The 72089-nt window shown below is 38.5% G+C and overlaps 2 protein-coding genes across 5 annotated transcripts in view; both read left to right on the forward strand.

The window, feature by feature from the left end:
* The first annotated feature begins 24016 nt into the window (after positions 1 to 24016).
* On the forward strand, positions 24017 to 50358 carry FAM117A (family with sequence similarity 117 member A). 3 transcript variants are annotated; one of them, XM_083376646.1, is made up of 9 exons: positions 24117 to 24241; positions 27865 to 28160; positions 36955 to 37121; positions 42583 to 42672; positions 43678 to 43791; positions 44615 to 44749; positions 46278 to 46506; positions 47454 to 47574; positions 48799 to 50358. In XM_083376646.1, exons 2-9 carry the CDS (start codon positions 28079 to 28081, stop codon positions 49130 to 49132), a joined length of 1272 nt encoding a protein of 423 aa, XP_083232772.1. In that variant the 5' UTR covers positions 24117 to 24241; positions 27865 to 28078; the 3' UTR covers positions 49133 to 50358. The 3 variants fall into 3 exon arrangements, with proteins under 3 accessions (XP_083232771.1, XP_083232773.1, XP_083232772.1); XM_083376645.1 differs by lacking the exon at positions 27865 to 28160 and having other exon boundaries at positions 24017 to 24241; XM_083376647.1 differs by lacking the exons at positions 27865 to 28160; positions 36955 to 37121 and having other exon boundaries at positions 24077 to 24241.
* A 4534-nt stretch (positions 50359 to 54892) lies between these two features.
* Positions 54893 to 72089, forward strand: part of SLC35B1 (solute carrier family 35 member B1) — a 25907-nt gene continuing 8710 nt past the window's right edge. The window contains exons 1-7 of one of the 2 annotated variants that reach the window (XM_083376650.1): positions 54907 to 55429; positions 56880 to 56983; positions 61047 to 61177; positions 64386 to 64416; positions 64877 to 65037; positions 67883 to 68009; positions 69679 to 69785. In XM_083376650.1, coding sequence (XP_083232776.1) covers positions 54951 to 55429; positions 56880 to 56983; positions 61047 to 61177; positions 64386 to 64416; positions 64877 to 65037; positions 67883 to 68009; positions 69679 to 69785 — 1140 coding nt within the window. In that variant the 5' untranslated portion in view covers positions 54907 to 54950. Of the gene's footprint in view, positions 55430 to 56879; positions 56984 to 61046; positions 61178 to 64385; positions 64417 to 64876; positions 65038 to 67882; positions 68010 to 69678; positions 69786 to 72089 lie in introns of both variants that reach the window. The other variant, XM_083376651.1, reaches the window with a different exon arrangement.

The raw sequence follows: 72089 nt of genomic DNA on the forward strand, positions 1-72089 counted from the left end.
TATTTAAAGAATTGCCAGTGGCTTTTGTCTCTCTAAGAAAGCATTGCTTTTTAGCTTGCTCTTAAGAGACCATCTATTACAATAGATTCTGGAGTATCTCATTTTATATTGCCTTACTGATTAAAAGCAATGGATAAGAGTACCCCACTTCCCGAAGTGTTTTTTTCTTTTAAAGGTTAATAAATGTATGGCATCTTCCAAGTATCATCTAACAACATCATCTGTAAAGTGGGCTAATGCCTCCTTAAGTAAAACCAGCTGCCTGCAATTAGTGCAGGTTCGCATCCCACCAGGCTCAAGGTTGACTCAGCCTTCCATCCTTCCGAGGTAGGTAAAATGAGGACCCAGATTGTTGGGGGCAATTAAGCTGACTTTGTAATAATGCCGCTTGGGGGGCCCCAAAAGCCCTAACAAGCAGGCATATACATAGAATGAAGGCTACTGCTAAGCTTGTAAGCCGCCCTGAGTCTTCGGAGAAGGGCGGGATATAAATGGAATTAAAATAAATAAATAAAATTAAGAAGCCAATTTAAAATCTTGCTGTGTTTATTGGTATTGGCATAGTGGTTAGACTGCAGTACTGCAGGCTAGCTCACTGCCCACAGCTAGGAGTTTGTTCCTGACCAACTCAATGTTGACTCAGCCTTCCATCCTTTTGTAAAAAGAGGAGCCAGATTGTTGGAGGGCAATATGCTGACTCTGTAAACTGCTTAGAGAGGACTGTAAAGCCCTATGAAGTGGTATATAAGTCTTAAGTGCTATTGCTACTTATTCTCAATAAATCTTAACGCAATCTGTGCAGATAAACTAGACTCATCTATACTTTTAGTACATTTTTAAACTAAATCTCATGGAAGCTAACCCTAGGTGAATTTGGAACGTGCACTTATTCATAATATTCATATATTAACTATAGTTGAATGGCTTTTCCATTTGCATAATCACATACTCTGGGAAAAAATCTTAAAGTGCAGTTCTGTTTTTAGATCTGCAGCCTCACAGTTGATTGAACTTACTGGATTTTTTTTTTAATTGAAAAGTTTTAAGATACAATTTTCCTTTAAAAATCCCCCCTCCCCCCTCCCTCCTCCCCCCCTACCCCCTCCCCCCCCACTTCCCAGAGCTAAATACAAGGTATATATATAAAAAGCAATCATAAACAATCATATACTAACAACTGTAAACTCTAAAATCCATCACTCTCTAGCTTATATAGGATAAAACAAGCCTTAGTAATATTGAATATGTATAAAAAGAAACTAAAATAAAAAAAGAAGGAAAAAAAACGAAAGAAGACTTATTCAAATGCTACATAAAACTTCTTAACCCTATACTTGTTCTGGATAAACTCAATCCATTTTCTCCATTCCATAATATAGCGTTCTTGCGAATGATCTTTCAAATAGGCCGAAATCTTCGCCATCTCTGCCAGGTCGGAAACCTTTAAAGTCCACTCTTCTATGGTCGGCAGTTCCTCTCTCTTCCAATATTGGCCTATCAAAAGTCTTGCTGCCGTAATTAAGTTCAACATCAACTTGGTGTCCACAACTGTAGTGTCTGCAATTATTCCCAACAAAAAAAGTTGCGGACAAAACTTTATCCTCTGTTTAAAAATCTTCTGCATATTCCACCAAACTTTTATCCAAAAAGCCTTAACCTTCTTACATGTCCACCATATGTGAAAATATGTTGCATCTTCATCACCGCACCTCCAACATTTAGGCTGATAATTCGGATACATACTTGCAAGCTTTTTAGGATCTAAATGCCATCTATAAAACATTTTGTAAAAGTTCTCTCTTAGATTTTGAGCTTGAGTAAATTTTACGTTCCTCACCCAAATCTTTTCCCACGTGTCCATTGTGATAACTTCCTGGATGTTTTGGGCCCATTTTATCATACAATCCTTAACAAGCTCTGTTTCTGAGTCAATCTCTATCAATGCAAGATATATCCGTTTGATATGTGCTGGTCCCTGATTTCTGATTTGCTTTATCAAATTTTCATCAGTCATTGTAAATCCATTTTTCTGGTCTTCTTTCCACCTGGCCCGTAACTGAATATATTGAAACCAATTTTGAACAACCTTCTTACTGGATCTTACTGGATCTTCTTACTGGAACTTACTGGATCTTACATGAGTTTTTCTTTCAGGTGTTCTATTTTGCAGTTCCTAGTACTTCATAATACTCTTGCATCATTTCTACTGACCTGCACACTCAAAATAACTTTTAGCAACATTTCTATCCTATTGTTTTAGATTCAAAGAATGGAGATAATCTAAAGATCTGAAACAAAAAATATGCATTGGGCTATGCTGGTGAACACCATTTATGTCACTTGTATACACTGCATCTAATTCAAAGTGTTAAACAGGACTCATTTATAAACAGATCTAGATATAGATATATCCTTTTTTGGACCCACAAGTATTTATCAGATTTAAAAAAGATATATTCCCCCCAAAAAAGATATCAGAATGACAAAAATGACAATTTTGGATTGGTAAAAACTATTATCAGTTGGCCCAGTAGCTTTTATTTTTTACTAAGAAGCATAATGGAGGTCTTTGACAATTTCTTACAATATGGGACATTCCCCCAATACCTACAGTGAAGAATTAAAATAACTTGAGATGTTTCATAAATCCAATGTATATGCTGCATTGTAAGCGCACATTTCAGAATGGACAGCAACCAAGAATATTTAAATCCTAACCTTGAAATGTAGTATATTTTTCTTGCATATCAAGTTTAAGAATCCTGTGACAAAATTTATCTAATTTATTGGAGGACTTTTTCATTTTAAAATATGAATATCACCACTGTGTACCTACTATTGAATTCCACATTATAAGAATTTTTAAGAAGTCTTGCCTAAAGTACACTTTTTTCAGTCTTAATAGTGTTTGATCAAAAATAAAGTCTCAAATATTATTTACCGGTAACCTGATTCAGCTGGTTGGGACTCTTAAAACTGATGCCAGTGGTATTGTTTTTTTTCTTGTTCAATCGTAATTTTAATCTCTTTCACTGAACCTCAGAGGTAGATGAAAAGGTTTGCTGTAAAAAATACATTGCCAGCACTTGAGGTAAATTCAGACTGTGATAAACTTCAGTTCTTAATCTTGAGACTATACAGGTAGTCCTTGACTTGCAACAATTCATTTATTGACTATTCGAATGGCACTAAAAAAGTGACATGACCATTTTTCACATAATCATTGTAGCATCATCATAAGTCATATGATCAAAATTCAGACACTTGGCAGCTGACTCATATTTATGACAGTTGCAGTGTCCCAGGGTCATGTGATCACCTTTTGTAACCTGACAAGCAAAGTCAATGGGGACACCAGATTCATGTAACAATTTTGTTACTAATTTAACAATTTCAGTGATTAACTTAGCAACAGTGGCAAGAAAGGTCATAAAATGGGGTAAAACTCAGTGTCCAATTTAGCAACAAATTTTGGGCTTAATTGAGATGATAAGTCGAGGACTACCTATATACTACTATTCAAAATATAACAGTGACTAAGGTTCAGCACCATTATATGGATTCAAAAAAGATTCTTTTATATACTGATTAGGTTGAATAGATGACTCAGCTGTCTTCAGGAAGCAATCCAATGAACTGAAGCAAATAGAAGTGATAAGACAAGTTACAAGCCTAATTCACAGATTAAAAATAAAACCTCTAGGTTCACTAGCATTTATTATAGCAGATTTTAAAATGCTAACTTCTGTTGAATGATGAATGCTGCCAACCATGGTCTTTGAATAAATCTCTAATTTGTTTTGTTGATAATTTTCTCCTATTCAAAAAGTTAGGTTTAATTCCTAGCCGACAGGGAAGATCTATTTATGGAAATTGAAAAGTAAGAATGCTGTGGAATATTAATTAAGTACAGGTAATCCTGTAATATGACCATAATTAAGCCCAAAATTTCTGTTGCTAAGCAAGACATTTGTTAAGTGAATTTCCCCATTTTACAGCCTTTGTTGCCACAATTGTTAAGTAAATCACTTCAGCTGCAAAGTTAGTAACATAGTTGTAAAGTGATTTTTTTCTTTCCCATTGACTTTGCTTGTCAGAGGGGTGCAAAAGGTCATCTCATGACCCTGGGACAATTCAACCATAATAAATGCATACCAATTGCCAAGTGTCTGTATACGGATCACAGACCATGGGCATGCTGCAACAGTTGATCATAGGACCTTGGGACACTGCAACCATCATAAATATGAGTCAGTTACCCAGCATCTGAATTTTGATTACTTGAGCACAGGGATGCTGCAATGGTTGTAAGTGAAAAACAGTCTGAAGTCACTTTTTCAGTGCCATTGTAACTTCAAACAGTTACTAAATGAACTGTTGTAAGTCAAGGACTACTGGAAATGCTGGACATCTTGATTGTAAATGAAAGTAAACCTGAATGTAGTTGAATATATATTGGATGTTTTTAAAGAGAGAAGAAAAAAATAATGGTTTGTGGCAGTGCTTTTTTTGTAAGAAAAAAGGTGCCGGAACTCACATCTTGTTAATCTTATTTACCTTTCGCACGTAGTCAATCACTGTACACACGCCCACACCTGTCAGTTGTGTAATGAAACATAATGGTTGTCGCCCACAGTAAGCACTCAGTGTGCCACCACATGACCAATCACAAGCCGAGCAGTGCCCCAAGCCGAGCAGCCGGATGAAGTACGCATGTATTGGACTTGACACACACGCAGCCCGCATGCACCGTGTTAATGATTTTGCCGCTGACCTGCTATGCTCGACAGGGCTATTCAAGTCCATGTGGACCAAACATCAAATTTTCAAAAGATACTTGGAAAATCTGTCAAAAATAGGTGTCGGAACTTCGTTCTGATGAGTTCTATGAGAAAAAACACTGGTTTGTGGTCAAAATAAGTAAAATTCCATAGCAGAGAAGAAAATGGAAAAATAGTCAAATCAGTGAGAAATACTAAAAAACAAGAGTTCCAAAAACAAAAACCGGAGGGCAGCAGAGAAAGACAATGTCGCTTGATAAAAAGCTTACTGAATATATGAAAATAAAACAGACATATAGTGAAAGAGGAAAGGTAGATATATCAAAATACAATGTAGATAGATACCTGGAAACAATAGTGTGTCAGGAAAGCTAAAGTTCAGAATGAGCTGAATTGGGACGGATGATAAAACAATAAGCATATTTAAATATAATCATACAAACACACAGAGAGAGACACTTTACATACTGTATATTCACATACACAGCTGCTCAAAGCAACAAAGTAAAGAATAAAGATCCATAATTGAAGACAGAGATTAGGAATAACAGCAGGGAATATTTATTGATTTGTAAATTTTAAATTTCTAGGGATGGATGAATTGAATGCTGAGCTAGTGGAGGAATTAGCTTTATAAGTCTGTTAGGTACAATTCAGTCTGACATCAATATCTGGGAGTAGATAACGTGTGAGCATCTTGAAAGCACAATCATCAGAAGTCAGAGTCACTTTGACAAAAGCAAATCTTGGCAGAACAACCTTTCAAAATTCTTTTATGGGGCAACTTCCTTAGTAGGTTAGATTTAGAAGTAATATATCTTAATTTAAGCAAAGCACTAGGTAATATACTGCAAGACGTTCTGATTAGTAAATCAGAAAAGTGGACTGAATGCCACCAAAGTAAAATGAATACTGGCTCAAAAATCAAACTAAAAAAATGTGTGTCAAAGTGGAGGGAGATAATTGAGTGGGGTGTTATAGGATTGTTCCTGATCTCTGAGCTATTCAGTGTTTTTATTAGTGATTTGAATGAAGAGGTGGAGAAAGAACATGCCAAATATGTAGATTAAACTAAATTGGGTGAGCACCACAAGGAATAAGAGAAACTGGAACAAGTTCAAAGAAGGGTAAAAAAGGCCTACAAAGAGAGACAACCTTCTGGGTATGCTTAGCCTTGACAAGAAATTATTAAGGGGGAGACAGCATTCTTTAAATATCTAAAAAGATGGCACATAGAAGATCAAGACCTGTTCTCTAATGTTTCAGAGAACAAAGCATAGAAAAGCAGATGTACAGTAAATTAAATGAAGGGGATAATTCAGCTGAATTTACAGCAATTTGACTGTAGAACTAATTATTCAGAATGGTAGGTGTTCAAGCAGAATCCAAAATCTATCAGATTGGGATGGTTTAATTTGGATTTCTACAGCAAGGACAGGTTTAGACTCAATAACCAAAATAAATTTCCAACTCTCATGTTCTTGTTGCTGAAAAGAAACCAATGTGGCTTCTTACACACAAAATGTTAAAATAGTGTATTTCACAGGACTGAATGTTCAGATCAGCATTTCTTGCACCTCTGTCTCCTGCCTACTTTGCAAAGCAGATGTTCTTAAACCAGGAGTAATTACACCAAGGATGTAATTTGGGCATATCCTGGGAAGGTAATGGATCAATTTTTAATTGTTTGTTTGAGTTGAGGATTCAGTTTGGGTCTACAGGTGCCAAGATGCTTGTATAAAACAACAGAATTTGATCTTTTGTTAGTGTGGAATAATGAAATTATACAAGACCTGGGCAATGACTAAGTCAAACAGTTTAAGAAGTACTGATATACTGTAAAGGTTGAGAAGCAATTATGCTTTTATCCTCCTGGCCAGGAGATATAATTTCAATTGATTCTTTGTTTTGAATGGAATGGCCTAATCTAGTATCAAGTACTTTAATTTTGATTGTGTGAGAAGTAACTTGCACACCATATTGTCCCCCTTCAAGATTTTTCTTCTGCCGTTCCTAGAGGAGCTTGGTGGTTTTCTTCCCCCTCCTTTGCTGACCCAGAATCCAGTGAAAATAGATGGGAAACTCTATTGCAACCTGAGGAACAGACATGGGCACAGAAAGAATATAAATTTCAAGATATCTGTTCACTCTTTTTCATACACAACTCATCCAGAAGTCTATCCTGCATTAGCAATCTGGACTAGATCAGATCCCTTGTAGCCAATCCACTACCACCCTGCTCTAGCTCAAACCAGCATCCTCCCACTCAGAGTCTGAGTTGGCTAAGCCAGCTTGGGAGGACTGGAAAGAGTATTGAGCATATATGGTTATTGCAAAAAGAATTGGCAAAGAAGCTGTGAATATTTTCAGCTACCCATTATTTTCAGCCTCTTCAATCAATAGGTGTTCTAATTTGTTGCATAGAATCCATCCTGAATTCTTGAATTCTTCTTTTCCTGGGTCTGAGGATGGGACAGAGGTGCATGCAGGACAAGTGGGCAGCTGTTCAAGAATTAAAAAGGAATGTTGGAAAATAGGTGGATGCTCATTGCCTTTTTGAAGCCTCTAGCAGAATACCACAGGAAGCAAGATTCTGAAAAAGTTTGTTTAATGAGGTTTAATGTAAAAAAATAATAATAGATAAGGATACTAAGTCTTGGAAACTGAATAAACAAACTCCTGTCCTCGTTTATGAATGAATTCATTAAAGCAAGGTCACTGTGAGGTGTCTGTACATCTTTTTCCCACACTGCCCTTTCTTTAGATAAGTCTGACACTGAAAAATCTGTGTGCTCTTTTTAAATGAAGTTTGGCATACTTCCTCCCTTAGCCTCAGTGAGTTTTATTTACAGCAGCTGCATGTTGCACACAAGACCAACTGGGTTGATACAAGTTGATACAGGAACAAACCAATACATTTGATCTCCAGGAAGGTCTGTTTGGGGAGGATTAAGGAGAATTTGGCAACAGGTGTGAATGGCTACGATAAGATTTCTTTAAAAGTGCATGTGCATGCAGAAGAATTAGCAGAGCTACTTACTATATGCAGTTTGCACCATGAGCAAATAGTTCAAATCAGTTGTTTGATTTATATAACAATAAAAATACTGTTTCCTATAACAAATGTCATGTCTATTTTATCACTGGATTGTGAGAGAGATAATGAGGAAAGGTGAAATATAACATTTGAAAACTGAAGAAAATAAAATCTCCCTGAAATTAGAATTTGAACTGTATGCTTTATTCAGAATAAGATGATTGGGTATGCTTTAATGGAAGAAATTGTGGTTGATGAACAACCAATCTCAAGTCCAGAGGGAGTCCCACTACACATGAAATGAGCCCTGTGTAGAGATAAGATCAATGAACACCATCCAGATGCTTTATAGGTGGTAGGTGCAAGGAAACAATGTCCCAAGACCCCTTCCAGGAAAGGAAGAAGTGCAGCAGTCTTGTTGGTTTGACAATATGGTAACAGTTGCAACAGGAAAAGATAAAGGTCAGATATGAAACTATCAGAGGTCGCTAAGGAGAAGACCCTAAAATGGCCATTGGGTTTTCTGTTGTGGCAGAGCTTCAAATATTCCCACTTAGGGAAGGAGTTGGTCCAAACTCCATTGTTCCCAGAAAAAGGGGAATAATGAACTAGGAGTTTTGCCTGAAGGTCATGATCTGAGCCTATACATAAGAATCCTGTTATTTTTGCATGCACATTTGGTTAGTGACCTTAGGGCCCCCCAAATATCATAAACTGATGAATTGCAAGACAAGAACAAAATTCAGGTCATAGAAAACATAATATTCAGCCTTACATGAAAGGGTGTTCCCTTCCTTGTGAGCTGGAATATAGATAATGTAAAAAAAGGGGAAATAGTGATCTCATGTGTACGTTCCTATGAAGTCATTACAAATTCCAGTTTACTGTGACCAGTTTGGATTTGGATGAAGTGTGAGACTCTTTCCAAGAGGTGGCACCAGTGCTGAAAAGCATGTTTAATAACCAAGATGTCCTTTAAAAAAACACCATTGTAGGTAACTGCCTAAAATAAACACAAGACAAAAGTCACTGTTCAAAGTTTTGGGCCATCTTAAGTATGGGTAGCTGGATTTTTTTTGGGGGGGGTGGAATCAATGTCATCTAAGGACACAATCAAATAACAATCTAAAGCATTAATTTTGTAAAGACTAAAGCAACAGTCATTAAACTATGAATCATTTTTGTGTCCTCAAACTTATTGAATACAGCTGTAAGTTTCTTGATGAAAAATAACTTAAAGAGGGACTGTACATTCAGAAATTGGCCCAGAGCATAAAAGCTTGCCATCAATAGTTTCTACGCTTATCAGTGGGTTCATTGTTCTAATTGGTAGGTAGATATAATTGTGTAATTGCATAGTTTTTAAAATTGCCTTAGCTCTAGATTGTGCCAGAGCTTGAAGGTAAATCAATGGATAGTGAAAGAAAGTAACAATGTCACTTTTCCCCACCTATAATGTATCTCATTTTTGTGTCTTTCATTCTCTATCACACAGTGGTAGATTTTGAGGCATCTGGAGTGCCTACACACATTAGTTACATACATTACTTATATACATTAGTTATATAATAGAACAGGGGTCTTCAAACTTGGCCCTTTTATGACTTGTGGACTTCAACTCCCAGAACCCCTCAGCCAGGCATGCTGGCTGAGGAATTCTGGGAGTTGAAGTCCACAAGTCATAAAAGGGCCAAGTTTGAAGACTCCTGTAATAGAATAATAACAGAGTTGGAAGGGACCTTGTAGCCCATCTAATCCAACCCCCTGCTCAAACAGGAGATCCTATATCATGTCTGACAAGTAGCTATCCAATCTCTTCTTGAAAGCCTCCAGTGACGAAGCACCCACAACTACTGAATGAAAGCTGTTCTATTGGTTGATTGTTCTCACTGTTGGAAAATTTCTCCTTATTTCTAGGTTAAATCTCAGTTTCCTTTCATAGTTTTTTGTCTGGCCTTTGGGTGTTTTGGAAAATAGGTTTATTATTTATTTATTTATTATTGGGACTTACATGCTGCCCTATCTCCCGAAGGACTCAGGGCGGCTAACAACAATAAAACACAATAATACAAATGTTAAAATAAAAGATTAAACTAACAAGCCCCAGTGATAAAATATTAAAACATTTTCTTTTTTAAAAAACCCTATCATCAGTCCAGGTCAGCACCTCAAATGTTGGAACACTGCTATCATATCACTGCTGGACCTTCTCTTCACTAGACTAGCCATGCCCAGTTTGTGTAACTGTTCTTTGTTATGTTTCAGCTCCCAGGCCCCTAATTATCTTTGTTGCTCTTCTCTGCATTCTTTCTAGAGTCTCAACATCTTTTTTATAATGTGGTGACCAAAAGTGGATGCAGTATTCCAAGTGTGGCCTTTACCAGGGCTTTTTAGAGTAGTACTACTACCTCACGTGATCTTGATTGAATCCCTCTTTTAAAGCATCTTAGGATTGCATTGGCTTTTTTGCCTGCTGCCACATATTGCTGGCTCATATTTAATTGATTGTCCACTAGGACTCCAAGATCCCTTTCACAGTTATTGCTATAAGCCAGGTTTCACCTAATCTGTATGTGTACTTTTGTTTTTTCTTGCCTAAGTGTAGGACTTTACATTTCTCTATGTTGAATTTCATTTTGTTAGATAGGGCCCAATGTTCAAGTCTAGATCTTGAGCCTATCATTAGAGGATGTTGGCTATTCCTGCCAGTTTAGTGTCATCTGCAAATCTGTTGTTCCCCTTCTATTCCCTTATCTAAGTCATTTATATTGAAGAGTACCGGGCCTAAGATGGAACCTTGTGGTACCATACTGCTTACTTCCCTCCATATCATTAAGGACAATTCATTGAATATGATTTGTGAGCCAGTTACAAATCCATCGGGTGGTAAAGCTATCTATCCCACTTTTTTTGTAGCTTACTAAGAAGCTAAGTTGTGGTATACTTTGTTAAATGCCTTCTAGTCCACAGCATTTTGCTAGTCTACTACTTTAGTTAATAAGTCTCTATTTAAATAACTCAGTGTAAAACACCTTGTTCTAGTCTACATCTTCAGCAAAGAGCTCGTTATCCATATATATTCATGCTCTGAGTTTGTCATTTGACAATAGCTATTATCCATCTGGCTGGACCATTGAAGGCAGCTCTCAGTCTGGTTATGAAATTCATGTAATTACCTAGAATATGAAGTTGTTTTCCAGAACAGGAATTGTATATGTACAATAAATGCCCTGGTCAAGAATCCATATCCTATCGAGAAATGATTTATGAGTGATTTCCCTTAATTCACATAAACTAGTAGCCTTAAAACTCTTTGAGCAAATGAGGTAAGGAACTCAAGGAGCAGAGCAACACAGGAAGCAGTTCAGTCAGATGATGGCTGCTGGACCTACCCCATCTGTTTTGTCAGTTGGTTCATGATTTTAGTCAAGTGATCTATCAGAGGTGCAACCTGATTCTGGTGCCGTATTACATGTGTCTAATACTGGAGCAAAGAGTTAGCAGCTCAGCAGTGACTGGAATGGGAAAAGGCTAAACTGCCAAGGATGGGGTTAATAAAAATCAAAATAAAATGTGTCTGTCACTTAATGGAAGTAAACAACTGTTGGAAGTGACTGCTCAATTACTTTCAGCAGGCAATGCAAAAAAAACTAGAATATATTTCCTAGGACATGAAGTCTCAGATAAGCACATTTACTATAGGAAAATTATAGTGATATTACAAAAGAATTATATAAATTGCTGTGCATCAGATGCAAGCTCTATTTATATTAGAAACTATGTTCATATTTCTTGTACCTGCTGTACATAAAAATCTAGAAATGATTCTAAGACTGGCATTTTTTTGTGGCAGCTAACATTGGGTTCACATTGTCACCAAACTGCCATTGTGAACCCAGTGCCTTTTTCCCGATCAGTCACTGTCAGTTCAATTCCTATTAAGTTATAAAGGAAATCTTTTTTTTGTATCTTTACACATGATAGATTTATAAAGTCATGGATATTTTGAAAATGTAACTGGATAATTTTTCTCTCTCTTTCTTACTTCTTAAGAGGCTAAGGCCATTATTTCTAGTTAACTATAACCAATAGCTTGGTTTCAAATTCTGCTGAGCATTAACTGGAAATAGTGGTTGCCCCCAAATTTGTACATTACTAACTATACATACAGTCATAACTTTTGTTCAAGGGTTACACATAAAAAGGAAGGAGAAGGCAATTACTATTTGGATCATTTGTCTTTTGCTGAATATTTCTACAAACCAGGGCTAGATAAGCTGGTGATCTAACTCTTCTTGCATTTTAAAATAATAATAGAAGTCAGTGCACATGGGTGCATATAGTATTATATAATTCTAGTCAATTATTTTTGAGTTTGAACCAATTACATGTACTTGAAAGCAACATCCTTCTCACGATTGATTTCACTATGGTTTCATTGCAGAAAAATCATTCTTGTGACACAAGATTTACTGTGGGAAGCATTTGGAGTACTGTAAGTAGGGCCAGGGACAATAATTTTCAGATCCAATTTAATATTTGTTTTTGTTCCTATTCTCTTTAAAATAATTTTTTTTCTAGGACAATGACTTTACAGACTGGAACCTTGGACCTGAACTTAGGAGGAAAAGCATATAATTGTAGTTTACTCCCTATTCTCTCTTTATTCATAATCTTTTATTTATTAAACTTATATGTCACCTATCTCACTTAGAGATGACTATGGGGCTGGAACCAATAAAAGCAACAAGATAAAACATTAAAATGATGAAGTTATAAGTTACTAACAGAAGTTATGGGTGTTCTATCAATGGAAATTTTTAAGAAGAGATTGGGCAGCCATTTGTCTGAAATGATAAGGTCTCCTGCTTAAACAATGGATTGGACTAGAAGACCTCCAAAGTCCCTTCCAACTCTCTTTTTTTATTTAAAAAGTTTTACAGTACATTTTAACTTTAACAATCCCCCCTCCCCCACCCTTATCTAACCCTCCCTATCCCTCTCCCCCATTCCCCCCTCCCCCCCCCCGACTTCCCAGAGCTAAATACAGGGTATAAAAACGAAAAACAAACATAAGCATCCATATGCTATCAACAATAAACTATTAATTCTATCACCCTCTAGCTCACGTAAAATGATTACAAACAATATTAATATTACAGATAAAAAAGAAGAAAACAGAAAAGGAGCTTTACTCAAATGCTAAATGAAATTTCTTAATCACAATCCTTATTCACATTAATTTAAAAAAAACAACTTTCATCTACTCTTTACATTCTCCCACATTTCTCTAATTTCTAAACAAATTCTCAGTTACACGCCAAGAGCGCCTATCTCTATTAACCTTATTAATCTCCAACCAAACTGAGCTATAATCAAAAATAGTTCTTGCATGTATCACACCAAATGTCTTGCATTTCCAGATCATCCTTAAGTTCAAATAAAAAAAGATTTAGGCAATCTAGCATGACTCAAGACACGCTTAAAAAAAAACCAACAGCTTTATCCATCTATATGTCTAGGACACCATTCCAATCTCCAAAAAAATAAAATAATGTTTTTTAAAAAAAATTTATAATCCAATTAGGTAACCTTTATGTATAGCAGGGGTGTCAAACTCAATTTCATTGAGGGCCGCATCAGCATTACAGTTGCCCTCAAAGGGGCCAGGTGGGTATGGCCAGGGTGGGCATGGCCTACTGGGTAGGCGTGGCTAGAGTGCGTATGGCCTACTGGGAGGGCGTGGCCAGCTCTACATCATTCGCATCAAGGGTGCCTATGGGGGCCTGGGCAGGAGTGGGACAGATCTGAGGGTCTCTAGCAGAAGGAGAGTCTCTGGGCCAGGGCCAAGGCAGTGGGGGCCGTTCCCTCACTGTTTCCAGGGTGGCTTCGCAGGCCGCATGAAACCACTTCACGGGCCGGATCCGGCCCCCGGGCCTTGTGTTTGACATGTCTGATGTATAGTAATTTAAGAAAAGTCAACTTATTGTTGATTAAAAGCTTGCAAAACCCTAATATGCGTTTCTTGCAAACAAATAATATCAGTCTTAAATTGTTTTAAATATTGAAAAACTTTCTTTCTCCTCTATGATGAATTTAATCCATTGACATTCTAAATTAGAAATTTAGTCACTAATCTTGACGCCCCAAAGCTTTTGGAGCACATCTGACATGGCCCCTATAACTTCTTTGGACCGCGCCCCTCCCACAGCTTCACTGTAAGTACGCTTTGGAGGTTCCATAACTTTCTGCTGATCTTGCTCTTGCTCTCTTCTCGCTCGTCTTAGGGCAGCACGCGTCATTCTCTGCTCTCCAGCAGCAACCGATGAGACTGTAACTTGATCCCCTCCAGCACCATTCTCCTCTGTCACATCTTGAGGCTTTCCCTTGCCATATCCCTTTGCAGCTTCCAGGAGTAATAGGGGGGTTGCTTTTAACACATTGCTGTAAAAATCACGTGCCTGGGCCACAGTAACCAGACGATGTCTTTTACCTTCGTGCATCACCACCAGTCCGACTGGAATCTCCCATCTAAACTTGATATCACGTTTCTTAAGTTCCTGTACAAGAAATGCAAAATCTTTCCTTCTCCTTAAAATCTTTGGAGGAATCTCTTTTAAAACCAGGACTTCTTGTTCAGCAACTACCAATTTAGTATCATAAGCAGCTTGAATGACTTCATCTCTAATTACTCTCTTTGTAAAGTAGACCACCACATCTCTGGGTAACTTCCTCTGTCTTGCAATCCATGAATTTACACGAAAAATTTTGTCCATGCTTCCCTCAATTTCAGATGCTGGCTGGCCCAATACCGCTTCCAAAGCCTCAGAGATCAGCTGCTTTAAATCTTCTTTAGGATTCTCTTTTAAGCCCCTGATTCTAATAGCATACTGCATCTGATGGTACTGAACTAGGCTCAATTCTCCATCCATTTTGTCCTTATATTTTCATTCTCTAATACCTTTACTTCTAATATAGAGTTCTTTTGACTGAGATCCTCCACTTTTTCTTCCAGCTGTTGCACACATTCAGCTACACTTTCAATTGTAGACAACATGTCTAACCTCATTGCTCTAAACTTCTCTTCGATCTTCTTCTCCAATTTCTCCTCCAGCTTTTTCAACTTTTCATCCATCATATCAGACATTAATCGTGAATGCTTTTCAAAGGCATCTTGTAAATCCTTAAGCGTCAATGCCGGAGGAGGTGCAGGAGGAAGCAAAGCTTGCAACGAGGTCTGTTGCACCGGGGAAGACCCCGCACTCCGAAGAGCTTTAGAAGTTTTGGCCGCCATCTTTCCCCACTTTCACTTGTTGCGCACTTTCACTTTAAAGCTATAAAATCCATTGAGCTAGAGAGTAAAAATAAAAGTCCACATCACGTTGACCTCCTGTACCGCTCTGCCTGCATCTTGATACTCAAGAGTATTTCCTTCTGGCAGGGGTGGTTGCTAACACCTGGCTCTGCTCCAAAAATCACGGAGCAGAGACACTGCGCAGCTCGGAGCAACCCAGGCTTCGGGGGGGCTCAATCCTTCAGCCGCCCAAACTCTCAGCTCAGGCGGCCCCGGAGAGCTCAACCCCTACCTGGGGCCTCACCCCCTCCTCTTCTCCCGAGGAGGGGGCTTAAAATCCATCTAAACAGCTGATCAGCGCTGTTTACGATGAAAAAAACACAACTGCGGAGCGGACAGCCCGGAGACGGCTGTCTTCGGCATCGCGTCGCCACCGGAAGTCAGTCCCTTCCAACTCTCTTATCCTGTTATTCTGTTACATAATAAATATTAACACTAAAATTGACCTAAAAGATAACAGTAATGGAAAGGAAGGGACCAAGATGCACATGAGGAGGTAGTGGAGTCTTACCTCAGTCTATTATCCAAAGGATTGGAAAGTTGAACCCTGTGCACTTGTCAGGTGCCTGTCACCAGGTGATAAGTGCATCTTTCATTGCCAATTGTTCATTCACTCTCCCCCATGCAGAAATAAAAAAAAACAGTGGAGGGCTATATTATGGCCAGATTATAGCACTTTTGCATTGTTATAATTTAGTTGCTATTTAATAATGACATTGCTTTCCTACTTATCTTAAGCTGACATTTCATTATAGGTGAAGGGTTGATTTAAGCATTACATTGTTGACATCGCTTCACAGTTGGAAAGTTGATTAATGTTCTTTAGGACAGTTACAGCAATATGCCAAAGACAACATTTGGAAGTCAGTGTGATTTGCTTTCTAGAGAGGATAAGCATAAATGTGTAGTAAGGATAATTGTGGTGATTTGTTCCCTTTGACACTTATGGCATGGGAGGAACTATTGCTTCCAACTGTTTAGGGTAGTTCAAGAAAGACTTTAATGGTAGGAAGTGTATAGATGACAAGGTTGAAAGAATTAGTTTAGATTGGATATAGTCCTATCTATTAAATTGCCGTTCATAGTGGGGAGTTTTTCTTCCATAAATGGGTTTGATGAATTATAATATAGATGTTAAACCCAATTTATACAAACAAATGACATACAGTGATTAGGGAAAAATAATGAGCCACCTCTGCTATTTATTTGTTATTTTATTTATGTATTAAACTTACATGCTGTTCATCTCACTTAAAGTTGACTCTAGGCAGTTTGCAATCAATAAAAACAAGATAAAACATATAAATAATAAATATTAACACTAAGGTTGACCAAGATGGCAAAAAAGTGAGCAAAATGCACATGGGAGAAGGTGGAGTCTTAACTTAGTCCACCTCCAGAAAGACATGCCCCCATCAGGACCCGGGCCAATTAGCAAAGGCCCTTTTCAGAGGACCAAAAAGGTATGAGGATTCCAGGGGAGTGGGGGGAGCATGATGTTCCAGAGGGTAGGAGCCATTGCAGAAAAGGTTCTTTTCCTGGACCCCACCAGCCAGAATTCCTTGACTGACAACGTCTGCACTATGCCCCTTTTTCCAGTGCAGATGGGACAGTAAAAGCCCATTGGCACGAAATGTTTCCTAAAATAACAAATGCCATGAAGGGCTTTAAAGGTAAGAACCAACGCTGAATTGGACTGGAAGCAAACTGGCAACCAGTGCCATTCATATATTGTAATGTATAATGTAATAAAATTATAAAGTATAATCTATCTATCTAAATAATATGCTAAGACTGAAAGGTTATATTCAAGTACCTAGGTGTAGATATTAATAGGTGTGCTGTGAAATAATTTATACAATATAGATTATACATACTCAGTTAGATGTATAGCTAAAGCTAAAGCTTTTGTTGCTTGCATACAGTATTTGGAGGAAAATAAATGTAAATACAGGAATTAAGACATGTATTTTTACTAAGAGCAGTAAATAATTGCAGACAGTGTACAAAGTTATGGTTCGCTTCATTAGTTTATTGAATAAATTATGATTAGCTATAGTCATGTAATATACTAAGATACAAACTGTGTTTGACAAACTCATGCTTGTGTTTACACAATATATTAAATTACAACTAAGCAAACCACATTTGAGGCCTTTCGTCACTGCTAAATTGAATTGCTAATCAATCATTCTTGGCAGAAAACAATACTTGCATGAAATTGACTGTCCTCTTTTCTGACTTTATCCTGCTTCTATCAAAAGCTTCAGCAATCAGAAAAAGCGACAAGACGCCTTTAATAACAGGACAGGTCTGGATGACATAAGCCTGTTTCACTTACGTCCTGGAGATAGGATGAAGATAAATGTCCTAGAAACATGGGGGGTGGGGGTGGAGGGAGAGAGAGAGATGTTACAATATAAATATCATATAAAAATAACCAATGAAAAGAATTACACTACCATACATCAAGAATATCTCAGAAACTATCAATAGACTATAACAGGGGTCAGCAACCTGAAACAGTGAAAGAGCCACTCGGAACCGGTTCCCTCACAAAAGGAAAAACTGGGAGCCACAAAAAATGTGTGCGCATGCGCATACATGTGCACATGCGCAGAACAGGGTTTCACTGAAGTGTGGAGCCAAGGTGAGATATGCACCTACCCTGCATATTTGAATTGATTGGTTGAACTTTTTTAGTCCCACCTTTTTTTTTTTTGGACTGCACATGGCAGAGGACTGGGAGCCGCAGGAGACAGCTGAAAGAGCCGCATGCAGCTCCGGAGCCGCGGGTTGCAGACCTGTGGACTATAACAACCACATGGAATCAGCCCAGCACACAAACCAACTAAAGCCCTTCAAAACATCTTAAGCAGAACAAAAGACCCAACAACCCCAGAAGAAGAAACAGGAGTCATCTACAACATACATACTAACACACAGGACAAACATGCAGAAGACTGGCAGAACACATCCATGAACATCAACTAGCAGTCAGCGGACATGATGAAAATTCTTTAATACCACAACATATAGACAGATTTAACTATAGTTTCTACTGGGAAATTATGACCCTCCTAGACCAGTGCAAATCCAAAAATGCTAGGGAATTTCTAGAAGTCTAGCACTCTGACAAATTAGCCATCAATAGAGACATAAATATAAACAATATCTACATACGATGCAAAAGGGACAATCAACAAGCCAAAGAGGGAACAAAAAGACCAACACACCTCCACACCAGTAATCAGCACCCAGATGAGCATAGATTAACTCCAAGATTAACACTGGACTAACAATCAAGTAAACCCCAGTCAAGGCATTGCCAAACAAGCAAACAGCCCAACCAAAGAACCCCTAAGACAGGGGTGTCAAACTGGCAGCCCATGGGCCAGATGCGTTACGCACAGGCCATGCCTGCCCTGGCTCCGCAAAGGCAAAAAATGTCATGATACATCATGATACCTCACGTGATACAATCAAGTTTGACACCCATGCTCTAAGATTATCCCACCAAGACTGATAGGGCAAGTTACTACAATGTAAACAGAGCAAGCCCCACTCCTTATTAGCACTGATGATGTTACCTAGTTTGGGTAATGAAATATCTGCAAGAAAACAGTCAAGCTCAGAAAACACCAAAGACCTCTCATAAACAGGGCTATTTTTATTTATTTTTTGTCTCGTGATTAAGTGCGAATAGGGAAAGACTCTATGGCTTAATATGTGGATCCGAACAATCCATGAACATGCAGGGCTGAACTCTGGATCAATATTTTTTGTCTGCTTTTTAAAAACTCACAGTACTGCAAATTAAATGGAGTTCTTCTTTGCTGTTTTATGTGAGGGCTCTTTTTTTTCCTTTCTCCAGATAATCTGGTGCTCTCTTCTCCCCTTCTTTTATCTTTTTAAGGTATTCAGAGAATCTGCTGTTACTTTTGTAGTAGATATGTTCACCGCACCCTCTTGTTGGCAGATGTACCAGACAGTGAGAGATAGACATGAGACTGCAGCAAAATTGACATTCTTTTTGTGAATTGGTCATTAACCCAGATTGTAGCACACTTATAATCTTCATTTGCTTCAGAAATTCTTACTTTTTGAAATTCTAGAGGATTTTTTTTAAAGTTAGACCAGACTTTTCCTACATAAAGTTTATATTCTACTTGTCATTAGGAGCTCATAGTGGCATATATAGGGTTTTTTCCTATTTTATTTATTTATTTATTTATTAATGGGACTTATATCCCGCCCTATCTCCCGAGGGACTCAGGGCGGCTAACAACAACAAAACTTAAAGGTCTCTGTACAGTAAATTAAAATTAAAAGTTGAAATAAATTAATAAATTTTCCCCTACAGCAACAATCCTATGAGGTTGGATGATCTGGGAGATAATGACTAACCCCATATCCAGGGCTTTTTTTCTCATAGAACGCTCAGAACGGAGTTCCGGCACCTTTTTTGGATGGAACCTTGTAGGGTAGGCAAGGTGGGTTATATGATATGTGTCAGTTCCAGCACCTTTTTCTTTTACAAAAAAAGCACTGCCCATATCACCTAGAAGCGTCTAATGCTGAGGATGGATTACAACCTGAGTCTTACTTCAATTCCCAGAATACCTAAATCAGAATGGGACCATACTTGCCCACCCCTATCTTAACTACTACCCAACCTCATTTTTAACCAATGTACTAAGTTGGGAAAAATTGATTTAAAATAAAAAAATTGCAGAGACAAAGCACAACATTCAGAGGAATATTATTGCTTCATGTTTATTTATAAATGAAAAGGAAGTTCAGATGTTTAAGCAAGGCAAGGAATTCTAGCTCAGGGTGTCAAACTGCTGGCCCGTGGGCCGGTTGCATCATGCGGAGGCCGTGCCCACCACAGGTCCGGCAATGCGAAAAAAGTCACAATACGTCGCAACACGTCATGTGATGCGGCAAGTTTGACACCCATGTTCTAGCTCAATATTCATATTGCTCCTCAGCTTTTTGGCTAAGATAAATTGGGTATGACTTTGCATTCATATGCTGAACTTCAGAAATTCTGGGCCTCTGTCTCTCGAGAGTACAATACAGTTTTCATCTTGTCTAAAAATATAGGCATTGCAGTCTGTCTTGCACTTATAGAAATCAATCATTCTATTCTGTACAATTGCCACAGTGTCTTTAGTTATTTTTAATCTTGGGGGTTTTTTTCTGTCGCTTTTGATAGTTTATATTGGACAAATGCAGGAAATAGATTTATTCAATAACTACATAATTTGGACATTATGCTGGAATTTATTAAGTGTCACATATTGCACTAGGCCATTTGTATGAACCTAACCATTGTGGCATACAAAATGTACAAATTCAGCCAATTGTGATTTTCTAAATAAGTTATGGTTAATCAAACTGTGGGTTACTTTGTTGTCTGAACCTAATCTTCCAACTGTTCTGTAGTTCTGAAACTGGGGGAAATTATATGAAATTATGCAGGTAATGGAATAATTTGCAATTGCTTATTTGTGGGTTGAGGACCCAGTTTGGGACTGCCACATGTAAAACTATAGAGTGATTTTTTTTGTTCAGGACTAGGAAGAGGGGTAATTAGATCAAGGACCACTATCTCAGACCATGGGTTATAGGCCAGAATTGAGTTCTATATCAGAGTTAAGCCCTTTAAAGAAGACAAACTCAGGAAATAAGAATGGATTTCTTGAAAGATCTTTTATTAGTAGTAGAAAGCTTCCAAAAGTAATCCTCTAACTCAGCTTATACCTAGAGTAACTAAGGTGGAGCTAGTTTGAGTCTCTTTCTCACATTTTCCTCTTTCCAGGTCTCAGAATTTTTTTATTATTATTATTGCTGAGCTCTCAAAGTCCATTAGACACTCCATCGCATGTAACCCCTTCAGCTGGATTTTATTAGGAACAGAGAGTAATACTGTATAGTACTGCCCAGTGCTTTTTTTGTAAGAAAAAAGGTGCTGGAACTCACATCTTGTTAATCTTTTCTTTTAAAAAAAGCATATATTCAGTTCTTAGCAGGACTGGTGGTTGAGAAGCAATTAGCAATTTTTTTCATTTTTAAATTTGGGGGGGTCACACTTTTACACTAAAAATTAAAAAATATTTTCAATTTACCAACCATTTTTTAAAATAAATTATTTACCTTTCGCATGTAGTCAGTCTGTACACACACCCACTGTTGGCTTGGTTGCTCAACAGTGAGAAACTGGTGAAGCGGGCACAGCAGCACCTGCATTTTCTGCTTCGCACGAGAAAAGCACATCTTCCTTCCCCTGTCCTGATGGAGAGCATCCTGTCATATAGCATCACAGTCTGGTTTGGAAGCATCACTGCTTCAGACAGGAAGGCCGAAGAGCAATATGAATATTTAAAAATAGGAAAATCTATTGAAAAAGGTGCTGGAACTCCGTTCTGGTGCATTCTATGACAAAAAAAGCACTGGTGCTACTGCCATATCTGGACTGCAAGCAGTCCAGTGACAACTTACCGTAGATGGGAGCAAAGCAAATAAAACCAGCTTTATGATGGTTCTATCTACTGATCACTGAGACTTTTGCAGCCGTCTATCGGAGGTACCTAAAAGATGATTAGTGCATGCTTGTGTGTATTCTTTGCTATTCTGCAGGTCACCACTTCTATTTTTATAAGTGGTTACGTTGGTTAAGCTGCCTGGCCTGGGACTTCCAGAGCCAGAGATTTGTTTCAATGGCTCCATTGCTAAGGTGGGCATTTTTATCCTTTTTTCACTCATGGTTAGTAATTTCTTTTGTTATTTATTACAGTGGGTTTTTAGAATTTTTTTTGTTTATGCTTGCTGCTTTATTTATTGTTTTACGCCATCCTGAGAATCACCTTTGGCAAAATGGGCAGCTATATGAATTTGATAAGTAAATAAATATTTCGGGCCCATAGTTTTCCAAATGTGCAAGAATGGAGCCTAATCTTCGTAGTGGAAATACTACTGCAGATTCTTGGATGTCTCTACATGTAATATTGCTTCCACCCCAAGGTAGAGAATCTGGTGTCTTTCAGATGTTTTGAACTGCAATTTCCATTTGCGGCAGATAGCATTGCCTGTGGTCATAAATAACAGAGACTGACTCCAGATTATCTGGGGGCACTATGTTTGCCTGTTGCTGATCTAAGACCTTGAAATGAACAGGCCGCTGCTCCCATGAAATTGCTTACATTGAATATTCATTGCTCACTGATTTGGGAGTAATTTATCTTGAAGTCAGAAGAAACTTAATTAAATTCTTGAGAAAACATGCTTTTGACTGGGCACTGTTTTTATGAAAGGAAAACAACCCCAAATTTATAACACCCTCTACCCAAAAGAAAAGGTGGAAGATGGCGGTGGGGGTAAAATCCAATTTCCCCTCATTATGCTATTGGCAGTAAATCTCAGATAACCCTTCTATTTTAAAGATAAATTATTATTATTTTGGGGGGGGGACTAGCTTTTCTTCTAAGTAAATATAATTCAGTATTTTCCATACAGCAGCATAATGTTTTGATCATAACCAAATTAGTTCAAGCACTCACTGAATTTAACTCAATTCTGCAAGGCTATATATTAATATTTTTCTTCCAGAGATTTCAAGGCTAGATATAATGCAGTAACTGAAAATACAATAATGAAGAGGAGCTATGATTTATTTCTGCACTGAAAAGCATTTGAAACCTGGTAACTAGCAAATAAAAGTTTGCTTCTGGTTCTGAGTCTAGCTACATCTGAATTCAACCTTTTATTTGGCTGCAGTTAAAGGAAATGGTGATGCTTATTGTGGTTTAGTGCTGTTGCACAAACATAGCTTGTAGTCTTTTCATTTATGCCATTCGAGTAATCATATTGTTGAGTACCTTTAGTCTACAGATGTTGTATTTTTGTAACATTTGTAACAAATGTGCTTTCCCTTTTAAGATGTGCCCTTCAAACATTTACAAATAACCATGCAAATACCAATACACTCTTTTGCCTCCCCTTTGTAAGCTGGGGGAGGGAGGCTGTCAGAGCAAAGAAGTGAGTTCCCATCAGTAGTACAGAAAGTTAGAGATGCTGCTAAGGCTGTTTGGTAACATTTCTAAAAGAAATATTTTTGGAATGGAAAAATATTTCAGCTTTATACCAGAAGAGGCCAAGTGACCTCTTTGTCAGAAGAGCCAAAGTGACCAGTTGAAGAGTACTGGACTAATTCCTAGAGTCCAGCCAAAGTGCTATCAACAGCAGCAGCAGCATCTTAAAGCTTGCAGTAAGAGCTATTCTGTTTAAAGTTTCTTCTGCAGTATTTCACCCGATACCAAAATAATAATAATAATAATAATAATAATAATAATAATAATAATTATTATTATTATTATTATTATTATTATTATTATTATTATTATTATTATTATTATTATTATTATTATTATTGACGTATTCAAAACTATTGCGGGAAAATTAATAAATCATGAATCACAACACAAGAATCGAATTTAGAAAAAGTATGAGCTCCAAGCCTGTCTATAACGTTTTTCTGGAGAGGGGCCTATTCAGATGGTTTCCCACCTGTAAGTAAACTGGAAAGGGGAACATTGTGCTACTGAACAGCGGAACAACAACAACAAAAGAAATCCAAGGTTTTTTTCCCCCTAGGCTGCGGTTACTCCCCACCATCTACAAGACAGGAAACGCACCGGCAACAGAAAAGGTGGAGTTATTCACGGGAGTAGACCGTGCGAGTCTTTGCCTAAATCCCACCTTGTTCAACTTTGTTGGCCAATTAGCGGCGGCGGTTGCCGAAGCCACGCCTCTAGCGTGTAGAAAATGCCTCCCGTTCGGCTTTCGTCCTGGGACCGAGTTGCTGGTCACGTAGTGCGAGTGGGGCGTTAAGAGTGAAGGTTGAAGAGTTGTTGGCTGATCGGCACTCCACCACCGGTTTCGACTTTCTCCCCCGCGCGATGGCGGCGGGGACTTCTTCCTCCGGTTGGGTTGGGTTGCAGCCGCTCAAGTCCACCTTCCCCTTCCAATTGCAGTCCCGGCGGAATGGAGATGGAGATCGGGCAGGTAACGGGGGCAAGTCCTAGGCCTGTGTTGCTCAGTGAAGCACTGGATGGCTGGGGGAGGGGGAGGAAGGGCATTGTGGGGGAGCACTGTGCTGGCATGTATATATATATGCGTAATAAGGCCGAAGAGAGTGGTTATACGGAAATAGGAAATAAATTGTGCAGTATGGAAGGGAGATTTACATATTGATAGGAACGGAGGGGGTCAGATGAGAAGATAGAAGGGTAGTCTCATGAAGTTCAGGAGGTCACTGACAGAGAAGGCAGGTTTGTTGGACTGAATTTTGTGGGAGGGTGTTAAGGCCTTTGGTGGAAATAGTCTAGAACTGAATAATAAGTAAGCCCAGTTTACAGGTGACAGCTAGATGTCAGGAAGTTTAAAAGAGCTCTGAATACATCTTTCCCATTATGCGACTGGGCCACAGAAATGATAGATGGGATTGTACATGAAGTAATTGCAGTACAATGCATGAGAAACTTTATCAAAGGGCAGAAACCGTAGAAGGTGGCTGAATTGACAATATTCGCTCACATAAAATGGGGGTCTTTGACCCTGAGGGAAAACTTACTGAAAATGGGGGGCAGGGAAATAAATACATGCATTTGTTATCATCTGTATGTAAACACAATGGGTCCGTGGTTAAGCAGGACAGTGTATAGTGTATTTTGGAAAGGTGACTGCTGCTTGAAAAAAAAAACCTACAGAAAAGAACAACTGAAAGATGGAATGGAGAGTGGACAGAAAATTTTGCATACCATGAGCTTTAGAGAGTTTCTATTGTAGATTTTATTATGTACCAGTGATTAGAAGTAATGGCTTGAAAAGGTACATATGGAAAGAAAATACAGTGTGGGCTAAGCATATAGTACATTAGAAACACTTGCCTAATAGACTGAGATGGTACTTGTTTGTGAAAACTGGGAATTCATACATTTCTGCAAATTTCTGAAAGCAAATTAAGCTGCATGGCTTGTCAAAAGGTGGATATAGAAAAGCCATGCTGAGATCTGTAAAAGAACTCTGGGGAGGGGCTGTGACTACCGAGCAGCACTCTGTCGTAAAATGAAACAACAAATCTTTGGAAGATGTTATGGAAGCGATGGGGACTAGATTTCTTTTAATGGGAAAACAACAGTAATGATTTAAAAAGTTCAATTAATTGACAATTAGGGGGAGAACTTAATGATGGCACAACAGTATTACTCTTCATTGAAATATCTGGAGTATAGCTAAAGATAGCAGAGAATTTTATTAGGTGAGGTACAAATCATATTCATATGGCACTTTCCCCCCCATCTCAGTTTCTCTGATCTCATTTCACTGTAATAACACATTACATCATTTGTTGTAGTTTTTCTTCTAGGTATCAGTTTTACTGAGACAGTTGATTAAATATGGCAGTACTTAACTGACTATTTGATCCTAAGGAGGACAAAGAACTAAGCAACTATGTATATAGTTGATCAGAAAATTTCAAACTTATAGATTAGACAGGGAATTTTTTTTAAAAAAAATGTGGCAATAGGGGTGAACAATTTCTGTACAGCTGCTAAGTAAATTACATAGCATCTAAGTCTGGGTAAGTGGAATATGAGCTTAGTTTGAGGAGATACCTGGTACTTCTATTTTTGCTTCTATTTTTCTATTACCAGGGATCCTGTAAAAACCATGTTAATTGTCTCTTCAGGTGATTTAATATTTTCAGTAAGGATTTTTAAAAAGTATATTTGCAATAACAATAAAAAACACCTGAAAGTAGCTGCATAATGGTATAAGTGGATAACCAGTGGAAGTTAAGAAATGAAGTGAAAGATTTGTTGTGGCTGTGGAATCTCAGCCTTTCAGTTCTCATCCTCTAAATTCTTTCTTCAGCTCTGGATACCACTTCTATGCTCACTTTATTCCCTTTCTTGACTGCAGTCCCTCGCCAAAGGAGGAGATGCCTAGCTTATCTTCTACAAACTCCTTGAAGAGTGAGTTTAAATTTGCCCTTGAGATTACTTCACTTAAATGGTGAGGTGAGCCAAGTGTTTTAATATAAAGTAACTTAGAAATCCTGGAGCCAAATAAAAGTTAAGTGGGTCTGCGCGTAAGAAACTTCCAGAAATACACTCAAGTGGGGAGGTAGCTACCAAAGTCACAAAAATAGTTAAGCGTCTTATATGAGGTACTAAGAACTATATGATTTCTAGTGACTGACATTGATAAATAACAGAACCTTGCATAGGCATACAGGAATGGATTTGTAAATAGCCTGTGTAGTTTGTTCCATTTTGGGGGAAACAGAGAAATTGGGATGTGTTGTGAGCAGTCCTCAAAATTTCTGCTTGTAAGTTGCTTTGCCATTTTTGGCTTACCACTATCCCAGCTGGCTCTACTAAAAGTCTAAAAAAGCCTGTGACTGCAGAAGAAACATCCATGCATTCTGCTTTCTGGGTGTGAAGTGTGAAGTGAACCATGACAGTGTCAAGCAACCTGTCCTCCTGGGTCAGGCTTGAATATGCAGTGAAAATGGCCATTCTATCTCCTGGTCAAGTTCTGGCATCTAGCCTTCTGAATTCTAGTTTCAGTTCAGCTTTAACGATTGACTAGGATGACTCTGCTGCTCCATCAGTTCAAGGTATCTTCCTGCTCCATCCCCCCTCCATACACAGAATGATGTAAAAAGTTTAAAAAACAAGTGTGGGGAAAGAGAAGTTCAGCTTCTGCTTTCGGAAGTACTCAGGCTTTGGTAACAGCACAGAATAAATATCTGGAGGGAAAAAATGATAGTGACCTGAGTCCTAAAGAAAGGTAGGTGTTATTATAATTGGCACTGTCAACACACGCGCGCACACACACACACACACACACACAGAGAGAGAGAGAGAGAGAGAGAGTTGCTATATTGCAATAAAAAAATACTGTCCATGAGGGAAAAAGTGAAGTGAGAGGGTTTATAATTGGATATTGTTATTGTGAATATAAATATATTGTGGTATATATTAGTTGTACTGCTTTAGTGTAATTTTAATTGCTGTTTAGTCTTTATTTGCTATTTGTATTGTGTTGAACTACAGCCCAGTGGAAGGCATACTAGAAGTAACATGTTTCCTCCTCTTTTTGACAAACAGATCCATGTGTAAAGTTTATATCTCTTCCAGTACAAGAGGCTTGAAGTGCAGATGACAGCTTCTAGCTGACCTTAGTGAAGCTTGAAAAATATGTAGGGTAGGATCCAATTAATATTTGCATGGGAGATCACCAGGAGATCAGTTGTAAGATAGCCTAGAAGCTGAAATAACATCCCAGAAAAAAGCACTATAAAACTAGTTGTATATTATTACAAGAAAAGAAAAACTGCCTAAACGTGCTATGTCATCACCAAGAATCAAATTTGACTTCAGGAAATATTTATATCTCTACTTCTGAATGGTGATAATGTTGCTGCCACATCTACTTTTCCTCTGTTCTAAACACTCCAATTTGTTAATCTCCTGCAAATAATTCTCTGGTAGGAGAATTGTTACCTGCTAAGTCAAACAGTTCCTTAGTTCTTTTATCCAGTTAGAAAAGTAATGGCAGAAACACGCTATTACATATTTTTAAAATCTAAATTTATTTTCATTCTGTATTGTTTCTAGAGTCCTGCAGCTACAGATATAATTGTACTGGGAAATAAGTTCTTTGCACATTGCCTTCTCATCAGCCAACACCACCTGGGTTATTTTGTTTTTGAGTATTCTGCCATAAATAGCACACAAGCCTGAATCACAAATACCAAAGATAAAAATGGTCTCCATGCTGACATGAGAAGTTTTCCTACTCTCGTTGTGCAGTTTTCATTCTCACAAATGCATGTGGCCTTGTCCTCTGGTGGGGAGAGGAAAGTGCTACTGGCTCCAGACGACTGGAAAGCTGAATCCTGTGAACTTGCCAGGTACCTATCACCAGATGATAAGTGCATCTTTTGTTGCCAACACTCACTCTCTTTCCTATGCAGAAATCAAAACAGCAGTGCTATATTTTGACCAGATTATAGCAGCTTTGCTCTGTTAAGATTTCCATTTAATCATACCATTGCTACCCTACTTACCTTAGAACATGGTGTAGCATCCTTCCTTTCAACTGACACTTCATTATCGGCAAAGGGTTCATTTAAATATTACATTGCTGTTATTTCGCCACAGCAGATTGATGAATATTTTTAGGACAGGTTCAGCAAAATATGCCCGGGATAAAAATTGTACCTTCAATGTGGTTTGCTTGATGGAAAGGATAATTATAAATGTGTTTTAAGGGCAATTGTGAAGATTTGTTCCTTTTGATTGTTTATGGCATGGGAGGAACTATTGTGTCATTTGTAGTACAAGATAGACTTAAGGGGTGGGAAGTGTATAGGGGACAGAGTTAAAAGAATTAGTTTGTTTGGAATGTAACCCTACATATTAAATTGCCATTCTAAATGAGTTTTTCTTCCATACATGGAATTGTTTTATTTATTTATTTTATTTTAATCCCATTTATATCCCGCCCTTCTCCGAAGACTCAGGGCGGCTTACAATCTAAGCACAAATTAAATGTGCTTAGCAATAGCCTTCATTCTATGTATATGCCTGCTTATTAGGGCTTTCGCCCCCCCCCCAGTGGCATTATTACAAAGTCATCTTATTGCCCCCAACAATCTGGGTCCTCATTTTACCTACCTCGGAAGGATGGAAGGCTGAGTCAACCTTGAGCCTGGTGGGATGCGAACCTGCACTAATTGCAGGCAGCTGGTGTTACTTAAGGAGGCATTAGCCCACTGCTCCACCAAGGCTCATTAGTGCAGCACAATGTAGATGTTAACCCCAATTTGTTTTCTGAGGTTTTCGCGGGTGTTTGTATGTGGATCTTTGGTCATTCGGGTTTTTCCCCACGTAGAATTGAAGGTGTAAGAGCAACGTTTCGAACCCCAATTTACATGCACAAATAATATACAGTGACTAAGGAAAATATTGGGCCAACTCTGCTATCTAGAGATGCTACTTTCATATGTTGCCACATTTCTGTTAAAGCTGTGTGTTTTTTCACCTGAAAAACTCACTTACCCCGGAATGCATGTTGATCTCTTATCTGAACAATTTATAGTACCCTCGATTATATAACTATGTTTTATCACATTAGCATAGTTACCTAAATTTGCATAACATATTTAACTATAAAATAACTTTGTTCAGTGACTTCACAGAATACTGATTACTCACAATTAGGCAACCATATTTTAGCCTATATGTTATAATGTATTATTCTTTCAGTCTTTTATATGGAGAGCAAGGCTGCTTTCTTACCTCATAGATATCAAGTGGAAGATAGTTGCACAGAGACCTGGTGGTAGTAATTGCATGTTGTTGATGCTTTTGATTCTGAGAAGTAAAACATGCAAACAGTGGTGCTTAAGGAACCAATAAGGTTGCATGCTTGACTTTTGGTACATCGTCATGTTATAGTTAATGAAGACGTTATTTCCAGTGAACAACTAATTTTCCTGCCAGACTGAAAAATACATCTTTTGTTTCTGTTTAAATTGACTAAAACTAGAGCTATGCAAGATACCAGTTAATTCTTTCTGCAAACATGAAAGCCAACAGAGTGACTTTGGGCCAATTACACTCTCAGCCCAACCTACCTCACAGGATTGTTGTATGGGAAAAATAGAAGGTGGGAGGTGTGTTGGATATGTTCACCAGCTTATTTGTAAAAATAAATACAGGATGCAAATAAATGGGATTCTCCACAGTCTTTTTCTGGTTCTAACATGTGATCTGTTTACTCCAGAAGACATCTTACTATGAATGCAGGGGGAAAAGTGGTATTGGAGGGGTAATTTCAAACCCTGGGATAGATCATGGGGTGTGGGGGGTAGCAGCTTAACCAAGGCAGAGGAGGATTTCTACCACACTCCCTGGCTACAGCTTAGTCAATTCTTCAGGAACTTGCTGTGAAACAGTGAGTTGACTCATCTAGCCATACTTGGGGATTTTTCATTGGAAACTGTCTGCCAGATAGTTCCCTTGCTGCTTAGATGTTGCCTGCTTGGAGAGAGTGAATTTTTTTTGCTTTGGTTTGGAAAGTATAAGGTAGGTTGGCTCATTTTGGAGGTGGAGGGGCTGATAAATGGTGCTGACTGGGTGTAGTCTTGGCAACGTGAAAATGTTTCAATGCTGAAGGACAAAATTCAACACTGCATCTGTGTGGGTAGGTAAAACAGAGTGGAGCTAATGGAATAGAGGCTTATATTGCAAACAAATATTTAACTCTTCTCTTGTCATTAGCAAAGAAGCTTTAAGGGGAAAAAAATAATAGTTTTTCAATATAAGCTGGACGATTCTTGTATCCGTAGGTGTAATAGAACTGTAGATAATAGGACTTGTATATCATTGGAATAAAGAGACCAGAGTTAGGAATAGGAATAGTATTTCTGGATCTTATAGCATCCAGAATCACGTTTTGCTTTCCTCTTAAAGATATTAATCTCCTCACAATTAACTGGCTACTGGATCTTTGGCTACTTATGCAAGGGCTTGTTATTTCTTGGTAGTTCTGAAATAAACCTGATCTCCCTCTAAGCTCCCTCTACTATGTGCCCTGCCCCTTCCTATCTTTGGCTGCTGCTCATGTTTTTCCTAGTGCAGTTGTAGATCTTGTCAGCAACTAATCTGGTAGTATTCTTAGTGTTCTCCTTCCAGCATTCCCCAAAAGACTCTTGGCCTTTTTGTACAGTTCATCTCCTCACTTTCAGACTCTCCAATTGCTTGGAAGTTGACCAGCATATGGGAGAGGTGAATTTTTTTTTCTATATACTAATGACTTCCGTCAGGGGGGATGCAGTAAGTCTGAGGTCCCCCTCTGCTGTGTGCTGTGGGGTTTCTGCTACCCAGCTTGGGTAGTCACTTGGCCATGCCAAGGGGGCTTTAAGTTAGCTGGTACTTGCATACCTATGGGATTCTCCTTGGTTCTCTTTTGAGTCTTTTCCTGTCATATAGAAAAGACAGAGAGAGACTTCAAAGCAGGCCAATATGGACATTTTGTTTTGGTCTTAGAAGGGAGATGACCGTGATATAGCATTTTTGAGAGTGTGCTTCATTCAAAGTTTTGTTAAAGCAAAACTTTCTTTTATTTATTTTTTTTCTCTAGCCCGAACATATCCTTAATTTCACCTTCAGAGCAACTCCCTGGGCACTTGGACTGAGAGAAAGCAGCAGGCCCAGATCAACTGGTGTATTTCCATAGCTGACTATGGATTTGGACCTCAATTTCTGTGGCCCTAGTCCAGCATCATAATCACTACATTGTGCTGACTCTGTTAGCAATCTTTCTGGGCTGTTCCGGCATTGTAAAGCATTGCAGTTCCAAAAGAAGCCTATAACTTGACCTTGGAGCTGCGACAGATTCTGGAAACTGAAAGAAACTTAGAACTGTACTGTAGGAAAGAAAAAATAGAAGTTTGAGGCTTCAAGTATAAGTCATAAGTCTTCAATTGATGTTTTTAAATCCTATTTTATAGCTCAAACATGAGCTCTCATGGTAGCTGTTTTATCCTACTTAATGGTTAAAAAGCGGGGTTTTAGTGTGTGGCTTGCAGTTTCATATATTATGAAACTATGTAGGAGAACCATTTGCCCTTTCATATATACTATACTTGGCAGCAGTTTCCCTTAGATTGCTAATAACTACGCTTGCTTATGTATTAGTGCTTGCCATCTATTTAATATAATTCTACTGAAACCATTTATACTGCTGCATGTTTTATGATTTGTGGTTGTTAATAATATTTGCACCTTTTTTGTGATGATCATGATTTATAATACTTCAGAATTTCAAGCCACAGTTATCTAAAGGTAAACCACAAAAAGGAGCATTGTCAGATTATCCAAAAGTTGCAGACTGCATAGATGGAAAAAAAATATTCAGCAGCTTTTACTAGTTATTAAGGATGTTACTAATGGGCGTTATGAAGATTACATTTGAGTGCAATGTGTCTAATATATTTTATATGTTATATAAAATGTTAACTGAGCACAAATGTTCCATTACTTTGAGTCTCTTTCTTGTATTAGCTTTGCTATGAAGCCTAATATTTGTATAAGCATCAGTTCCTTCATGTTTTTAGTTTCCCCTGTTGGACAGGAAAGTGTTTTTGTCTTAAAACAGCAAGTTGATTATAAATCAACAGGCTCCAAAACTGAGATTACACATTGTGCCAAAAACCCTGGAAGATTTAACTATTGTGTATTGAACATTACTTGCCTAACTGGGTTCTACCAACACATTGAGCCAAAAATAAACACACAGGTTGTACCAAGACAATTTCTTTTCAACAGGGAGACAAAACTGAATGGAAGAGACAAACTTAAATATTTGCTTTGCTAGCAGGATAAGTAAGGCAGAAGTGAAGTAAACAGGGTATTTGCAACTTACAACTACAATTAGGCCTGGAATTTCTTTCACTAAGCGCTGCTGTTGTAAAGTACCACACAATTTTGCATAATCCCGACAGTCCCAGTTGGTATCGTAACTTCTGACATGCTACATATCTGGAGGTGGTTAAGTGGGAAGCAGAGGGAGTTCTTGATAAGGAGCATGGGAGTGCTGCAAGGGGATGGTGGGGGGAGCCCTGGGAAGTTGTTGTCACACATACAAATTGGGGTGCTGCAGAGTAGCACAAGTTCAAGAAGCTAAGCCAAGAGGGTGTGGGTGGGAGGGTTAGGCGCAGGGAGGCCAGGGGAAGAGAATCCAGGATGTGCGTGTATGCAAGTTCAGGAAGGCTAGAAAAACACTACGCTACAACTCAGTGTCTTCTTAGTGCCCCACAGTTCTTGGGCTACAAGAAGCCCCTGAACCTTGGCCACCCATGGAAGTCTCAGTCCGCCTCACCTTAGCCTCACAGTAGGGCATAAAGAAATTTCTTGCCTTAATAAACCTTAAACCTTAACCCAGAGCCACTACACAACAAGGAGCATGCATGCCACACTGCTAGATTGGGGCTGCCCTTTGTTCTGTGAAAGGCCTCACACTGCCTAGCCTGGCCTTTACAAGGAAGCTATGGCCACATGAGATCATCTTCCCCAATCTTACAAGGAAACCACTATGCGTGACATGGGGAAGAAAGCCTCATATAGCCAGCAGTAGCCTTGTGGAAGGCCAGTCTGGACAAACTTAGTTAGCAATGGGAAAATGATGGTGAAGCTAGGGTAGCAGGGGATGCAGAGTGCAGGACACCATTGGGGTGGGCGGGAAAGAAGTGGATGGGGAGAGTTGTAACATCCCCTGTGGTTGTAAGTGCAGACAGGCTGTCAAGTGCACAAGTTTTGATCTGGTTATTGTGCGGATGCAGCAATGGCCATAACTTCAGGGACCAGTCATAAATCCCTTTGTTTAGTGCCACTGTAACTTGTAACAGTTGCTGAATGAATAGTCATAAGTGGAGAACTGATTGTAGAATGAATGTAGGAACAGCTTCTGTCTTGTGAGGTTTTACATGTTTTATTAGCCTAGAGAATTTCAGCTAAATGCTGTTGCTCTGGTCTTCTTGTGTATCTTGAAGTCACAGAAGCTGGAAAGGAGTTATTGCCAACATTACTAAGAGCAGATGCAGTGAAATAGTTGAGGAAGATGGGGCACAATTTTTCACTCTCTTATGCTAATAATTTCCACATGATGCATGTAAAATAAAATAAGGGAATGAAGAAAGGAGAAGTCCCATATGGAAAAACAGATGTAAGGCAGCAGCTACCAGGCTGGGAGGTTGAGATAATAATTATGTTTTTATTATCAAAGTGTTCTTCTGCCTAGACTCCCTACATTTTTGACACAGCCTTGATTGGAGATGCTTAACTGGCATACAGAGCTTGGACTAATCCCACAGTATGCAGCCAGCCAGGTCTGTTCCTAGCTTAATGGACTAAATTGATAACAGAGCAGCCCTGTAGATAGGGCACTCTTCCCTGCCACTATTTTTTTCACAGGCCATCTTTTTCTTGAAGTCAGCATTGTTTTGCAACCCCTGGTGTATTTTTAGGTAGTGCTGCTTTGATTGGGACAGGAAAATGCTTCAGATTGGCTGTGGATCTGTTATCTTTCCAGTTCTTCTAGCAGCGTGCAGCCACTATTTCCCAGGTATCTTTGCCACAAGCAGTTCCAATCATTGACTTATTTGTCAGTCCTAGGCTACTGAGAAAGGGAAACTGTAGATTTCTCAAGTATGGAAAAAAGATTGCCTTTCGGTCAGAATTTTTAGTTTGAAGAAGGAATGCTAGAAGCAAGCTTTTTATTAAGGCATATCCTTCTGAAGTTGAATGCATGTGCCTCAAATAGACCCTGATGTGTAGTCAACAGCCAGTCAGGAGAGGCCTTAAATAGCTGCCGAACTGTTGTGAGTTGAGCTCTGAGTAGGAGCTGCCAGAGATCTCCTTGGCAGCAGACCAGGAGATCCCTGTTTACTTAATAGTGCATATTAATTTATGTGTAAATGAAAAACAAAAAAAAATTCCTGCCTGGGGCTTTAGTTGGCTTTTTTTCTACTTAAATGCAGTAGCTGGGAGCCAGGAAATCTTGGCTTTACAAGATGCCTTATCAGAATCAGTGGATGTCTTTGGGCAGATTCCCCCTTCCTTAGGACATAGTTCATAAATGGCCCATGTTAGCTGAAAGCATAATGTTTTCAGCTTTACTGATCGATGGAAGAAGTGCTAATGTAATTCATAAAATTAATGCAAAGAGGTTAACTCGGGAGGAAAACAGCTTTTTAAAAACAATTTGTCCTCATAATTCATACTGGTGTCAGCTTTTTCCTGATATATGTTAAATATCTTCTCAAATTTTGGGCAATTCAAAATGAAACAGTACAGAAAACCAAAAAAAAAAAAAACACCTGACCCTTTCCAATAAGGCTTTTAGATACAAGGTGAGAAACGGTGTGTAATGTGAAGATGAAATAATTCTCTTCTCGGGACAAGAATCACAATAGTATGTAGATGGGCAATGCTACTAACATTTTGATTTTCAGAACTATGTGTTGTTTTGTGTTTGAAATATTTGGAGAAGGGTGAACCTCTTAGTGGTAGTTCTGCAACGTATAGAAATCTGTAAACAGTTTCCTTTTGTCTTTTTCCTCAATAACAGTTTGGGATAGCCACATTTCCTATAGGTCCTTGCATGTTTGTTGAGCTTTCCCCAATCCTTCATCCTTTGTGAGTAGAGTAAAATAATAGAGTTGAAAGGGACCTTGAAGGTCTTCTAGTCCAACCCCCTGTTTAAGCAAGAAACCTTATATGATTTCAGACAAATGGTTGTCCAGTCTCTTCTTATTACCTCTAGGAGCACCCCAAAGGCAAACCATACCGCTGATTAATTGTTCTCACTGTCAGGAAATTTCTCCTTATTTCTAGGTTGGATTTTCTCTTCTTAAGTTTCCATTTGTTCCTTCTTGTTCTGCCTCCAGGCGCTTGCTATTATAACTACTGGTTCAAGAAAAAGGGAGTTGTAGTCCTTGCACAGCTGCAAGTCTCATATTGGGGAGAAAGCTAATAAATTCATTAGCTTCCATAAAATTGTTGATGTCTCTAAAGGGAAGTGGAAAAATTTGCTGTGTATGACTGCTGATAAATGTGGCTGTAGCCTTTTGGCACTATGAACAATGTATAAAATGGTCTTCCAATGATACTACTCGGGAAATAGTAATTTTTAAAAAAAATGTGTAAAGTTATTAGGCTTTGCAAAAACAGTAATAAGGGAGGAAAGATAATCAGCAGGCCCAGCCTAAAAATAAGGGAGGAAATTGCATTCTTGTTGACTAGAGGAGCAGTTGGGAAATGAATATATTTAGATGCAATTAGATTTCTATCCCAAGGGCTGAGTATTACCACAACTTGTCTCATATTTCATCTTCACTCCTCTGGGGAAGATTCAGCAGAGAGAAGGCATGAGTTGCCCAAGGCCACCGGGTAAGCTAATTTATTGATAGCTTCATATTCCAAGCCTTGAATTTGGATTGCTGGGCTCAGGAAACTTTATTTTAATTACTTTAGCTGTATAGCCCTTTACGTAAACTTCATATTCCGGTTTTTTTTGTCTGTGCTTGTGGTTGATGTATATTTTAAAAGGAGAAGGTAGTAGTTTATGTTGACTTACGTACAATACATGTTTGCTATGTCTGGAAAAAAATGCTGCTGGCTGTTGCTGCTAAGATGTTATTTGTTCTCTGTCTTCTCACCCCATTGTTAGTTTTTTTTTTTGTTTTAAAAGTTGTTTCTCCACAAAACTAACGCTGGAACTTAGGATGTTCGGTTAAAGACATTTGGTTACAGCAAAACTAGTAAAATCAATTTTAGAAATGCTCAGTTAATATCATGTCATTTGTTGCCGAAGTACCATTTTTTTAAGATGCCTCTAAAATGTGTGGCAATCACTTTGGTTTTAAGAGTTTTATATGTTTCCCCCACCACCACCCATATCACATTGTGCTGGGGAAGAGGGCATATGCAACTGCTGGGAAGTATAGTGGTCTAAAGTGTAGGATGGAAATCTATTTGTGACTGGCAATGTAGGAAGCCTCAAGGTTTAGAATAATAGACAGTAGATGTAAGAAAGAATTGAAAGCAGTTGCTGAAAGCACTTTGATAGAAGTGGTGCTTGCTTTCATTTTGTAGCAAATCCATTCATTCATTCTTTTTTCTTTCTTTCTTGTTGTCTAGCTAGTGTTCCATGTGCTGTTGGTCCTGAAAAGGCCTCCCGGAACAGACCTCCAAGACTACAGCACACATCATCATTAGATAACATCCTTGGTTCATATCTTATGGGCCAGTGGCCTCGGGATGCTGAAGGAATTCCCTTGTCACATATGAGTGACAAATCTACTCAGGTATTGGGCCTATCCTTCAGCTTACAGAATGATCAGTATGGTAGCAGATATCAAAAGAGGAGGGAATTGGAAATCAAGAGAGCTGAATATTGTCTGTCGTTAAATTTGCTATCTAATTAGGTTCCTTAAAAATCAGAAGTGATCGTTATGTGTTTTAATGCAGACTTTCAATCAAAATGCCTAATTTTAATTAAAAAGGCTCACACATAAAGGAAGAGAGGTTGCAAATTCAAAATCAAGCTTTCGACCTTGTATCTTTAACCCTTCTACTTGTCCCTAATTTAGATACACACCTTCCAAATCCTGTACCTTCCAAATCCTGTACAATTCTATCTCCAGTCAGACTAAGTTCCATCTAGCCGAACACATGCAGTGCCAGGTTTAGGAGATGTTTTCTTTCATCTCCTAGCGATGATTGTCCCTGGTCATTGCTTGAGTTCCTAGTATTCCATTCTGCAGTATGTATTACACAACTACAGAAATGTGGTTTCTGGCATGGGTTAGGTGTCCTAGGAACCCTAGCTTTTATCTGACATGAGAAATAAACATTGTAATCTACATGGCTAAAATTGTAAAGACATGCTTCGTGAAAAGTATGAAATGTAAAACAATATATTTACTTACCATCTTTTACCTAGTTTTGTTCACATATTCCTTGTCCTCTTTTATAATAGCTTTATTTTTTTGCAACAAAAGCAAGAATTTAAAAATAGATATATTGTTATATGAACTAGAGACCGCTTGATTGGTACATTATTTCTCAAATTAAATTAAGCCATAAAAGTTTATATCATATTAAATTCAGTTATTCTCATAAAGAATAACCATTGTTACATTACAATAATAACATAAAACAAATGTTTCACCTAGATTTTTTTTCTAACATCTTTGTTGCTTTACAAAAAAAATATAAAGGTGTAGGGAGGTGTCAGACAGACTTCATGGGGCAGCATAATTCCAAGGAGAAGTCAGATATGAAAGGGACTGTTTCTGGGTCTCTCCCTCACCTTGATCTGCCAAGAAGGAATTCAATGTGGGTCTTTCATGGATGGATCCAAAAGGTTGGATCTCCTGGAATCCAATAGATGGCCTGGAACTAAGTTATATAACGATCCATAGTTTGAATGAAGAAAGGTATTTCAACCCTCTTCATATATATTTCCCTCATGAGCAAAATAATGGTTTGACTACATGCAGATATACACTCACACAATGAGTTGTAACAAGAAGGTTCCCACCATCTGTAAGATTCCTTTTTCTGCACATTTTGCAGCTGCTGCATGTAGCTTGCTATCTATTGTAATCATGCAAAATATTTTTAAAGCTGTGGGGATAAGACTTTTGAGTTATTCCTTTCCTGCAGATTATCTGTCCTTGTGTTTTGCAGACTTGATTGTTTCTCAAAGCACTTTCCTCCTCTTTCGTTCATGTGAAAGCTATTTTGACCACCATTACATAATAATTTTGGAAATTTTCTACTATAACATAGAAAGGGAGATATGGTGTTTAAAGTCAGACCGTCTTAGGGCAATCTGTATTGTTGAACCTTCTAAATGGAATTCCCCATATATCCATCTCTTCCTAACTAGATGTCTTGTGACTAAGAATATTTATCCATGTAGTAGGTCTGTATTATTATCCTTCTCATCTTTCCTATTTCCTTCTCCTATTGGTATCTTATATTGCTTTGTTGTTTGTACATACACTTGAGAGTTTGTGCACCAGAGGCAAATTCCTTGTGTCCAATCTCACTTGGCCATCAAAGACTATTCTATTTTATTCTATTCTGTTTGAGAGTAGAGACGGCTTCTGCCTAGAGACTGGCTTGCTCTTGGCATGACTGCTCTCCATGAGGCAGTTTGGCTTGCTGGGCAGTTCCCATACTGTCTTTGCAAGTAGTTCCATAGTTAAGATTTATTATTTATTTGTTGCACTTATATGCTTCTTTATCCCAAACTCTTATTGTTTTATTCAAAAATAAAAAAAATATTTTAAACCAGAAAGGATAAAACTTGTATGCCCATGAACCCCACCTCCAGGCATAATACTGTCTCCACCTTTGCAAGACAGAACAAGTAAGTCTTTACAGCTTTCCCAAAGCCAAGGAGGGACCAAGATTTCTTAACCTAGGCAGGAAATTTACTGAGTCTGGACTTGTTGAGTACAGTGACTTCAGTAAGCTTTCTGTGATGCCTTTTAAAGTTATTATAGACTTGAGTTTCAAAAGCTCTAATCAATAAAGCATTTTCTTTTCCCCTCCTACACCAGTTCTTCAGAAGGCAGAGAATTGCATTTTGGCTCCCTCCTCTTAACAGACTGCCTGATTTCACGGTTGGGCACCAGGAGGGTTGAAAGTAAGGTTGTCTCTTTGCTGTCAGTTATACCAAACAGGTGTTGAAACATACATTTGCAGTTGATTAGACTGTGTCTTATGGCTGGGGGCACAGGGCAGAGACAGAATGGAATAAATCTCCTTGCATCTTAAATAAATGATGAAGAAGGAGATTTGTGTAATGTACAGAGCTACAGAATTTGATGCCCCAAGCCTAAACAAGTTGCAGTTTCTAATTTTTTTTGTACACCAGTTGTTGTTAGTGCTGGACGTATGTTTTTGTTTTGTTTGTGTTTCTGTTTTGCATTTTACCATTTATGATAAAATAAATATGCTTACATATTAGGGTTTGTTTTCTGGCTCAATCCAGTACATTTTGAACATCGGATGCACTCAAAGGTCAAGTCTGGATTTTAATACAGAAAAAGTTTTGTACCCCATTGTACACCCTCCTATAAGAGTTCCACCAGTTTAACTTAGTTTTGAACTAAGATACATATTCCAGATAGATTTTTAGTAATATAAGGTTGAACTGAACTGAGGTTGCTTCTTGAAGCCTTGGATAAACTCAGCATAGAGATGCTGTTTTTGTCCTCATACTTTCTTCTCAGGGAAGCCTAGGGTAGAAGAGTAGATGAGGAACTGCTGTTTTTGAGGATTCCATCTTTGCATTCATAGAAACAGAAAAACTTCAAATATAATTGGCCTATCTTCTGTAGCCTGGTGTACATTTTCTTTGTAGAGGCCAGCTCAGTAGCTTGAAAGCTAGTCACTGAGACAGGAAGCTGTCCCACGCTTATTTGAAACAGGGGTTTGTGCTTGGCATCATAGCTAGAGTTTTTTTTATAAAAAAAAACAGCCTTCTATAGCCTGGTATGAGCCTTTGTCCCTTGTTTGCTTCGGTGGAATTGTCTACCATGGCTGACAATTGGCTAATGACTTTTTGAATTCACTAGATTCATAGTCATGGTAATATTTAGGCGTGGCTGGTTATGTGTTCTACCCCAAAATGCTTGCTAAACAAAAAGAAGGTCACTTTTCACACAGCATTTCTAGCAGAGGAGGGAGCTTTGCAAACAGCATATAGCTCTTGCCTGCAACTCCTCTGCAAGCTCTTCTCTTTATTTTTGCTAAGCCTTTTTACTGAGAATGTTGTTCCTTGACTCCTAAAGTTTTATAGTTGCTCAGCTGTTGTGGCTGTGCCATCCATTGTCTCTCCAGAATCTTCAACATAGCTGTTTGCAGAAATAGCTGCTAGCCTTCTGTTTTATAACAAGTACTCTTTCGAAGGTCAGTTTTGTGTGCTGGATAGGCCCCTTATGCTCTTTTGGCAGCTTGTCTAGCAGACGCTTGGGGCACAAGATGAATCCTCCTAAAATCACTCCTGGTAATTGTGAAATTAGAGGATGAGGCTGAAGAGAACCAAAAGATATAGAGAAAATCTTGTTACCTAATTGTGATGGATAATATATACTTAGAAACAAGAAATACAAATGTTTTAGCAGCTCAGTCTACTATACGGTTGGTGGAAGATTTGTCCCTTAGTTTGCATTGTAAATGGGGAGTCTAGAATGCCCAAGCTGGCAAGTAATATACCTGGAAGTACTCTTAATTTTTGGATAATGTAATTATCTTCACTTCTGTGCAATCCAGCATTGGGCACTGAATGTACCTGTTAGCATAATTGCACGCAAGCTACTTGACATCAGTTGCAGGGAAGGTCAGATCTGCTTAATAGAATTGAGTGTATATTTTCCTACAGAAACCTTGCAGATAATTAGTGATAATGAATAATAATTGCCAGTATCTCTGTCACCCTTCAGTGCAGTGAATGCTTCAAACAATATTCTTCTTATATCAGCCTTCCTCAATCTAGTTCTCTCCAGGCGTTTTGGAGTTCAACTCCATGATTTCCCATCCAAGATCCCAAAGAAGAAGGCTGTCTTTACATTGAGACTTCCACTGAACCTATGTGAGCTTTCTTGTCCATCTAGTCCAGACATGTCAAACACAAGGCCCGGGGGCCGGATCCGGCCCGCGAAGGGGTTTCATGTGGCCCGCAAAGCCATCCTGGAAACAGTGAGGGAACGGCCCCCACTGCCTTGGCCCTGGCCCAGAGACCCTCCTTCTGCCAGAGACCCTCAGATCTGTCCCACTCCTGCCCAGGCCCCCATAGGCACCCTTGATGCAAACGATATAGAGCTGGCCATGCCCACCCAGTAGGCCATACGCACTCTAGCCACGCCCACCCAGTAGGCCACGCCCACCCTGGCCATACCCACCCGGCCCCCTGAGGGCAACCGCAATGCTGATGCGGCCCTCAATGAAATTGAGTTTGACACCCCTGATCTAGTCTCTCATTTCTGGGTCCAACAATGACTACCTACCACAAAGCGTGTGAAATTTGAAGAACCTGCAAAAAATGGGTGGGATGTGAAACATATTTGGGCTTGGACTAGATGACCTCCAAGGTCCCTTCCAACTTTATATTATTATTATTATTATTATTATTATTATTATTATTATTATTATTATTATTATTATTATTATTATTATTATTATTATTTACATGCACTGTTGTTTATTTAATGGAGCTTTTCTCAATCGTAGTACCTTTTAGATGTGCTGGGACACATCCCCAGAATTCTTAACCAATACGACTCAGAGTACCATAACGTGCTGGCTGGGAAATTCTGGGAGTTGAAATCCACACATCTGAAAGTTGCTAAGGTGGAGAAACTAACCTAACATGTTTAGAGGGCACCAAAAATCGAGCCCGAGAAGACATTCTAATTTTAAAACACTCAAGGCATAGAAGTGCTGATGAAACCAGTTCCTTCTGGGTATCGGTGCTTCAAGTAGTTGTGCAAGATTATCTTCCCTAAAATCACTTCTAGGTTTATTCTCATGAAGGAAAAGTTATGAAATCTTTAATTTGAGGGGGTTATTTTTCTGTGCAGGGAAGAGATTCATGTGTTTTTTTTATTCTGTACTTTTAAAACAATTTCACCATCAATATTCTTTCAGAAAAGCTCTTTCAGAAGAAGATTGACACATTGGAAGTAATCTCTTTAAACTTCCAAATGTTGATCCAATATTGATAGCTCCACCTTTCCTCTCACTTTGCAGACTCCAGTATCTTGGCATGAATCAGAGGTGGGAAAAGTTGCAGAACATAAGCAATCTGCCTCATGGAATAATATGGATCATCGTAGAGAGGTAAGATGATCACTTGGTACCTGATCACTTACCGCTATGTAATGTGCAAAAAGAATTAAATTGCCAGAGTACTTTTTGTTTTAGTGGCATTATTTTCTGTTCTTTTCTGGAAAATAATAATATTTACTCTGTAGGTAAGTTTAGTGCATCTATTTTATTTTATTTTAAAAATCACATATCCTATTCACACTCAGTGTTAGGTTAATTATAGAAGTGTACAAGTGCACCTTGTAATCACTCTTTAAAAGAGAAGTGTAACAAAAAGCCATAAACTGATGACCTGATGGAACAGGGATTCTAAGATGGAATTTGTTTGCAAGATTTAAAACATTAAGATTGGTTTTCCTATGCTCTGCTAACTTTATTTACATATATTTGTTTATTTGTCTATTATCTAACAAATACTGGAATGCTTGCTTTTGTCTACCAAAGTTTTCAAGGCCTTATGAAAACCAAACACATAATTAAAATTTTAAAAAAAATACTTTAAACCATAATAAACAGTAGCATTTCAGAAAGTAGTAAGAATTCCTGAGATAGTAATGACAGAGCTCAGAAAAACTAGCAAGTCTTAAAATGTCTGTACCCCTTCTCTATGCAATTTATCACAGAGTGTGCAATCTTCCAGAACTGCCTGGGCACCATTTAAATGAACAGATGAATTGTCCACCATCAATACGTTTGTCTTTTGGAGACTGCATCTCAGTTTATTAATTTGTTTGCTCTAGTGATTAAGACACCAAGCTAGAAACCGGGAGCCTGTGAGTTCTAGTCCTGCTTTAGGCATGAAAGTTGGCTGGGTGTTTTTGGGCCAGTCACTCTGTCTCAACCCAACTCAACTCACAAGGTTATTATTAAGGGGAAAAATGGGATAAAGAAGTAGTATTAGGTATGTCTGCAACCTTGAATTACTTATAAACATAATAAAGGTGGGATTAAAAATAAATTAAAAAATAAACCTCTTCCATTATGCTACTCAAAGCTAGGTAACTTTTCATTCTTTAGATTGCTAAACTGAAGCAACAGCTCCAGCGAACAAAGCTTGCTGCTTGGAATAGCAAAGAGAGAGCCCAGAGCTTTTCCACTCAAGGCAATCATAGCATGGTCCCATCAATCAAGGTATCTTCTATTTTTTATTTTATTTTTTGTATTTTTCTTTAATGTTTCTATTAGGAAATGGCAGGAAACAGAAACTCTTGGACTGAAGAAAAGAAAGTTTTATTGAAAAAAAAATGGCCTAAAGTATTCAGTTCTCAGTGGCTTGTATAGGGAAGCTGGAACAATTATTTTCCTTCAACCTAAGGCATAATATAAGGAATATGGGTGTCTGTTGACTATATTGGCATTGTATATTGAGATTGTGCATGACTTATTTAAAGCTCCATTACAATCCATAGCTAAGATGCAGCATGAACTAGGTACACCCGATTATATCAGCCATATCTTTACCAGTCCATTTCCCAGTTGTCTCCCAATTGCCATTTTTCATTGACAATTAGAGGAAAAAGGTCTATTGCTCAGCCTAAGAATCTTATTGATATGCAGGTGGTCCTAGGCTCAGTGGCTGGAGCAACATTAAGTTAGAAAGATCTGTAAGAACCATTGGCTATATTTACATGACACAAAGAGCTCCATACACAATCAACCATATATTAGCTTAGCTATATACGCTCCCTGAAGATAAATTGTAATTCATCATGAAAATTCAAAAAATTGGAATCACATTAGCAAGCATAGTCCATTAAACCATGAAATAAGAGCAGCTATCATTATATTGGGGGTCAGTGGAGTAATGGCCAAATTTTAAATTATGTGTTCATAACAGGTGGGGGAGTGTTGGTCCACAAAGTTATGTGCTATCCATCCACCTTGGAGAATATTTTATGCTTGCACCAAGGTGTTAGTGGCTTCTTGATACAACACTGCATGTCCTTGTTTGTAGGCTTCCCCACTTGCATCTTTTCCAGTCCCAACCACTGTATCGATCAGCCCTTCTTTGCACAACAGTTTCGACAGTATCAATCAGGAATTGGAAGAGATGTTTGTAAAGGAGCAAGGAGACGAGGAACTCCTCAGAGTGAGTTATTGCTGGTGGGGTGAGATATGAGAGTCACCTTATCTGGAACTCAGAACATGTCAATTTTTGTAGGATGTTTACACAGTTTTCACTGCCAGTTTAAATTACCAAGTTCCTCCCATCCAAAAACAACCGCATGCTTTTCCATACATGATTTGGATTCTCTACTTTGAAATTCCCAATATTTTGTATAATGAGGAAAGGGAAATTCTGACTAGCATAATTTCCTCTGACAATGAAGAAAAAAATGTATTTCATAGAGATCTACACTGCACGGTTCTTCACACGGCAGACCATCAGAAAAAGCAGTGCCCATTTTTGAGGGCAACTTATATTTTGCTTTGCAGGAGATTGTGATGTTTCTGGGATAGAACTGCCAGTTAGAGAATAGCAGTGGTGGGCATCTCACTGTGTAGTCCAACAGGGAGAAGGAACATGAAGAAAGGGATTTGGGGCAAATGGATTGAAACCCAGGTCTAAAAGAATACTTCCCCCTGATTGGGAGACAAAGTTAAAAATAATTTTAGGGCTCTAGGATTATATTTGCAAGGTATATACAATTAGAGAAATAGATAAATCTGTTAAAAATCCCATTCTTAGTTTCTTAATAGAAATCAATATGTTCCTATATTAACCAACCAATGTCTTCTCCACATTCCAGCCAGTTATATTGTGTTACAGTAGTGTTTGTTAACTTCAGCAATTATAAAATATGTAAATTTCAGCTCCTAGATTTCTTAACAATAGCAGTGCTGGGGTTGTGTGTGTGGGATTTTAGGATTGAAGTTCACACATCTTAAAGTTGCTGATGTTGAATAGAAATTTAAAATAATTTTTGAATTCTCCAAGAGCTTTATTGGTGACAGCATAGTGAAGGGAAAAAGTAGGAGACTTGTCACATGCACCTGCAGGGCATTTTATCCTTATCATTGACTCTTTCCAAACGTTTCCAGTACTGGTAGCAAATATTGACCTAGGCCACCCTCATGGAGGATTGATAAATGTGGTCTTTAACCTGCTGTCTTTCCCCAAAGTTGAATTGGAGTGCTTTAGATATTGCTTACTTGTAAAAGCACATCACATTTCAGTCAAATTTTATCATGGTATCACTACATCTTACTCTTTGCCTTGCACCCAAACCTGTTACTGCCATCTAACTAAAATTATGGGTAGTCCTATCTATGGGATATGATTTACATGGGGAAAATGATTGTTAGTCCTTTGGGTTTTCTACCCATACCATACCATTATTTCTGGAGCATATCTATATTCCATCAAGTTATGGCAGAGGAACAGGAACTAGGTACATTTGGCTTCTCTTCTCCCTGAACAATTTTTATTGGTAACTGTAAGCCTGCTGATAGACTATACTTTTGTCAATATTTTTGTTATATAAATTGCTAGAGAGATGTTTTTGGAAGAAGAGGGATAAAATGCTTTAAATGTTTTAAAATGTTATCAAGGTCTCCCCATGACTCTGCTCATTCCTGCCTGCTTCTTTGTGCTTAGAGGGTATGCTTTCTTTTAGATCTTGGATGTCCCAGATGGGCACAGAGCTCCACTTCCTTTCCAAAGAAATACTGACGATTCCTTGTTGCCACGTCTGGAAAACAACAGTAGTCCCTGCAGCAGCCTTTCTCTTTCTCCATCCCCTTCAGCTGCTCCTCGACAATCCCCACATTCTCCTGCTCGGATAAAAACTGATGAAGCTTTGCCCAGGGCTTTAGACAAGCTAGTATTGGGAGACAAAGGTAGAGGTAAGTGGGTTAGATTAGTAGCAGTCTGCTGTTGTATAGAGCTTTGAAGAATTGTACATTGTATATGAGGTTTATTGGCTTGTTGTTTTAAATGGTCCTTGACATTCAGCAGCTTGAGGATGCATTCTGGAAGGGTTAGGAATAATAAAAAAAGATATCCCTCTTGTATGTAAACAAATATAAACAAAATTAGTTACTTTGGAATTTTTGAGGTAATATGATTTTTCTTCTGTGTTTTATAAATGGTTAAATCTATTTTAGGACATGTTTTTTCCTCCCAATTGGCAAGAAATTCTGCTATCAATTTTGGAAACTGTGGGCAGAGGTTGTTCTGCAGAGTGTTACAAGGGAAAAGCTCCACCTGTTTTTTTTATGTGCATTGTGTGTCACAGCCACTATCTTCACTTTTTTTACCATACCTTATGGACATCCTTGATATGAAAGTCTTATCATTAAACATGACTTGAGACTTAATGTTTGCTTCTTTAGGAACTGAGTTTTTCTAATTGGGAGCTGCCCAGAGTTTGTTGAAGATGGGTCTCTTTATAAATGATGTAAATAAATGATAAAAATCTATCTATCTATCTATCTATCTATCTATCTATCTATCTATCTATCTATCTATCTATCTATCTATCTATCTCATAGTACAGCTTTGTACTACTTAATGAAATGCAAACCTTTAAAAATAAATGTATAGAATTGTTATGAGATTTACTTTTGATTAAAAACCATTCCAGTAGACTACATGGCAGATTTATTGCTTGAGCAGTCCATAATAGGATTTCATCTTGGTATTTCAGTTCTGTCAGATGTATAACTACTTTTATGTAGTTCCATCTGAGGAACAGAAATCCTGCTGGCAAAGGTAGCACATTAACTGAGCTTTCATTGTTTCTGCATTTATTTGACTGAATGGGTTCTCTTCCTTAATTTTCCTCTTTCAGAAAATGGCATCACTTCTCCAGTCCTTGCCTTTGCTCTGTCTCCTCGTCCCAACCACACCTATGTTTTTAAACGAGAGCCCCCGGAGGGTTGTGAAAAAATCCATGCTTCTGAAGAAATAGTGTAAGTCACCTTTATCTTTAGTAACTATAGGTGATAGAGCAAAAAAAATATGAGAAGGATCAAATACAGAACTGCCCTCCATATAGTGCTGATAGAAATTATGATAAAAGTAAGAACCCAGTTCTGATCTGAGTTGCATGTAAACCATTCCACAAAGCACTGATGGACAAGTACTTTGTCATTTTTATACTAAATGTCTTTCAAAGAGCTTGCTTTACACTCTACCCACGTCTTATTCTTATAATAATAAGCACAGCTGTATTTTTTCTTTAGGAATTTCCTCTGCCTTGTAGAGTGTCTCATAATAATTGATGATTTTTTTTCATTGCATCATTTTGGAACTGTAATTCTCCTTTTGAATCTTGTAACTTATTTATCATTCTTTTTTCTTTTTCTTTTTTCACTCTATATGCTAACCATCTCCCCGGCTTATTAGCGTTTTCATAGAAATTCTTGTAGTAATCTTGAGAGACAAGCTGAACTTAAGACCAGGACTGATTCAGGGTAGTTTTGTTCTCTCCACTCCTGCTCTGAAACTGATGACACCTATTTTGCTAAATATATTTATTTTTATGCTACATATTTCAAGTGCAAAGCGAGCAATAATAAAAACAAAATATATGTGTTATCAGACTTCTAATATAGTTGTTTTCTTAAAAAACCACCTAGAAATCTTTTCTGTTCTAGCCCATCAACAAAATATAATTTAGCCCAGTGGTATGGACTGAGTTTATTCTGAGACAAGATTAGAGTTTCAAATGTATGCATATAACCCATCCATTTTTGTTTCATTGCCAAAGCAGTTCAATGATTCTATGTACAACATTGATTTGGGATGGATAATATTTAAAGTTAAAGTAATTCTTAAATGCTTCAATACTTGCATTGTATTTCTTTTTGGGTAATCACAGCGTCTCTTGGATGGACTGCTGTGCACATTAATGGTTTTATAACACTGTAATAAAGAATTCACACTTTGTAAACTGAAAACTTCTAAATCCGGTAATGTTTGTTGTACCAAACACCAGGTCTGTTGCCCCAGGCTCTAGGTGAGCATCTCCCTCGTTTTTGCTTTAAAGTGCAAAATTCTGAAAGACGCAACAGTCCATGCATATTTTTTAAAATGTCTTATTTGTTATGCTGTCATCCTATAACCTATCAAAATCTGAAATATTTGTTAGCATTAGTTCTTATATACCTTTTAATTCTGGTTTTTCTTTTTAGGCCTGATCCGCCTGTCCTGCCTTCTTGTCCTGATAAGAACAAAGTCTACTTCAATCCAACGGGCTCTGCCTTCTGCCAGTTTAGTCTGGTGAAGTCTCTTATTCCCCAAGTAAACATCCTGTACAGAGACTTCTCTTCCTCTCCCAGCCCAAAGTCCTCAGGCACATTTTCTTCTTGCCAAGTCACTACCACTGTCCCCATCCTCACTTTACAGAAAGACTTACGGGGAGACAACTTCAGTGAAAACCCCAAATCTCCTTCATTAGGCTTGGAGTCCTGGAAACGGCACCAACCTGAAGACACTGCCCTCTTTCATAGTTCCTTGGTTGTCTGAAGAACAGGGAGTGGAATAGAGGCAGAATAAATTTATGGTCCTTCCAAGGCCTGTAGAAAAAAGTGCCTTGATCCTGGGAAACAGAGTGATCCCAGCTATAGCCTTAAAGTAAAGATTGCTGTTGGACTCCTTTCAAGGAGCACTTTCTTTCCTTAAGCAAATCTTGTCAATATCGTTCTGCGACTCTGGTATCCAAAAAGCACCTAATCTTCTCATTTAAAATGCATAAACTATTAATTACAAGGATTGTCTTTCTCTCTGCTTGCTGTGTGAGGCAGGAGCTCATTGATGGTGTTTAAATGTTCCTAGAGATGTTTCTCAAGGTTCCTACAGAATAGACTATACAATGAATATAAGATGCCAGAACTTGCATATGCTGATTGAACAGTTGATGTCATTGGGTAAAAATTGAGCAGAGTAGAGGTTTATGGAGTCTCAAGTCTGCAATACTGTTAAGTTTCTTTTCATATCCTGCCCTGCACTGTATGGCACTCACGTCACTGGAATACAATCAGCTAAATGCTTTGAAGTATTTTCTTTCTTAATGATTATGCCACACCAGATAGTTAAGTAAATTATTCAAGGTGTGTCTTAGAGATAAAGATCTTGAGTCCCTTCATAAGAAGGAACAGCAAAGGAGGAATGTCCTAGTTGCACTTTTTCCAAGTGGACCTCCTGAAATTATTTTTTTCAAAGAACTTTGCATAATGATATTGAAGCCCAAGCCATTCTTGAGGGATGCAGCTGCCAATGGAATTAACATATGCTATTTTTCTTTATTATAATAAATTGGACTCGTCAGTGCATCTTGACACTACAACCCTTCTAGACCATGAACTGGAAAATTGGTTCAGCTTTATTTTAAGAAGACTCCAAAGATCCTATGTTCACCTACTCCTTCATCCTATACCTCTAGCAACTCCTTCAGTGGAAAGGCCTTAAACCTGGTGATGCCTTGATTGCAAAGTATATTTGGAAGTCATATTTTGTTGTTATGTTTATGGATTGTACTAGGAGGCTTTTATGAAATTGAGAGAAAACTATATTTTCTTTTGAAGACAGTATTTTTGCAGCTACTTTTGAAGTTTTTGTAAATGTTAATGTACTGTATGCACCATGAAAAGCTTCATGAAACAATCTTAGCCTCAGAGCTTCATGCATCTTGAGTTGAAAGGTTTTTGCAGACTTTTGGTGTTCAAACCAATTAAAAGAATGATAAAAATGTTGAGTATCAAGTATGTTTATACCTGATTGTGTTAAAAAAGGAGAAGGTAATGGTCAAAATAGCTTGGATTGATTTTCATATTCACAGTTGTATTATAGCCTTACAAGTTTGCATTGCACTACCAAAACTGAATGAGAACTGACTGATGGATTGAGTGATGATATATTATTTATCCATATCCCAGATACTACCTTAAATAATTACTTTTTTCATGTAGCCACTGGTAACATTTAAACTTTTGAGAATATTTGTGGTTACATTCAGAAAATGTCTGTATATTCATACTGGCTGCCAAGATAAGCATGCCAGTCATAAAACATCCAGTTATCAGAAGATAAATTGGTGCGGTTTTACTTGCTGGTCCTATAGCCCCTGCAATATGCCATCATTGTAACTTAATACACAACACAAACACACACATACACACACACACACATACACCGGGCTAGAACTTTGGTATCCCCCAACCATTTTAAGAACACCAAAGGATTTGCAAGTAAGAATGGTACTCTGTTCCCTAATGCATGGGTAGCAAACAGAAGAAAACCCAACTTGAGTAAACAAGATTTGATAAGTCTCACAGAAATTTAATAGGGTGAGAATCATGAGTGGAACATAATATATCATTTGTACAAAAGAAGTAGAACAAAAAGATGGAATGGCTTTTAGGGTTGTTGTTTTTTAAGCCGTCATGAAGAAACTCAAGTCCCTCAATATCCTGTTGAAAGTATCTGGGTAAAATTAAAAGGAGTGAGAAATAAAAGGGATACTACATTGTAGGAATTTCTTATAGGCTATTTATTTACATAAATTACATTTTTAAGCAGATGATACCACTCTTAATGGCAGAAAGTGAAGAACTAAAGAGCCTCTTGTTGCGAGTGAAGAAGGAGAGTGCAAAACTTGGGTTGAAACTTAACATTAAGAAAATCAAGATCATGGCATCCGGCCCTCTCAATTCCTGGCAAATAGATGGGGAAGAAATGGAGGTAGTGACAGATTTTATTTTCCTGGGCTCCAAGATCACTGCAGATGGGGACTGTAGCCAAGAAATTAAAAGACGCTTGCTCCTTGGGAGGAAAGCCATGGCAAATCTAGACAGCACACTAAAAAGCAGAGACATCACCCTGCCAACAAAAGTGCGTATAGTCAAGGCTATGATCTTCCCAGTTGCAATGTATGGCAGTGAAAGTTGGACCATAAGAAAGGCTGAGAGTCAAAGAATTGAGGCCTTTGAGCTATGGTGCTGGAGAAGACTCCTGCGAGTCCCTTGGACTGCAAGGCGATCAAACCGGTCAGTCCTAGAGGAGATCAACCCTGACTGCTCTTTAGAACGCCAGATCCTGAAGCTAAAACTCAAATACTTTGGCCACCTGATGAGAAGGAAGGACTCACTGGAGAAGAGCCTAATGCTGGGAAAGATTGAGGGCAAGAGAAGAAGTGGCTGGATGGAGTCACTGAAGCAGTAGGCGTGAGCTTAAATGGACTCCAGAAGATGGTAGAGGACAGGAAGGCCTGGAGGAATGTTGTCCATAGGGTCACGATGGGTCGGACACGACTTTGCAGCTAACAACATTTTTAAACCCTGCCTTTATTATTTTTACAAAAAACTCAAGGGAGCGAACATAGCTAATACTCCCTGCTCCTCTTGTTTTCCATACAATGGCAACCCTGTGAGGTGAGTTGGGCTGAGAGAGAGTGACTGGCCCAAAGTCACTCAGGTGGCTTTCATGGCTAAAATGGATCTCCCAGATCACCTGGTACTTTAGCCACTAGAACAGCCTGCTTATTTACCCAGTAGATAATGTGAACAATGTCTTTGTAAATTAACTCATCATGTTACACAGTAGTGGCAACTCCTCTTTGGTAGAAAACTATTAACCAAAAATATATGCTTATTATCTACTTTGCTGAGAATCGTAGTTTTCAGATGAAGAAGAAACAAGGGGGCTAGCTAGCTAACAGGAATTAAGAGGTGGGCAAAAAAAGTCTTGGAAAAAATTATGATGGGGTTCAAGTTACCTACAACTAGTTTAACTGCTGAGAAGTCATTTTGTAACTTGGACATCAGGAAAGCAGATTTTTAAAAGGTAGACAAATACTTTGTCTTAAAATTATAATTAAATAAGTTAAAGAGGAACGGGAGACCCTGAAAAATGTATGCACAGATTTGAACAATCCCCATTAGGACAAAAGTTTTAAGTCAGCTATATGGATGAATAGCAACCTCATTGGCAGTTTAAGAAGCAAAAAAGATTGCAGAGAACATATTCTAGTATCAAGCTTGCAGTAATGGAGCGAAGTTAAAGCTCAAAATGAAGTGAGTTGTGAGGACACAAAAATACTTCAAAGGGATGAAAGGAGAGTTTGAATAATTATTTCATACACTGTAGAGAAGATTGGGAAATAATGTGCAATATGGAGAAGTTAAAATTCCATCTTTGCATATCTTCTCTCAAAAAAGAGAGATCTTTCTATAGAGACACAGAAAATTAAAATTCAGTTTGTCTGAAAGCACCCTGATCACTTGTCAAACAGCACTGTCTATGTAGAAGATGTTCTTTGTAATGTAAGTCAGAATGGGCTTGTCAGGAACAAATGGCATCAAGTGAACCCTATTTATGAGTGTCTAGTCCGGTACCGCAGGGGAACAATAAGGATATAGTGTGTCTCGATCTCAGTAAGTCATTTTATAGTCATCAATATTTATGAAGTGGATAAATGTGGGTTAGACTATTTTGCACTCTGATAAGATTTGGAACTGACTGAACCACACTCCAAGAATGTTAGTAAATGGCTTTGCAACAATACTTAAAGGGGAGAACAGTGACGTCCTTAATCTGGTGCTATCAAATATTTATAAAATAACATTCTGAATGGATGTTTATCAAACTAGCATATGATATCAAGCAAGGTAAATTAAAATACCTTGAAGGTCAAAATCACAATTCAAAATAAGACTTGAACAATGCCTAAAATCTAAGAGGGTGATCATCATCTTTGATAAATGTAATAGCTTACATCCAGCTAGGAAAATTGGTTTTGTGGGTATAGGATTAAAGAGACTTAGTTTGGTGACAATGCATATGAGAAGGAACTAGGAGTGCCACTGAATAACCAGTTAAAACACAAGCAATCAATGTGGCATAGCAGCTAAAACATCCAGTGTAATCTCATCAGCAGAACCAATTAGTCCAGGTCACAACAGTTGAACTCTGCATTGGATGTGTCCATTGTATGATGTTCAACTTTGGCTGGACAGGGTAATTGAGATATCAAGCTGTCTGATAATTAAACCCTATGAGAAACAAAGAAGCTTGCACGAGAAGTTCAGAGCAGTGTTTCTCAACTTCTGCAATTTTAAGATGTGTAGCTGACTCGGGAATTTTGGCAATTGAAGTCCACATATCAAAAGTAGCCAAAATTGAGAAACACTGCTCTACAGGAGGATGGAGTGGTTTGCAATATAAAAAAGGTACCCAAAGTGAAGAAGAACCTGATCCCATTGAAATTGAAAGCAGAGCAAGAACCAATGGATTTAATTAAAGGAAAGTTTTCCTGAACCCTGGTAAGACCTGGCTGTGGTGGGGCCCTCTGCATCCGGGACTTAACCATATTTGGTCTTGGATGGGATTGCACTACCCCAGACAGGCTCAGTGCACAACCTGGGGGTCCTCTTGAAGTCACAGCTCTTGCTTGAAGAGCAGGTGGCAGCCATTGTTAGGAGAGCCTTTGCTAGACTCTGTTGTATGCAAGTTACATACTTTTTTGGATAGGGCAGTTTTCTGCTCAGTCACTCATGCCCTAGTCATTTCCCGTTTGGACTATTGAAATGCAATCTACATGGGCCTATTCTTGAAAGGTATCCAGAGGCTTCAGCTGGTGAAAATGTAACCACATGAATGCCCAGAGGCCACATGTAACACCTCCACTGCACGAGTTGCATTGGATATCAATTTGCTTCAAGATGCTGTGATATATAAAGCCCCACATGGCATAGGGCCAGGCTATCAATGGAACCGCTTTCGTCCCACTACCAGTAAGGCAGGTAAGGTGTGCTACCGACCTCACCAGTCAGAATTCTCTTAACTCTGCCATTGCCCCCAACCTGTGGAATATACTCTTCTCTCCGGGGTGAGGCAGGCCCCCCACTCTCTTGGCCTTCCGAAAACGAGTTAAACATGACTCAGCCTCTTATTCAAATGATTTTTAACAGAGCATAATTATTCTTCCCTCCTCTAATTTTTTTTTGAAGTTATATTTTCACATTTTATTGTGCACCACCCACAGTCCCTCTTTAAAGGAAATGGGCTGTTCATTAAATAAATAAATAAATAAATAAATAAGTAAACATGTAAATAAATAAAATCAATCCCACGATCAACTGTGAGCAAATTAATTCTGCTACACCGGAAGCAATTTGCTAGAGCAACAAAGCGAACGTCCTTCAGGCAGCTTCGTTGCCATCTTTATTTCACCCTCCAGCCCCCAACAACCGTTGCTCTCACGAACGTCATTCCAGCCTCCTCGCACCAGCAATGAAAATGTGACACGAAGTTCGACTGGGCCGGATAATCACGGCAGACGCGTTTGATGACGTTTAAAATGGTCGCCCTAGTCCTTCTAAGCCCCTATATAACGCCGTGGCGTCTACAGGCTAATTTCCGGCACGGAAAAACAAATGAAGACGTAGGACTGCACGGGAAAAAGAAAAAAAAAAGATGCCGAAATACTTTTTTCGCCTGGCAGTTTCTCTTCAGCAGGGTTAGGCTTGTCAGGCAGTGTATTAGATACCTCCGCGTGGAGTTGGAAAGGACCTTTTTAGTCCACGGCGCAGCCGCCTCTATGTGGCCCTCTTTTCCGCCACCGTCGTTGCCGGTGCAGGATGAGTGCGTGGAGCTATCACCACTGAGAGTATCTGGACACGAAACTACTGCGTTGTCGGGCATGGGGGCGCCTGGGGGGTCAGGAGGTGGAAGGACTTCGTTTGTCTCCGAGCGGCTACGGTTGCCTCTCTGCTGTCTGGGTGTCTTCGTGTGCTACTTCTGGTACGGCGTCCTGCAAGAGACAATGTAAGTCACTTGAGGAGAACGCTTTCTTCTTTGCAGGGCTGGCTGAGATGCTTTTGGTTCTGGCTGGCGGAAATTTCACTACACCCTCCGAGAAACTCTTCCTTCCCAATTACTGTCGTTCCTAATAGATGTTGTCCCATTGATGACTCCATCTAAGCTCCTTATATATGCTTAAGAAAACACTTGGTTTTTGTGACCCCAGATAACCACCTGCAGGCTCAGATACGATACGACCTGTCTAAATTTAAATCAATTGATTCAGTGTATCTAGTCTAATTAAATCTATAGTACAAATTTAACAGTTGTGCAGCAGGTAGAAATCCCATAGATGACTCTGCTTTACTATTGGTTATGGATGGATAGTGAAGAAAAACATAGCTATACAAATTGAGTCAGTTTCATGGTTATTAAAACCACAGAAATTTCCCTACAAAGTGGAATAGGCAGTATGCGTGTATTAATACCTCACTCAGATTTTAAGCTATCTATTAGAGTTTACAGATGGCCAGTTCAAACTAAGGAAGGAATTTTGACTTGGTTATATCCTCATATATCTTTCTGAGTTTAGTGCAGTATTTTTCAATTATTTTACTGCAGAGCATTTTCCAGTCAGTTGTTTCTTTAAAAACAGAGCCCTAATTTTGTAACAAGAGTTTATGTATTGCATGCAGAGATTTAATTGATCAATAAAATGATTAAGGTTAATGATTTAAAATGTAGAATGATAGATAATCTGTAATATAGCTTTACGCTATAGTTCTTGAACATGTTTGGTCATACTTCACATAGAATTTCACTGTCCTAACAAAAAAAGTAATTCTAAGTATGTTTGTGTTCAGTGAACTTAATTCCATTTTATTCACATTGGGCTTACCTCAAGTCATTTTTTTAAAAAAAGTTTACTTTAAAAATATAGAAAGTAAGTTACAAGTTCATGGTATAAAAAAAGTGCAATTTTCAAAGTGCTTTGAAAAATGTGACTTATAAGTTCTTTGATTTTTCTACCGGTAGTTAATTTGTAGGAGGCTTGAGATTTTATATTGACTATGATTCTCTTTCTGATTTTAAATCATTTCATTTCCTCCTCCATGTTAAACATGTATGATCTTATATTTCTTTTGTTAGTAAGCTGCTATCTAGTGGTCCTGCTGGGAAGACTCCATCAATATAATAAAATCAATAATTTGCATATTTTTGTGAAAGGACAATGGTTGTCCAACAAGAGCATTTGCTTAGTGCTCTGTAATTGGTTTCCTTTTAGTGAATGTAACTTCTAGAGAAAAGATGGTGATTGCCTGTGATTCATTGGTGGAACACCTGGAGGGGGGAGGAACAAATGTTCTCTGAGCCTTGTAAATTTTGAATACATACATGAAAATAGTTTGGATGCCTTGATATGTATTGCATCTTTGGCAATGATTCTTCTTCCTACGTGTTTTTCCCCCTACAGTACAAGAGGCAAATATGGGGAAGGAGCAAAGCAGGAGAAATTCAGATATGCTTTGTCTTTAGTGTTTATTCAGTGTGTGATAAATGCTATTTTCGCTAAGCTGAGTAAGTACATCCAAAAAAAGCAGTAAACTGTTTTGCATTCTCTTGATTCTGGAAGCTGTTATAAAACTCCGAATCCAAAACACCACCTTTTTTTTCTTTTTCTTTTCCCCCCCTTTTTGTGTGTGTGTGTGTGGAAACCATGTGCTATGATCAGTGAAATCTATAGGGGGGGAAAACCAAGATGGTGGGCACAACTTACATCATAACACTATTTTGGGGGGGGTTGGGGGGGGAACCATCCTCCCCACCAAAGGACACTGTTGCCTGTGACTTGACTTGACTCACTAATTCAAACCCATGCATAAACTTCAGCCTCCCTTTTCTGCTGCTTATTGTGGCCAGTAGTCATTGTTCTCTGGTGGTTCTTCTTAGAAAGAGAAGAATTTATTTATTTTTATTTTTATTTTAATTCCATTTATATCCCGCCCTTCTCCGAAGACTCAGGGCAGCTTACAAGCTTAGCAGTAGCCTTCATTCTATGTATATGGGAGAACCATACTAAGGATTACATTTTTGGGGAATGCATTTACTTCCCCTTCTCCCTATTATATATATTTAGGAAATATATATCTAGCCATGTCTATTAAAATCCATTGATGATTATCATAACTGATGGAGGTGTGGGTAAATATAAAGAGAAGCACACTGTTGCTTATGAGCTTTTAAAGAGAAGCTACATAAAATACATCTATATACTTCTTCTATATTTTGCTAAAATGAAAAATAATTTACATGTGCTATGTCTCCTATATTTCCCATTCCAATGAAAACAGCACAATAAATTATATTTGGGCAGGAGAAAAAAACCAAGTTATTTTCTCCTTATTTACAGCATACTGCACTTTAAATGTACTTTATAAGAGCCTTGGTGGAGCAGTGGGCTAATGCCTCCTTAAGTAACACCAGCTGCCTGCAATTAGTGCAGGTTCGCATCCCACCAGGCTCAAGGTTAACTCAGCCTTCCATCCTTCCGAGGTAGGTAAAATGAGGACCAAGATTGTTGGGGGGCAATAAGCTGACTTTGTAATAATGCCGCTGGGGGGGGGGGGCGAAAGCCCTAACAAGCAGGCATATACATAGAATGAAGGCTACTGCTAAGCTTGTAAGCCGCCCTGAGTCTTTGGAGAAGGGCGGGATATAAATGTAATAAAAATAAAATAAATAAATAAATAAATTCTTCATCAGAGAAAAATAAAACCTCTCAAATATATTTTGTAAATTCCTTTACTTTTTACTGTCCCCTTCTTCCACTGCTGCAGGCAAAATGAATAGAGAATAACAGTTGACAGCAACATGTGTGCATATTGTATATCCTTGGAAAAGAGAAAGACAGATGGGGAGGTAGAGGGTTGTGTAGAAATCTCTCCTATCTTCCTCTTGCCATTTTCTTGAGTGTCCCAACTCTTCTTACCAGAATTGCATTGCTATGCTTTCCCAGGTTTATTGAACTAACCAATTTTATGAATCTCCGTGATATATAGAACTGAAAAGTAACCGCAATATATAGGTTTATAAATGTGATTGCTTCCTTTGTGTTTAAACATAGCCACAAGTAAGAGGGTTACTCTCTTTTAATTTGCCCCCAATTACTTAATTGTAGTTGGAAATTAGGGTAAAACTATATTATAACTAGAGGTATGCTAATCATTTTGAGCTGAACTGCTTCCTACACAATGTAATTGTCTTACTATACTATAAATGTTCTGCTATTGTTTTTTGTTTAACCTTACAGGATGTCCTGCACCTAAAACGACCCACTTGAATTCAGAACAGCTGTACAGCATGTAATATAGGTAGTTCTCAACTTATGACCATTCATTTAATGACTGTTGAAAGTTAGGTTCTGAAAAAAGTGCCTTATGACTGGTTGTTGCACTTATGACTGTCACAGCATCCTGGTATGGTGAAGAGGCAATTTGGGCCCTTGGCAACTAGCATCTATTTACAATGGCTGCAGCATACCCAGTCCAGTGACCATTTTCTCAGCCACCTTCTAGAAGTAAAGTGAATAGGGGAAATTGAATTTGATAGTCACAGTGATTCATTTAACAACCATGTCAAAACAGTCGCAAAATTGGGTGTAACTCATTTAATGAGTCGTACCACTTAGCAACAGAAGCTCCAGTACAAATTGTGGTCATAAGACAAGGAATTTCTGTAGGTCTGAAGAGCACCCACTTTTTCTTTCATTTGTTACTGGCTGTTCATAACATCAAATTTATTTACAACTTCTGGAAAGAACATTAAAGAATACTAGGAGAAAAAAATCATATGTAATACGAGTTGCAACCATAACAGAGTCTGCCCATTATAGTTGGAAGTTGTGACAGCCTTTAAATGAACCGCTTCACTTAATAAACCCCAAATCCCTGCTTTCCCCAATGCAATTGTTAAATGAACGTGCAGGTCATTAGGTGGAACCTGGGGTTGTTGAGTGAGCACATGAGACCCTGGGAGGCCTACTGTAGGCACAAGCCCAACTGCCTCAGACCTCTCAAGGTTTTCCCACTCTTGGGAGTCCCCACAGCTGCTTGGGCCTCCTGCTCTCCCTTCTCCACACTTACCCTTTGCAGACCTCCAAAGCTCAGGAGATTGGGGTAAGGATGGAGGACAGGCCACTCTGTTGCTGGGCCACAAGGCACAATCCATAAGTGGCAGTCTTTTTCTGAGTGCATCTATAAACTGCTTTGAACCAGCAACCCATGCAGCCCAACAGTGGAGCAGTTTTGTGGCTGCACAGCCTGATCATGGAAGGGCCAGCTTGGAAAATGACAAGCGCTTATAGGATCCAAGCAATAAGGATCTTTGCTTTGCAAAGAAACACTGAGCTCTCTTAAGTGGAGAGGTCCATTTTGTTCTGCATTAGTGAGCTCTTTGGGATCCAAACCTTAATTCACCAGTAAAAATAACTGGCTCCCCTTTCTGTCCTGCGCTGTGCTAGATAGCGCACAATGGGGAGGGGAAATGGCTATCTTTGTTGATGAATTAAAGCTTGGACTCCAAAGATCAGATTGCCATTTCCCTTCTCCACTGGGTGCTGTTCAGCATAGTGTAGGGTGGAGAAGGGAAGCAGCTGTCTTTGCCAGTGAATAACTACTTAGCTCTCAAAGAACTCACTAATGCCAGTGGAGCAAAACAGGCCTCTCACAGAGAGCTTAGCTTTTCTTTGCAAAGCAAAAGTCTCTCTTACTGGGATCCCACAAGCAACTCTCATTTTCCAAACCAGTGCTTCCACAATCACACTGTGCAGCTGCACGGATTGTTGAGTCAGAGCGGTTTATAGCTATAATCAGAAAAAGACAGCCATGTGGCTCAGCAGTGGAGCAGCCTGCCCTTCTTCCCTACCCTGACTACCTCAGCTCTGGAGATCTTTAAAAGGTAAGTGAGAGATTGGTGACCAAGGTGGGGAGGAGTATGTGGAATCCAGTGGGGTAGCAAAGCAGGCCCAGTGCCTTTGGAGACTTGATGGGTCAAGGGGAATGAATAGGTGGGGGGGGAATGAATAGGCAGGTGGGGCATGCGGTACAATCTCTGCAGTCAGTCATAAGGGCAAATGACGGTAGAAGTGCTGTAGCAGTTTTAACTTTTGAGAGGGTCTATTGTAACTTTGAATGGTCGTAAGTGATTGGTCGTAAGTCAAGGACTAACTGTATTCTCTTTGGCTGGAAAAATTCTTGCCAGGCAAAAATTTAAATTTAAATTTTGGCTTTATTTCATTTCTATTTGAGTGAATGTTAGATTGTTGCTAACCTGGCAAATAGCATAAAAGTAGTTTGCAGTCAGATTATCTTCTTGCCTCCCCTTTTGGGAGGAGGTCTTGGAAACAGGAAGAAAATTGTGGAGTTCCTAGTGTTCTCTGAGCTTGTTTGCTTGCAGGTGTTTCATTACCCAAATAGATAATCTTATCAATTTCATTGGCTAATGAAACATCTGCAAGGAATACCAAAAACTCCACAGCTCAACACTGAGCTGCAAATATTCTCCTTTGGAAGGAAGGAAATTGTTTTACCTTTTGTCCCTAAATTAAACATATATTGTGTTTAATATAAACTTTTCCTACCAGTGATCCAGTTTTTTGATGCTGTCAAGGTGGACCGGACTCGGAATTGGCTCTACGCAGCTTGCTCTCTCTCATATCTAGGAGCAATGGTGTCCAGTAACTCAGCACTTCAGTTTGTCAACTACCCAACTCAGGTGAAAAAGAGCAGAGAGTAAAAAAAGAGCAGAGAGTAGGTGTGGGTGCTTGATGGCCGATGGGAAATTAGATAGAAAATGGGATATCTTTTCCTTTTTGCTAGGGAAGAGCTTGGCAGCTTATTGTATTATAACGTATTAAAAGCATACAATAGTGTGGAAAAGGGGCAGACAATTAATTCCCTTATTGCTTATATTAAATTGCATTATATTTCCATGGTTGTATTGGGAGGAGAAATAAGAAATTCTAGGCTTGATTTTGGTGTTTTCAGTTTACAGTTTTGTCAAGGCTTAAAGAGATGCTTTATTAACAGAATTTTACATTCCCTCAAAGCTGCTTTGCTAAGCATGTCCCTTCATTTTTAAGACTTAAGGGGTTGATTTACTTACCTAGCTATAGAATATACAGGCTGCTCCAGTCTCCCAAATCTGAGTGGTATAAAATTCCTTAATATATAACTATAATTTAAATCATATACAGTGGTAGCTGGGTACTCATTGTTAATTGGTTCCAGAGACGCGATTCATACAAAAAAAAATCACAAAGTATTAAACTAGGAGTATCAAACAAACCATGTGACTAATACGTCACCGTTTGTTTTGGCTGGAATGAGTCATGGGGCAGATGACACCAACAAGTTCTAGCTGGTGCATAGAGTACCAGACAGTGAGTATCAGGATAAAATTTTCACGTCAAAATGTGTTGAGTGTCAAATTTGTTGAATTTCAAAGCAGGTGAATACTGAGGTATGACTGTAGTTAGAAAACAGCAACAACAGCTAGAAGCATTCTTACGAAACCAGAAGTCAAGAATAAAAGCTTTTTAAAAATAATTTTTATGAAAGATTTTAATTACAGTAGCAAAAGTAAATACAAACTAAACTCAGAAAAAGCAGAAGAAATAGAATAAGAGGTACAAAGAAAGAAAGGCTTGATGATGTTATCTAATTGGGTAATGAAATATCTTCAAACAAATAATTTAGCTCAAGAGAGCACCAAGGATTAAAAAAAAATAAAATAAAGAGAAAGCATATAATAAAAAAAGAAATGTATAAAAATGACTTTCAATCTTCCAATATTCATCACAAGTAAAGTTTAATATGATAACTCACTCTCAATAGGTTTACAAACAACTATCCCTTCTTTCTTTAACCCATCCCTAATCTATAGAAAAAACCCTGAAATCACCAACTTTTCAATCTGGTGTCCACAAAAAGTCTATAAAGAGTTACCACAGCTTTATAAAAATATGTTTTAGTTTAACCTAACAATCTTGATTCTTAATTCATTCAAATGACATACAATTTGCTGTCTGTAATTTTTCTTTTTCCCATGGCAGAGACTTCTAGCTTTAGCAAACCTTTTTTTAAATCCAGTAAAAAAATAACTACCCAGGTCATTGTTTTGGTTTGTCATTTGTATTTTCATTTTGATTTTCAAAGTTTTAACCAGCTTCTTTTCTATATCCAATAAAAAATCCTTATTGGGATTCTCTTGGCTGTAATTTCACTCACTGTCTCCTCTCTTGCAATCTACTCTATTTTGTATTTCCAATTTGATTTTCAGAACTTTAATCACCTTATTTTGTGTATCTAGTAAAAAGTCCTCATCAGGGTCATTCTCTTGGCTTGTCATCTGTAATTCTGCTATAACTGCCTCCTCTATTTTCTAAACCATACTTTTTTTTAAAAAAAATCAGTATTTCTGGTTTAGGTATTTCTGTAGTACTTCAAGTATTTCTTTCGGATATGGTCTCCATAAAAACAGACATCATTGATTTTTCTGATGTTGTAGCTACTAATGTTGCCCCATTCTTTGAAAATCTCTTGAAATATTTCTAATGTTACAGAGTTTTGTATCATTTTGTGAGTCCTCATGCTAATCCAAAATCAAAGGCATTTACACTTTTTTTCCCTTTTCTGCCTGAAATCTTTAATCACCCCTGGTATCCAGTTCTGGAAATAAAATCTCAAGTTTCTGTTTTGACTTTAGATAGACAAAAAAAATTGAATTCTCAGAAATTATGTCATTATTTCCAAAATATTATACTATTACTCTGAGATAAGATTGGTGACCAATAATTTTTATGAATAAAATAAATCTTATAATAAAAACTGTTAATAAATAACTGTCTTAATTCAAAATCTTGATTTATTCCCCATTTATTTTTGGTTATATTTTTATCGTTAAAGGTTCCAAAAAAACTTGCTGGTTCCTTAGCATTTCCATGGTGCTTGTCTCTGCTCTCTCAGAGATGAGTTTATTTCACTATACCTCCCCTGGGAGCCCAAGAAGAAAAAGCTTGAACAATATTAAAAGGATGTATTTTGCTTTGCTGTGGAGCTCCCCTTAGCCATTTCTTGCAGTTCCTGTTGAAAGTGTATAAGGTGGAGCAATTCTACCGCCAGTGGGATAACCTATAGGTTGTTCATGAGAGGCCGTCAGTGGGACTCCTAGGAGTACATAACGGTTTCCTGGGCCAGATAGCTCCTTTGCTATGTCTGGAGAGAATCTCCCAGGCAAGAAGATTATAGCACAAAGAAGTTCTCACTACTCAGAGTAATTTAATTGTTTTGTTGAAGAGAATGTTTTCGCTCCTTTGCTGAACCCCAATAAATAACAACGTGAATATTGTTAAAGGCAACATGGGTTTGATTTGATTTATGAACATGGTTTTTAACTCTTCAACTCAGTGGTTGATCAAGCAAATTTATGTGTGTGTGTGTGTGTGTATCTGTATGTATGTATGTGTGTGTGTATATATATATATGTATGTATGTATATGTTGTTCACTTACTATGGCCCCAAGACCAATAGAACACACTGCCTATAAGAGCTGAAGTTTGAGAAGAGTGGCCAAATGTGATTCTTTGTATAAAAGAGAAGAATGAGTAGAAGGTAGAGAAGTAGCAAAGAAAGGAAAGAATAAGACAAAATAGCTGTGGGAGTGAAGAGTTTCAGAAGGAAATACCACAGGCTTAAAACGAACATAGAATGTAATGGCTTTACAAAGAAAAGAGAAATATTCAACTAATAAAGGTGTGTGGCTTCTGCTTAGAACATGATTAACTTCTGCACCTTAAGCAGCTAGTTTCCCCCCCCCCACCACCACCCCTTTGAGTTTTTCACATTCTTCAAGTGCCAGAGATGTAGAAGATTATAGTCAAGTAAATCTCTCTCTCTCTCTCTCTCTCTTTTACTTTCATAGGTCCTTGGAAAGTCCTGTAAACCCATTCCAGGTATGCAGTTCCTGATCCTATACTCAAAGTCATGTATGCCCAGGAACTTTTGAGATACATTGCTCACATTAATTGAATCCGACTGTTTAATGTAACTTTATTGGCTTCTAAAGTTGGACTTCCACAATAGCTTTACTGGTATTTGGAAAAGGGGAGAGTAGGGATTGGGGGGGTGGGGGGAATGGGAAAAAAGGAAAGCAATGGCTGTTGATACTATGTGGCTAGTACAGCTGAATCACTTCATGTTCAGATCCGCAAGTACCAGCTATTTTCTTGAGTACAGTGAGATAGCCTAGCAACTTTAGGTTTAGGAACAAAGGCTCCCCAGAATTCTTAAGAATGACCAGTGGGAAAGTATGCAGATGATTGCAATATGCAAGATAAAATGAGGTGGTCATTAGTTAATTAAATTTCTTAGTAGGACTGTATACTTTCCCCCACATTTCTTTTCCTTTTCTAGTCATGCTCCTGGGAGTGACAGTGTTGAGAAAGAAGTATCCCTTGTCCAAATATTTCTGCGTCTTACTGATTGTCACAGGTGTAGCCCTGTTCATGTACAAGCCGAAAAATGTAGGAAGTGTTGGGGATGAACATGTTTTTGGATATGGGGAACTCCTGTTGGTAAGTCCTAAACTCTTAAAAAGCAAAACAAAAACTACCAGGAAAATTACAGGGTGCTAAATTATATTTAGGGACGTGGTGGCTCACTGGGTTAGGACGCTGAGCTTGTCGATCAGAAGATCGGCAATTTGGCGGATCGAATCCCGAGTGCCGCATAGCAGAATGAGCTCCTGTTACTCGTCCCAGCTTCTGCCAACCTAGCTGTTCAAAAGCAAGTAGAAAAATAGGGACCACTACGGTGGGAAGGTAACAGTGTTCCGTGCGCCTTTGGCGTCTAGTCATGCCGGCCACATGACCACGGAGACGTCCTCAGACAAGCGCTGGCTCTTCGGCTTTGAAACGGAAATGAGCACCGGCCCATGTGCTGGGGAACCTTTACCTTTACCTTTTTAAATTATATTTTGTAGAGAAGTGGAAAAGGATGCCTTTCAAGGACATAATCTTTGGTTACCTTGGCACCTGACATTTTTATTTGCATGTTTCATTAAGCTACCCATGACTTACTGAACTGTAAATATTTCTTTAAAATATTTTATTGCATGGAACAATTAATCAAGCTTCCCTCCCACTAACAAAATAAAAGTTAATAAGTAATATATTATTTAACATCTACCAAAAAGGGGACGGAGGGAGGGGATTGGAGAAAGTAAAAAAGAAAGTCTGGGAATGAGTTCTGTAGAAACTCCAAAAATAAAATAAAGTGCTTTTCTGCTTCTTTTTTTAGAAAGTTAATTCAAATCCTTGTTGTGAATCAGGCCCTTCCAATAGTGCGTGTATTTAATTATGTTATATGGTTGCCTATTACATATAATGATTCTAGTCAGCTAACAACAGCTCATAAAAACATAGAAATACCCTCCCCCCCAGGTGCCAAACCCAACAGCCTCCCATCTCAATCCCCATCCTACCCCAATGCTTGGGGGAAGAGCAAATTTTTGGTCCCAGGTCTTTAGTCCTCTGGAAGGCTAAAAACATAGGGAGGATTGATAATGATTCTTTAGATCATCTCCCAAGTAAGAAAATCCAGTTACTGATGTCTTAGTAAATTTAATCTGCTGTGGGTGTAGCTAAGCAAAATATATACTTTATCTAGCCATATCAATAGTCCATCAAGTTGTGAACGTTTAAAAATGAACAACCCAATTGACACAAAGCAACATAGCTTTACTGATTGAAGGTCATGTCAAACTAATCTGATTGACTTTTTAACCATGTCACAAATGTTTTAGATAAAGATAGCCTTGTGGATGTAGCCTATCTGGATTTTAGCAAAGCATTTGATACAGTTCCATATAATGAACTCATAAAAAGGTTATACAGACGAGGGTTTAACCATTGGGTGGTTCAGTGGATAGGAACCACTGAAGAATATATCCCAGTGTCTGATTGTTAATGGGCAATATCTGAACACAGAGCAGTCACAGGTGGTGTGCCATAAAGCTCAGCCCTAGATCCTGTTCTGTTCAGTGTGTTTGTTAGTGATATAATGCAATGATTGCTAGGTAAGGTTTGTCTTTCTGCTAATGATGCAAAAGTATATAATAGAGTTAATGTTCAGAAGAATCATGGAAAATGATTTGGCGTTGCTGGAAAATGGTCAAAAATTTGGAGAGTGCAGTTTCTAAAAGTATGATCGTGCATTGGTTTAGAGAGAAGAAAACGATTTAGATTTGCATATGGTTGCAAAATGAGTAAACAATGTGGACAGACAGCTGTGAAAGCAAACAAAATTCTGAGATGCATCATTTAAACAGATCACTAGCAGGAAAAAGGAGGTCCTAATATAGGGCTTTTGTCAGACCCTGTTAATTAACCGAGATCACGTGTCCAGCTCTGGAGACCTCACTTTAAAAAAGATATTGACGAGACTTGAGCAAGTCCAGAGATGGGCAACAAAAATGGTACAAGGTTTGAGGGACAAAACATAACAGGAGAGATTGGAGGAACTGAATATGTACAGCCTGGAGGACAGAAGGGAAAAGAGGGGACAGGATTAAAACCTTTAAATATATTAAGGGTATGAATAGGGCTTTAGAAGGCAGTACTTTCAATATTAAGCAAATATCCAGAACACGGGGGCATAACCCCAAACTAACAAGAAGGAACAAGAAGGAAAAAGTAAAATTAGAAAGTATTACTTCACAGTGGAAACTTTGAAACAACTTTCAACAGAGTTAGTGGGTCAGTCATGAGTTTAAACATGCTTGGGTAAACAAATGTCCATCATCTGACAAAAAATTTAAAAATAAATAACATAAAAATAATTAATAAATAAAAAGATAAAAACAAAAAAACTTGAAAAGGCAGACCTGATGGACTACTATGTCTTTTTCTGCCATCAATTTTCTATGTTTCTAATATTAATCTGTTTGCTTCTAAAGGTCAGACTTCCACAGAGACTTTAGCCAAAAAAAGGAAAGGGAAAAAATATTGTTGATATTATGTGACTAGTAGGATGGGATCGGTTCATGTACAAATCTTCAAACAGGCATTGCCTGAGTTAGTATTTCCAATAGTTAGGAAGAGATGGCAAATGGAATTATTTATTTTCCTAAAAGCAATCGCTACTAAAACATAAATGTAAATTTATCATCAAAATTCTTCTGGAAGTTTTCCAACAAGAAAACAAGATGATTTAAGAATGATAACATTCCATCCTTACGGGCTAGTTAAGGGGCAGAACTCAGTTAATTTAACAGAATTTGCGAATGCGATTAATATCTGAACCCAGTGGACAGTATTTGCATATTCCTGTGTGGTTACAGGGATGTATATTGTTCAAAACAGTGGTGCTTTTCTTCATCAACAACATTAGACTGTGATTCTTTTCCCTTCATCATTTTAGTTGCTGTCTTTGACACTGGATGGTTTAACTGGGGTGTCTCAAGACCATATGAGAGCTCACTACCAGACCGGTTCCAATCATATGATGTTAAATGTTAATCTATGCTCCACTTTGTTCCTGGGTGCTGGTAAGTATATTCTTTTGATTCAGCCGAAGAAGAAAAAAATCATGCTGATTTGAATTCAGTCAGTGTGTAGGGAATCAAATCAAGTACAATACTTTTGAGATTTGTGGAATCCTTGTGTTGTAAAGCTTGGAATAGCATCAGTTGCCTCATTGCTAAATGGTAGATTCTCCTCCTTCCATCTTCATATATAATGTTTTATGGTACTGAATGTTCACCTGGTGAAAGTTGTTTCCACACATAGATTGCTGTTAATTGGATTAGAGTAAATATTGCTTTGTATAATACTCAATTATTCAGGAAGCTTCTTTATAACTCCATAGTGATGATTACCCTAGTGCAACTTGCATGTGCCCTTATTTTGCTTTAATAACACAATTCATACCGCGTCCAATCTTACCTTGTTTCAGAAGTGGGATAGCACTTCTCCAGAAGGGCAAGCAGTGGTGCCGCTGCAGCAGCAGCCACCTGGCAACCCCCCTGTCTCTCCCCAAAGCTGTTCCTGGCCACAGTTTGGGATAGGTGGGAATCCCAGTGCAGGTTGGCAGTAATGCTTTGTTCCTCCGTTTGGTGTCTCCCTTGTTCCAGGAATATAGACATTGTTCTGATTTCCTTTGACTGCAAAGCGTTAAACCATACTCTTTTATTTTTGTGTGCGATGGTTAGACCCTCTCCAGAGAGACTGCCTTAGGAGAAAAGATTGGATAATTAATGAAATGGAGCAGCCCTTGCAGCCAAAGTAATTTGGAGAGCAATTGTTCCCCTCTTTTCAATCAACCAGCATTTACAGAAATAGTGTGAGGTGCAATTCTGCAGACGCTGTAAAAGGGATTGTGTGCTGATCGGCTGGTCCTCTTTAAGTTAAAGTGTCCAGAAAAGCAAGGTACCAGTCAGCTTCTGAGCTGACTAAAACAACATACAGAGATAGTGCTCCAGTGCCTTCTGACTTGGGCAGAAATCTGCGAGAAGTGTGCATAGCTCAGTGTAAGGTCCAATCTGTCCAGCTCTGCAAAAGCAAACTTTTGCAGCATCAGATTATCAAGCTCTTCCATCTTCTGAGAACAACATTGCCTCCCTCTCTTACTACCTTCAAAATTTGTGAGCTACAACTCCCATCATCCCTGGCCATTGGCATACTGGCTGGCTATAAATGATTAGGACCATCTGGTCACCCCATCCAGAAATTTCCACATTTCTCCAGGAAAGCTGTTTTAGAGAAAAAAGAGCCTTTCTCTTTCTTCAGCAAGGTCATCTCTGGGATCACCATCTCCCATACTGATCTGCCTAGACAATCAGATCAAATACGGTCAACACCCTCCAGGTCCCATCTATTTAAGAATGTCTTTTGACAGGACCTAGGAAATGGGGCATTTTCTGTCGCTTTCCCTGATAAATATGGTCTACTAGTTCGTTCCTGGGTTTCAGGAGGGCAGTTAAGACTTGACTTTCCTATCTAGCCCAGGAAGAAGGCATGTTTGGAATGCTGGGATGTATTAGTGGATCTGCCCCTTACAATGTTGCCTTACCCTGAGTTTCACTGCTTGTTGGAGAACATCTGCTTAAAAAGAATATGGTTTAGGAGCCAAATAGGACTGGTCACAGGATGGTCAAGGCACAGTAAGAAGTTTTGTTATTCTGTTCTATTTTCTCATAATATTTTCTTTTTCGCTAGGTATTTTCTTTACAGGTGAGCTTTGGGAATTTTTGAGTTTCACTGAGCGTTATCCTACCATCATCTATAATATCCTTCTCTTTGGCCTAACCAGTGCTTTAGGTCAGGTGAGCAACTAGATTTTTTTAATGTTAGACAGGGAGGTGCTTTAACTGTCAACATTGTGCTGTACCACTGATGTAAATACGGTATGTGCTACATAGTAATATGTTACAAGGAGGAATACCAGCTACTTCTCAAGTACAGGTAGCCCTCAACCGAACGACCACAATTGGGCCCCAAATTTCTGTTATTAAGCGAGACACTTATTAAGTGAATTTTGTCCCATTTTACAGCCTTGCTTGCCACAGTTGTTAAGTGAATCACTGCAACTGTTAAGTTAGTAACATGGTTTTTCAGTGAGTCTGACTTCCCCATTTACTTCGCTTGTCAGAATGTCGCAAAAGGTGATCACATGACCCCAGTATACTGGAAACGGTCAAAAATATGAATCAGTTGCCAAGTATCTGAATTTTGTTTACATGACCATGGAAAGGCTGTGCCAGTTGTAAGTGTGAAAAACAGTCATAAGCCACTTTTTCAATGCTGTTGAAACTTTGATCAGTCACTAAACAAATCGTTTTATGTCGAGGACTACCTGTATCTTGACTTCCCAAATGGCTTGTTTGTGAGATTCTATCAGAGTAGAATGCTTCATTCATCCCTCCCAAATGTCTTTATCCCTCATAGGATTTTGTTGTGTGAAATACATTTGGGTGTATTCAGACTGGTCACATTAAATCAGGAATATTGGTTTAATAAAACACTTTGCAGATAAACTATACTGTGCACATGCAAAGTGGACAAGGAGGATTTTTTTTTTTTGCTATCTGAAGGCAGGATAATTATGTAAACCAAAACAATCCAGAATCATCAGCTTTAACCCAGGGTTTATTATCAGCTCACAAATTTTAGAGGGTTTTGGATGACTTTAATTCCTACTTATCGCACTCATTTCTCATGCTAGTAAAGTTATGCTTAAAATTCTACAAGCTAGACTCCAGCAGTATGTGGATTGAGAACTACCAGAAGTACAGGCAGGATTTCGAAGAGGCAGAGGAACTAGAGATCAAATTGCTAACATACGCTGGATCATGGAGAAAGCTAGGGAGTTCCAGAAAAACATCTACTTCTGCTTCATTGACTATGCTAAAGCCTTTGATTGTGTGGATCATAACAAACTCTGGCAAGTCCTTAAAGAGATGGGCATACCAGACCATCTTATTTGTCTCTTGAGAAATCTATATGCGGGCCAAGAAGCAACAGTGAGAACTGGACACGGAACCACTGATTGGTTCAAAATTGGGAAAGGAGTCCGGCAAGGCTGTATACTGTCGCCTTGCCTATTTAACTTATATGCAGAGCACATCATGAGAAAGGCAGGGCTAGATGAATCAAAAGTTGGAATTAAGATTGCCGGAAGAAACATCAACAACCTAAGATATGCAGATGATACCACTCTAATGGCAGAAAGTGAAGAAGAACTAAAGAGCCTCGTGTTGCGGGTGAAGAAGGAGAGTGCAAAACGTGGGTTGAAACTAAACATTAAGAAAACCAAGATCATGGCATCTGGCCCTCTCAATTCCTGGCAAATAGATGGGGAAGAAATGGAGGTAGTGACAGATTTTATTTTCCTGGGCTCCAAGATCACTGCAGATGGGGACTGCAGCCAAGAAATTAAAAGACGCTTGCTCCTTGGGAGGAAAGCCATGGCAAATCTAGACAGCACACTAAAAAGCAGAGACATCACCCTGTCAACAAAAGTGTGTATAGTCAAGGCTATGGTCTTCCCAGTTGCAATGTATGGCAGTGAAAGCTGGACCATAAGAAAGGCTGAGCGCCAAAGAATTGAAGCCTTTGAACTATGGTGCTGGAGAAGACTCCTGCGAGTTCCTTGGACTGCAAGGCGATCAAACCGGTCAGTCCTAGAGGAGATCAACCCTGACTGCTGTTTAGAAGGCCAGATCCTGAAGCTAAAACTCAAATACTTTGGCCACCTAATGAGAAGGAAGGACTCACTGGAGAAGAGCCTAATGCTGGGAAAGATTGAGGGCAATAGAAGAAGGGGACGACAGAGAATGAGGTGGCTGGATGGAGTCATTGAAGCAGTAGGCGTGAGCTTAGATGGACTCCAGAAGATGGTAGAGGACAGGAAGGCCTGGAGGAACGTTGTCCATAGGGTCGCGATGGGTCGGACACGACTTCGCAACTAACAACAACAATTCCTACTTTGATTGTGTCCCTAAATTCTCATTTTCATGTTTGGCTAATTTTTTTTACAAAAAATTAAAAGCACTCGACTAATTCACAGAATTATTTTTTAAGATTTTAAATGATATTTGAAATACAGACATGATTAAAGCAAGCCTCCC

This window comes from Vipera ursinii, assembly GCF_947247035.1.
Source record: "Vipera ursinii genome assembly, chromosome: Z".
In the NCBI taxonomy this organism is placed as follows: domain Eukaryota; kingdom Metazoa; phylum Chordata; class Lepidosauria; order Squamata; family Viperidae; genus Vipera; species Vipera ursinii.

Bases quoted from the DNA above. Each gene is read 5' to 3' on its own strand.
- FAM117A (XM_083376645.1), top strand. From the start codon at position 24,136: ATGGCGGCGGGGACTTCTTCCTCCGGTTGGGTTGGGTTGCAGCCGCTC. The intron at 24,242-36,954 runs GTAACGGGGGCA...CTTGTTGTCTAG, and splicing joins TGGAGATGGAGATCGGGCAG to CTAGTGTTCCATGTGCTGTT. The intron at 47,575-48,798 runs GTAAGTCACCTT...TTTTCTTTTTAG, and splicing joins CATGCTTCTGAAGAAATAGT to GCCTGATCCGCCTGTCCTGC.